Below are 72,089 nucleotides of genomic sequence, written 5' to 3'. Positions count from 1 at the left end.
TCTATCAGTTATAAAGGCAGAGGAAAATGGAAAAAAGAGTAAAACTAATATTTAGTATATTATAATTTAACACAGAAACACTAAAAACTAAAGCGATTTATTTCTTTGTTAAAAAACATCAAGAATAGTTTGGATAATGCTTGCCTTCTTCTTGTTATATAACTTGCAATATGTGGTGAGCAACTTTCCTAAGCCTTGGAAAATCGTCACATTCCGTTCTAAGTCTGAATCAGGTTCCGACATTTTATCCTTTGTGCTTTTGATATCGTGTAGTGTCTCCATGAGTTCCTTTACTGTGAATTTTTTGCCAGCTTCACTTCCTCTGGGACATGTTTATCCTTTTCTCCATGACCACTTTTCCCGTTTATGTTGATAAGCTGCCTTCTCTAAGTTCTTCAGGCTGTGCATATCGAAGCGCTAATGAGAGCAGGGTCACTTCCCACTGTCAGCTACTTCTCCTATAGCTCATATGAGCTCTATTCAAATTTCACATCTAACATTATCACTGTTTGTTTCTTTGCGGCACTTTCATCTTTATTGGCCAATTTCCTCTCTCTATTACTCATTTTTGTGAAATGTCATGGAGTTTATCACTGGGCGACAAAGAGGCTACACAACACCCTTCACTGTCTGTGCATGAACTGAATGACTGATGTACAGGGACCATTAACCGACAGACTTGGAAAGAAGTGATGTGATGGTCACTGATCGTAGTCCACATCTGTGGTTTACGAAGCAATTTGTAGACTGAAGATCTAGCAACAATATTTTATGCAATTAGTCCATACTGTCAGGTATGGTAACTGAAATTTGAATCATGTTGTTAGGGGACTGGTGTCATTTACTTAAACCATGGTAACTGAAATTCATGCACATAGGAACTGGGCAAAATGAGGGCTACTTTCATATGCATCTATTGGAAAGCTTTCCTCTTAGACACAAGTTATGTTTAGCCACTTCATAAAGTGCTTTGGAAACTTAAGATTGGAGCGTTAAGCACTATGTCATTGGAGGGTAAATAGATACCGTATAGAAAGGAAGCTCTAAAATGGTAGGGATTAGACAGATGCTAAGATGCTTCCAGATGCCCAGGAAACAACTACAACAACAATAAACATCTGTTCTATGAAACCGTTACCAGTCATTGCAGTCATTGACACTGTATGTCCTTCTAGGTTCTGCCTGAGAATCAACAACTATATATGACATAGAGGAATGTCTGTGACTGTATATGACATAAAAGGATATCCAAGATATTAATAATAGCAGAATAGTGGGAAATGCTTGATATGAGAACACTCCGAATTTAAAGAACCATTTCTGGAATCTTAGTTGCTTTGTTAATTTAATGAATAAATGGTATAGCATCTCCATTGGAATTAATTCTCACTTTTCCAGGGGTGAAGTTTTCATTATTAATGACAGAAAAAGTACTCCAGGATCTCAGTGATAATTGGTAGAATCTCTTTAGAAGATACAATTAACTTCAAAGCCACTAATTTCTCAAGGTCATTTTCCATGGACATTCTGATTATCACACAGGTAGGAAAGATTTATAAGTAAAATCTAAATTCCCTTGAAAAAAATAAGATCTATTTTGGCTTGAGGACTCCTTGACAACTTTGCTGAACTTTCCTTGGACTGCGTGGTGGTCTAGGATGCCTCCAGCCAACACTCTCTCTCCCCCACTCAGGGTCAGATTTGCCGGTGTCCGTTGAGTGCTCTCCCGGATTTCCTCGGCCCCCTCTCCATTTCCCCCCCAGAGTCCTTTTCCTTATTAAAACCCTTGCACATTTAATCACATCTTGGCATCTGCTTCTCAGTGCATCTGGTCTAACACATCTTCCAATGACATTTCAATTTCTATTCTAATTTTTATTCTCTTAGTTGTCCATGGGCCTGTGTCAGCCCATTAGAAGAGATGAGAAGAATGTGAAGATAATGGAATTTAAGTCATCTGGAAGGATTTTACTCTAGTCATGAAGGATTCAAAGTATTTCCATTAGAAAATGCTATACAAACGTAAAAACAAAACGATGACAGTTGGGTGATTACGGATTTGGGAGACAGAGTTGAGTAGTCCCTTTTTTTAGTGGTTCCCAAACTTTGTTGGTATAAAAATTGCTTGTTTTCTACTTTAAATTCCAATAACTGGCTCTTCTCACCCACTCCCCAAGACATACTGAAATAATCTCCAGTGATGGGGCCCAGGCATATGCACTTTTTTACAAAAATTTCTTCATGATTCTAACTTATACCAAAGTTTGAGAATCATTGAACAGAACTGCCTTGTTGCTGCAGAAGTTATTTTCCTAGGAATAATAATAATTCAAAAGCTTTTGACTCTTTTCCCCCTTCCTCTCATGGTTGTGCCCTCCTTACACTTATGTCACCTGACTCTTTGTAACCTAAGGCTTTTAAGATGGCTGAAGTATGAAAAAACTTTTCTTTTCTTTTCTTTCTTTTTTTTTTTTTTGAGAAAGATCAGCCCTGAGTTAACATCTGCTGCCAATCCTCCTCTTTTTGCCGAGGAAGACTGGCCCTGAGCTAACATGTGTGCCCATTTTCCTCTACTTTATATGTGGGTTGCCTACCACAGCATGGCTTGGAAAATGGTGCCATGTCCACACTGGGGATCTGAAAGTGCGAACCCCGGGCTCCCGAAGCGGAACGTGCGCACTTAACCACTGCGCCACCAGCCAGCCCCCCAAAACTTGTATGTAGACATCTAAAATTATCTCGAATGCAAAGGTAAATGCTGATGAAGAATCATACCCTTACTGAACTGGGTCTCCAGTTTTATAGGTTGAGCATCAGATCTTCCCAAGGTGAGGCATACGTGCATGTATTTTCAAATAGTTTATGCATGCCACTCGTGTTTTACTTTGAACACGTCACTTTCTAGAGAAATGGTCGCTGTGGGTTCCAGAAATTTGTCTGCTTTGCATATCTCTTCCACAGAGATTGCCACATTTAGGGTCTTGATAGAAGTGGAGAAGAGGAGATAAGTTGTAGCAGGTTTCTATGTTGACTGTTAGATCTAGGTGGATAAATGGCAAGGCCTCCAGACCAAAGGTTGCCCTTGAGTAGGAGGAATGGAAAAATCACCACCTCAGTAAACATGAAGTGACAATTTTCTACCGACTTTAACTTCTACCTTGAGAAAACTCATATTCTGCAGAAAAAATATTGTTAAATATTTTTATTTTAACATTCTTAAACATTTCTTAAATATTCAAAAGCTTTTAGGCTATTCAAATATAGTTCATGGTTCCTTTTTATAAGGCATAGACTTTTACAATAATTCAGTCTTTCAATGAGGGGTAGAGTTCTCAGTGTCTAAATTTGGGGTTTTTTTAAAAGTTAAGTCACAATGGCTTGGTCCCTCTTAGATAGGAAACATCCTGTAATATTGCTATCAGAGTAATCTTCCTTAAACAAATCTCTGGTTATGAGACTCCTCTGCTCAACAACCTTCTGTGGTTTCTTGTTGCCTTGAGTCAGGCACAAATCCCTCAGTGTGGTATTTGAGACCCTCTGCAATATAGTCTCAACCACCTTGATAGCTGTTACTCCCTCATCTCCCCTACATGTACCCAATAGGACCTACTTTCTATTTCCAAGTGTTCCATGGCTTACTGCCTCTGTGCCTCTGTGTCCTCCATATGGAACATTTCACCACTGATTCTTCAAGTACAAGTTATGTGATCTCCATAGCTTTTTGTATGGCACTCAATGGCACTTGATTGTAAAATGCCTTATGTTAGTATAAACGGAGTATTTGTCATACCCATTTATATATCAGATTGAAAATTCTTTGAGAGCAGGAATTGTTTCTTATCCATCTTTCAGGAAAACTTCAACAAAGCCTCCAACCAGTGGTGATAGAATCAACAAATACCTTGAGACCCTTTATTTAAGAAAAGTATCAGTTCTTACAGAGTATCTGTTGAGAGCGACAACCATAACTCTATCATTAGTGTAGCTGGGTGCAAAACCAAGAAAGGGAAGACTAATACTTTCAGGTACCTACTGTGTGCCATGCATTATGACATCCTTTTATTATTTATCCTTTTTATTGTTCATTCATTCATTCAACAAAAGTTTACTGGAATCCCACTAGCGCCATGCTAGGAGATGGAATACAAAGATAAAAAGTCATGATTCCTGTTCATAAGGAGCTATCAGTCTAACTAAGGCAAGTACATCAATGAATTCAGTATAGCATGATGGAAGTGACGATAGACTCATGAAGTGCTTTGGAAAACACAGAGACAAGGTAGATAAATTCAACAACTTGGGCAACCAATTCTTCCCAGAGGAAGTATCCTTGAGGTAAGCTTTGAAACATAAGAAGTCAGCTGGATAAAGAAATGGGAAGAGCATTCCAGGGAGAGGGAACAGTATGTGCAAAGACACAGAGGCATGAAAGAGCACAATGCTTGTGGGAGTGAGGACCACATGCAGGCTATAGTGGGAAATGCAGCTACAGAACTAGGCAGGGGCCAAGATATGAAAGACCTGGGGAATGAGCTTAGGTTGTTCTGAAAGCTAGAGGAAATCTTTGAAGGCTTTAAAGCAGGTGAGTCAGATGATCAGATCTGCCTTTTAGAAAGATCCTATTGGCAATGACTTAGAAGATGCATTGGAGGAAAGACAGGTAGACTGGTTTGGCAGGCCAGTGAGGTTGCTCCTGCAGTCATCTTGGAGGGAAGTGATGAGGCATACAAAACAAGGCTGTGGGAATAGAGAACAGAGGATCAATAAGGGAGAGGGAGAGTAGATTCTGTGAAGCTTAGAGATTGTTTGGATGTGGGAGGGGGTTAAGAATGAAGAATCTAGAATTAGTCCCAGGATTCTGCCTTGGATAATGGTGCAGATCACAGAGACAGTGAATACAACCAGTGCTGTGACTAGAGTGAGGAAGTGAGGGCCTTGTCTCAGGCTTAAAATTAAGAGGAATCCACAAAAACTCAGTAATCAAGATAAATAATAATATAATATTTTAATGCACTATTTTAAAATCAAAATTAATGCAAAAAATCCATAATAAACCAAGTATCAAAATTTTAAGTAAAGACAGACTCTGACTGTGTGTTTGTGCGACCCCAACTCACTCACCTTACCTTAATCCTGGCCCTGAACACAATGTACCTAATAGGAAAGGTACTGTCAATCCATCTTCACTGAGAAAACTGCAGCCCAGAGAAGTAAAAGAATTAGGTGAAGATCACACAACCAGCAAGTGCCAGGAACAGAGGCCCACCCCTGCGAGTGTTGGATTGCACAGTGTGCTCCCCCTCAACCATGGCCCTTTGCACAGCCTGTCGGAGGTGTTGTGAGCACCTATGCTATGTTTTCATTTGCTCACTTTCACTTTTAGCAAATAGTGACTATGTCAATAAGCGGAGGTGTCCTCAAACCACACTGTGTTAGAGTTGACTTTAGCAGTAAAAGATAAGTAACTTTTACAATATACAACAGAGACGTCAGATTACAAGTTAGAAAAGAAAGAAAATGTTGAGCCAGACCTGATGGCCTAGCAGTTAAATTTTGGTGCACCGTGCTTTGGCCTCTGGGTTCAGTTCCCAGCAGGGAACCACATCACTCATCTGTCAGTAGCCGTGCTGTGGCGGCGGCTCACACAGAAGAACCAGAAGGACTTACAACTATGTACCTGGGCTTTGGGGAGGAAAAAAAGAAGAGTAAGACTGGCAACAGATGTTAGCTCAGGGTGAACTTTCCCAGCAAAAAAGGAGAAAATGTTTAAGAGCCAGTCTGGAGCCAAATAAAGAACATGAAATCTTGAAGTTTCTGAAAGTGTGGAATCAGCAAAAACAGAATTGATTAACTGGAATGACGATCCAAAGTTTCAGTATCCATGCATTAAGGATGGTCACTTGGAATCCATCCAATTGAAATAAGTGAGGAATTCTCTCAGGTTCCAGTCTGCCCCCAAACTTCAGAGGGCAACTATGGAAAAAAGGGAATCTTTCCTCTAGCTAGAGATTTTGAGTTCTTGATTCAGACAGGAGCCCTGCCAATGCCTTCTAGACAGAGCTTCCCTCTCAAGACTGCTACGGAAGAATCCATTTTAAGTGGCTCTTACTAACAAAGTTCCCAGTGCTGACAATGGCCCAGTATGTGACCTAGATGCCCATGAAGTGATAGCTTTGGACCACTGCAAAGTTCTGCATAAGGTACAGAACATCACTAGGCCCGTGTTTTTCACATTTCTCTTCTCTTGTGAAGTTAATCCACTATATTACACTAAAGGGTTATTGCTGTGAATTAGCTGTATGTTTTTTTCCATGATGGCTATTGTTTCCCAAAGTTAATATAAAAATAACTTATTACTGCTAACTTGCTTGCTTAACCCAACAGACGGAGCATTGATAGTGCAGCGAATGTTTTCCCACACGTATATACATACAGTTTTGAAGGCACAGCACAAGCCAAAAATCCACAGAGGCAATGTGACTTAAAATTTCTGGAAAATATCTTAAATAGTTTCATGAAAATCTAAGACATGTAGTAGCTTAACATATATTTGGTGGTTAATGCCATTAGAATCAAATATCAAGGCTAATTGCAATGTAGTTATTTAACTTGACCAGTTGTTAAAATGGTTTTGGACTTCTAAAATTCTGCCTTTGGAGGTAAGATTACAAGGTGCAGAAGTTTTTCAGTGTAATTTGAACCAATCGAGCCGTTCATTTTGGACTAAGACCATCTTTCCGATCAGGGAGAGTTTCTCTTCCTTTGAGTACAATTGTAAATTTGTTTTATTATGAAATATTTCAGCACAGAAGAATGTATACAGTGTAATATTATGAACACCTATTCACCCACAATGCAGTTTAACTAATAAGTTTAGGACAAGCTAGGCCTCCTGTTTCCCCCTCCCTACCCCATTCCCACTTCCCCCACTGAGTACTGTCATCGGTCTGTTATTCCTGCCACATGTCCCCCTTCCTGACTGTGGTTGAGATTCCTTCATGCCCAGGGCAGTTGCGCTGTGGAGAGTAATACTCACAGCTATTTGTACTTTGTTTAATGCTCATATTATTAATCTCACATATCTAATAAAGTATCTCTGAAAACTAAACTTGCTTGAGCATTTAAAAATCAAACTAATTACATTCATTTAAACTGTAATTACAAATATATGAATCAGTATTACTGATTTAAAAAAAATTTTAAATCCTTCAAACAGTTGATAAAATGTACACAAATGATTATAAAATGTATTATTACACTTAAATTATTTCTGAGGCATCAACATATGGGCTTACTCTATCTCTTCATTTTTTCTGTACTCATTTTCATACCTTTTTGGGGTTATAGTATTTTTTCTTTTTTTTTAAGGTTGGCCCTGAGCTAACATCTGTTGCTAATCTTTTTTTTTTCCTTCTCCCCAAAGCCCCCCAGTACATAGTTGCATATTCTAGTTGTATGTCCTTCTAGTTCTGCTGTGTGGGATGCTGCCTCAGCGTGGCTCGATGAGTGGCGCTAGGTCCGTGCCCAGGATCCCAACTGGTAAAACCCTGAGCCTCCAAAGCAGAGTGTGAGAACTTAACCATTCGGCCATGGGGCCAGCCCATATAGTATTCTTATTTTATCTTCCTAGGGTTTTTATAATGTTATTTGGATATTTCCCCAGGATTGCGGTAATCTTACCAGACCCACAAGAATATTCCCCAGACCAGACCATTCCTAGGATGTGGCTTATCAACTAATCTTTGGTCAGAGTACAGGACTTGAGGGAGCAACCTGAGCCCTTGGGCATCCAGGCTGAGCTTCTTGTTTACAATCAAGCTCCACTTACCAGCTCAGTAAAGCTTTTCAAGATTGTTTTTAGCATACGTTTTAGGTTTTTTGCCACTTGATATCTTTCTTCAAAATGGTTTACTTTAAAGTCCTGCTTGGCTAGTGTTAGATAGGTTGTTTTTCCATTATGATATATTCAGCTCATCTGGTACCATGATTAAAACTATTTCTTCCTTATTGGTATTTCATTTTAAGTAGTAGGACCATCAAGAGGTTCAATTACCTAAGCGATGCATAGTTGGCTTTCCTCTTTAGGACATTCAGCTCATTTATCTCTGTTGAACCATTTTTGGGAGTCTTATGTGTGACTACCTGCAGTGATGACATATTAAATCACTTTCTTGCCTGCTGTTTCTTCCCTGTGCGACCACTAGGGATGAGCACTAAGGGATGAGTAATCCTTTCTGTCCTTGGTATAGTCTCTACAATTTCTGGGACTTTTCATGATATCTTGTATTCACCATTTTTCCTCACACAGATAGTAGCAAGTATATATCCATACTTTATAAACAGGCATAAACTTAAAGAAAGAAATTCACATATATTCTCTTTTACTTATTAAAATCAATATAAATAAAACATATCCTCTTACAGTTACTCATTTTTGTATTACAATTACCTTTTGTATAGTATATGTTAATATTTCTTCTGGGGTATCATAAACTCATGACCTTTCATAGCTGCAACTTGTCCTAATTATATTAACAGTAATATTTATTGTTTGCTGAGGCTGTGTTTCACAGTAGGAGACTGTTTAAGCAAGTTGCTTTGCCCTTTAGCCTGTTTCTGGCATCCTTAAAAGCATTCTTGCTTTTTGGCAAGACATGATGTTCCAAAACCACCCTAATTTTTCTTGCCCCAAGACATGGAATCAGGTACCCTCGAGGAGTCCTTTCTCCTTTTGGTAGAGAATAGCATTAGGGATCAAAAAGTGTGGTGAGTAAATGTGCTGTTGTTGCTGTGGAACCAAAGGAACAGTGATAGAACTAGAAAACACGTCTTCTTTAAAGCCAGAAGTTCATACTGATTTTTCCATTTTAACATTTCATGTTACTGTACTCTGCTTTCCTTATAGTAGAGAGTTTTTTCATTGTCTGAGAAAAGCCACTCCTTAGAACAAGAGGGGAAATCTCATTCTAACTGCTGAAAATTCAGTTAACCAAATCTGCCCCCAGGAAACATTAGCTCCTCCAAAGTGACACCTTCCTATTTATTATTTTAGTTAATTAAACCAGTCCATATCTGAAGCATTTTCAACTCTGGGGCTGAAGATCATCTCCAAAATCATGAGCGCCATCAGTTACAATAACCATGCTTTAATTATTTTTGCTCTATTTTCTGGGGACACTGGGAGCACAGGCAATGAAGATTTTAACTTGCTCAAAGATTTTGCAGAGGATTCTCAATTCTCATTTAAAGGCTTAGTGTTCTAATAATTTTGGGTTTCTTAATCATCCTAAAGGCTGAATGCTCTGACTCATTCACCTGTTTTTTTATAACATTAAAAATTTAACACTTCCATTTTTAGAGCAAACGTTGACTTTTATTGGAATTTCTTGGGTAGTCTCCAAATGTTCAAGCGAAGTGACTTACTTGGGGGATCACAGTCACATTCTGAACTTGTGAGCTCTCCATTTCTGTGAGTTGACTAGAGTGGGAGTTCTACTCAGCTTCTCAACGTTTATTGAGTCTTTATTACACACTGGGCCAAATATATACATGAAATAGAGGTTTGGAAATGGAAACCATTTGTTTCTTTCCTTCAAACCACCTCCAAAGGCTAACCCAGTCTTTCAGAGGCAAGGATGCAGGTCCGTGCTATACTTCTTCTAAGAGGACTGGTTCAACTCCTCAGTGTTCCGTGGGAATGGGAACAGACCTGGAGATGACTCATGGTTTGAATCTGGCCCAGAATAGATCAACAGTGGCCCTGACTGTGTGTTTGTTACATAGTGTAGGGAAGAAAATGGGGAGGATGTAGAGTAAGGAGGAAAGTCAGGAGGTGAAAGGACCACAAACTTCCAGATCTGGCCCTGGGATGACCCCTTTGACCGCACTGAAACAGACTCAGACCCCAAGGCTGGAGCTCTTTTCCCATCCAGGGAAGCCTGGTGTGTGTGGACTGCTCAGTGGCTCAGCTCATTCCATTCTATTCCATATCAGCCCAGGAAGCTGCTCTCGCTAGGACTGCATCTTCCCTGGGATCAAGTCTTGAAGCCACCTGGGATATACTTCCACATGTCTGAAGTCTTTAGGTAGCAACTAAGAGAACTATTATTTCTGGCATCAAAGAAATGATGTTTGGTGATCATAAACAAGTTTTAACATTTAATCCTTTGGTATCTCCAGCTGATGACCCTCTCTTCCCTTCATTTATTCTTTCACTAATTCGTTCATTTAGCAAATATTTATTAAGATCCTTATGTTCGTGCAGCAGTAATTAAGAAACAGGGATTAAAAAAAGCAAAATGTATTCTGTGCATAGGTGACTGCAGGTATTATACACTGTGACAGACCCACGATTTAGGGACAAGTTTTGAAAATGACACTCTCTTTATTTAAAGTTAATTGGAACAAAACATAAAGTGCATAAGATTAGCCATCCATAGAAGTTACTTAACCTGGATGACATGAATGTATCAGTCTCCCCGGAAATATCAACTATAATTATAAATGTATTTTGTGACTTGGGGAAACATAATACGAGGTTATGTTGTAAGGCTGTAATGACAGAAGCATTAGCATCTGGGAAAAAAAAGTTGGGAAAGTATCTGCCAGTGTGTCTCCAGTACTATCCAGGGAAGGGGAAATAATAGACTAGTATTTGTTATCTAGATGGAGATATCTCCAGAGAGAAGGCTAATAACATTTACATAGTACTTCAGTTTACAAAGTGCCTTGTGTACATTCTTTCTTTCAATATTCATAATTGCCCCATAAATTCAGTATCATTATCATTCTTGTTTTATTGAGGAGGAAATGGAGTCTAGGAGGGTAAGTGACTTTCCAAACTCATTCTGTCAGTGAGGGGCAGAACTAGAAGTGATCTGACTTTTTCTTTTAATTGAGGTAAAAAACAGTATATAGCATTATATAGGTTTCTGGTGTACAGCATTACAGTTTGACATCTGTGTACACTACAAAGTTATCACCACCAAAAGTTTACTTACCGTCCATCACCATACAATTGGCCACCTTTGCCCATTTCACCCACCCTTATCCCCCTTCCCTCTGGTAAACACCAATCTGTTTCCTGTAACTATGAGTTTCCACTGTCCCTTAAGTATCTAACATACACCAGTAGAAAACCCACCATGCTAGGTTAAAGGGGCACAAATGGCTTCTCAGTAACACCCAATCTTCTTCATCTGACTATAGGCTTATCAAGTCATCTTTTAATCAATAATTTGGTCTCTTGGGAGAGGCAAACCTTTAGAAGATAATTATTGCATTCAAGACTGGCTTCATGGGTGTGCAACCTGTGTAGTTCCACAGGGCTCTGTGCTGGCTTCACTCTTGGCTTAATGTTTTGCTGTCACTGTCTTGAAATTCTTAATAATTTATGAACAATAAGCCCACTATTTTCATTTTTCACCAGACCCTACAGATTATGTAGCTGGTCCTGACTGCACAAATGATGGCTACCAGTTGGGGTCCCTGGGTAATTAACCAATGCTTTGGGAGTTTGAAGGGCACGTGGGATTTAGAAATGAGGACAGGAGAGGAAGTGGAAGAGTCTTCCTGGGGGAGAAACTTTGGGAAAGGAAGAGCGGTGCAACATACAAGGCATGCTCTAGGAGTAATACCATTTGCAAGGCTGCTCTCTTTGGTTCATTCCAAAATATCATTGATGAAAGAGTTATCCCAAAAGGTCTGTGTGTTTATTCCTCCCATGTCTGCAAGGGAATCATCATCGACCCTTGGCCGACACCTAGGAAGGTGGCCCCTGGGATCTTCTTTATGTTAGTGATGGATAATTTTGTTATATACACTTGGAGCAATGGACCATGCGGTACTGGCTTGTCAAGTTGCTTCGCACAAATCTCAAGAGTGATGATGTGCACCTGCCTTCATTGTTGGAGTCTTGATCTCGGTTATCATGGTTGGTTATGTAGCAGAATGTACCTATGTGACCCGCCCCCTACAAACGCCACAGATTCTGAGATTCCAGTCGACTTCCCTGGGCAGAGACATTCCACATATACCCCAGACAGATCTGCCAGAGAGAAAGTCCTTCTGTGTGGCCTTGCATGAGGAAGAACATCAGAAGCCTGTGCTGGACCTCTCTAGACAACACCTATGCACATCGATTTCCTGCTGCTTTTGCTCGGTATCCTTCGCTGCAATAAATTGCAGCCCTAAGTATAACGTGTCATTAAGTCTTGAGAGTCCATCTGGTGACTCACCAAACAAAACACAAATAGTTTGTATGCTATTTTCTGTTTTTTTAGTAATCGGAATGATGTGTTTGTGTGGAATATCCTGATTTAATAATACTGAAAACAGATAACAACAATATTTATAATGATAAATTCTAGTCCAGATATAGCCTTTTCCTTAAATTCCTTTCTAAATTTTGACAGCTATTCCTTTTACTAAAGATTTTGGAGAGTCTAATTGGATTTACAATTATTTTAAAAGACTTTGAAAAAACAGAACCCTATATATCCAGATGCCAGTTGACCATTTGGAGAGTATTTTTCATTTTGGAGACATGTGCACTTGCTAAAATAGACTTGGAACAGCTCACAGAACACATGCCTTTGTGTCCTCTTGGACTGAGTACTGCCATTCTTCCTTCTCCAACATTCCAGAGGTACTGACTCACAGATTACAAGTGTTTCAAAATTCTATCACTTATGTCTCTGCCAACCACAGCTCAATTTTCATGTCTTTGCAAAAACTTGGCCTCTAATGAGGACTTAGGTTTATTTTATAATCTACTTAGTTAAAAATAACTAGAGTCAAATTTCCTTTATATAGCATTTGTTTGTATACTTAGCTCTTACAGTATTGGTTAAGACTTATATAATTAAAAGAGTTAAAAGCAAGTTTAAAAGTCTTCAAGGTTAATTTCTCTTACTCTATCTTTCCTGGCCATTAAGGATGCTTTTATTTATATTATGAATATGGTTATTTTACCATTTTAAAATCTTTAATTAAAATCTCTTATTAACTATTGAAATATAGTTATATATATCCCTTACTTTGCAGAATATCTGTATTATAATTAATTGACTATAAAGGCAAGTTTCTATAAACTAAATAAAATCCTTATACTTTCATCCTCACAACTAAAGTTTGTGTGGAATTTTTATTATTTTACTTGATGTTTCAATCATCCTAGGAGTCAGGCATTATGAGAGGTAACGGAAATTGTCACTGTCATGTGGCCATTCACTGGAGAAGCTGAAGTTCATCTTGCCACCTCAAAGCTCAAAAATCTTCAAAGAATCTCCATTTCCAACCAAATCAAGTTTATACTCCTTTGCTATAATTTTTAATATCCTCTGTAATCTGGCCCCATCCTACCTTCTTGACCTCTTGCTTACTGTTTCCCGACTTGGACACTTAGCTGCTCATTGTGTTTACAACAATGCTGAGTGCATGGTAAGTGGTCATTAAAAGCACACTTATTGATGGATTTTTAGAGGTAAAAGCAAGATATTCCCATAGACTATCAATAAGATAAAACTTTGATTCTACTGGGGCCGGCCCCATGGCTGAGTGGTTAAGTTCTCTGGCTCCGCTTTGCGGCCCAGGGTTTCACCGGTTCAGAGCCTGGGGGCGGACATGGTACCACTCATCCGGCCATGCTGAGGCGGCGTCCCATGTAGCACAACTGGAGGGACCTGCAACTACAATATACGACTATGTACTGAGGGGCTTTGGAGAGAAGAAGAAGAAGAAGAAAAAAAAAAAAAGATTGGCAACAGATGTTAGCTCAGGTGCCAACCTTAAAAAAAAGGACTTTGATGCTATCATAAAAAAAATTTATAAGACAATTGGGAAAAGTTGAACTTCGACTAAATGTTTGATATTGTTACTATTTTTAGGTGTGATGATATTGTGTTTATATTTTTAAAAATCCTGTGTTTTGGACTGAACTGTGTCTCCCTAAATCCATATGTTGGAGCCCTGACTTCCATGAGGCTGTATTTGGAGGTAGGGCCTTTCAGGAGGTAATTAAGATTAAATGAAGTCATAAGGGTGGAGTCCTAATCCAATAGGACAGATGTCCTTATAAGACGAGGAAGAGACACCAGGAGAGCAGAAGCACGGAGGAAAGGGCGTGTGAGGACGCAGCTAGAAGGCAGCCATCTGCCAGCCAGGAGGAAAGGTCTCACCAGAAATCAACCTGCCAGCACTTTGATCTTGGACTTCCTGCCTCCAGAACTGTGAGAAAATAAATTTCTATTGTTTAAGCCACTGTGTTCTTCTGTATGGCACCCTGAACAGACTAACGTACCTTGCTTTTAAGATGGATCAAACTATCTACCTATCTATCTATCTACCTATCATCTATCAAAATAGTTGTAATGTCTGAGATTTGCTTCAAAATAATTTTTGGAGTAGATGGTAGTATAGATGAAACATCATTGATAATTCGTTTTTTTTTTTTTGAGGAAGATTAGCCCTGAGCTAACATCTGCTGCCAATGCTCCTCTTTTTGCTGAGGGAGACTGGCCCTGAGCTAACATCCGTGCCCATCTTCCTCTACTTTACATGTGGGATGCCTGCCACAGCATGGCTTGACAAGCGGTGTGTAGGTCCATACCGGGGATCCAAACCAGTGAACCCCAGAGCCGCCAAGGCAGAACGTGTGCACTTAACTGCTGCACCACCAGGCTGGCCCCAAAATGCTCTTTGTTTTTTTTGAGGAGGATTAGCTCTGAGCTAACTACTGCCAGTCCTCCTCTTTTTGCTGAGGAAGACTGGCCCTGAGTTAACATCCATGCCCATCTTCCTCTACTTTATATGTGGGACGCCTACCACAGCATGGCTTGACAAGCGGTACCATGTCCGCACCTGGGATTGGAACTGGTGAACCCCAGGCTGCCGAGAATCGGAACATGCGAACTTAACTGCTGCGCCACCAGGCCAGCCCCTCGTTGATAATTCTTGAACCTGAGTGATGGGTACTTGGGAGTTAATTATACTGTTCTTTCTAATTCTGTTTATCTTGGGAAGTTTTCATTTAAAAGTTTTTAAATTTTAGCAAAAATGAAAAACTGAAAACAAAAAACTTGTGACTGAGAAGAGGCTTCAATTGTTACCAGGCCAATGACATATGGCAGAGGGTGGGGGTTGGGCTGGAAAGACTCTGGGGCTTTGTGGCTTTGGGAACTATCAGAAGTTACCCGACTCTAGGGGCTCCTTGTTCTCGGTCATTCTCCTTGCTCTTTCCAATTTCTTTTTGTAGGCCTTTCTCCTGATTCTATCCAACCAGTGGTGAGATGGAACAGAACTGGCCTGACATATCAGTGAAATAGCTGGATACTTAAAGAGGTCGATCACAAAGGCCATTCACTCAGACAAAAACCTTTGCTTTGCTCTGACATCCATGACTGAAGTTTCCTGAACTAAATTGATGAAGACCAGTTAATGTGCTGCCCTCGATAAAGATTACATGTACATGCACAGGCACAGTCACACTTGGTATAACTTGCTTCTCCACTTTGGGGCACAAATATAATCTTGTCACATTCGTATGGTTGATTGTTTCAACACCTACATGCTTCACTTTCAGGCAGACTAAGAACATCTTCTTAACGATTCTTCTCACCTCCAAGTGTTCAAATTCTCCAGTTTATTAAGTACCAACTACATATGCATGTGCATGACCCCCCCGGGCCCCCACAGTTGCTTCCATGCCAGGCAGAGGGGCAATTAGAGACTCCATAGTGCCTCTCCCCACCCCATGCCCTGTCCCACTGCTTCTTGCAGCCTCACTGTGTCATAACCAAAGGCCTACCAACTACAATTTGGCAGAAAATGGTTCTCTACCATTTTGGGGATGACCCCATTGGTCCAGATTTCTGCCCAAGCCTCAGATGTCCCCCACATTGGATGCTAACAACGTCTCTTAATGAACATTCTTCTACTCAGCCATTACTCCTCACAGCACAAATTGCCGAGGTGACTACTCCTGGAGTTGTTTCAAATAGCAACCACATGCAGGGTTGCATATGCATTTTCCCACAATACCCATGTGCTGAGATTGGGTTTCCAACCTGGACTTGCATCCTCCTCAAGTTTATTTTATTTAAGGAATTTCCTTGCTCTTCTGTACTCCTGGCTCTTTTCTGGGGCTACCTTGATCCTCTCCCACTGGCCTCTCTAACACTGACCTTCAAGGAGCAGTGAATGGATGACTAGGCCATTCCAAACCCAAGAAAAACACCAGGCTTCTCAATTGGTCCACCACTTTCCCCAAAACTCTACATACTGCTATCAATGGAGAGAGTTTGGGAGAGAGAGTCAGCTTTGCTAAATCAAAGAAGAGAGATCTACTTAAACTCTGAACTCAGGACCAAGAGATTTTACCAAACCTTATTATTGAAAAACTAAAAAGGCCACTGGAGTGACCTTCACAGGGCAAAGCAGATCTGCTTCAGGGTGAATTTCTGTCTCTCTCTATACAGAGGGTATCTGACGATTTCGTTCAAGAAAACAAGCAAACAAAACTCATTATTTATTCATATGAAGGAGATACCACATCATCCCATCTAAAGAGTGGATCCACAGGTAATTTTTATTTTGCTTATCTGTATTTTTAAATTTTTCTTTAATGAGCACATTATTTATCATGTAATGAAAAGTCAGTAAAAAGAAATTTGAAACAAATAAATAAACATAAAAATCACAGACTCTGACGGCCCTGAGCAAGTCCAATGGTGCCAAGATCGGGGTTCCGTAGTAGAACAGAGCATCTGGGGGAAAGAGTTTATAAAATATGTCTGGAAGACAACAAAGGCAAATGTCATCTATGTTAGCAAATCTCATCTAAATCTTTTCCCCTTTTGCAATAATTTAGAGGTGAAAATAATAACTACTAAAAACCATTATGAGGAAGATAATCTTGGGACAATGGAATTTTGTGGAGACATTCAAATCTAGTTAAATTCAGCAAGGGGCCGGCCCAGTGGTGCAGCGGTTAAGTTCACACGTTCCTCTTCTCAGCGGCCCAGGGTTCACCAGTTCAGATCCTGCATGCGCACATGGCACTGCTTGGCAAAAGCCATGCTGTGGTTTGCATCTCACGTATAAAGTAGAGGAAGATGGGCGTGGATGTTCGCTCAGGGCCAGTCTTCCTCAGCAAAAAGAGGAGGATTGGCAGTATTAGCTCAGGGCTAATCTTCCTCGAAAAAAAAAAGAAAGAAATTCAGCAAATATTTAATTTCTTTTTTGATGTGCCAGCCACAATGGTAGGCACAGTGGAAGATGCAAAACAAAAAGAGTAAGACGTAGCCTTTGTCCTCAAAGAGCAAGTGACTTGGGATTGTACACAGAAGTTTAGATTATGAGACAGATTGCCACAGACAGGCATACAGAGGGGGCTGCTGTGTTTAGGTGGACCACACCTGCGTGTTTGTGGGTGGCTGGGAGGGCAAAGGGGCATCAGGAAGGATATAACAGAGGAGCATTTTAATTGGACCCTCAGGATTTCAAAGGTGACTATTGTTGGGCCAGGTATAGATAAATGACCCACTGCTATTTATAGACCAGGTTGGTAAGTGATAACAAAGATAATCTCTTGTCCATGTGATGTTTGATCTTTTAAACTATAATTCCCTCTGAAATATTTAAGATAATTTTGACGTGAAATGACCACTCCAATAGAAAGTCTTTGTCCTTGCTTTGCATCCGTGATGGTCTTTTTTTCTCACTAAAGTAGTCAGCTATATGAAGAAGTTTAAAGTCTTTCATACATCCATCAATATAGCTTTCTTAGTCAGGTCTTAAAAAGAAGACAAGAGGATTTCAGAAATACAGTGTGAAGGACTGTGGAGCTATGCTTAGTGTCAAAAAACAAAATTGAACTTAGTGAAATGTAAAGATCTCCTTGGCTTTATTCAGTGATTCATAAACCAGGCAGCATCTCATCCAGCAAACAGAAAGAAGCTCTGAAGAGCTGTACAAACTGAAAGACTTATAGGCAGGAGGGCACGGGACAAGAAAGTGACTAGAAAAGAGTGGATTGTTTCAGGCAAGGTCACTTCCTTTGGAAGATGGCGGGAGTCTATCAGGCAGATTACCTCTCTAGTGTGGACCAGGAAATTCCAGACTCGATGGGTTAAGATTACATTCCTGGGTGAGGCCGAAACTGCAATTAGGTTAGACATTAAGTCTTGGTTTGGCGACATGGGCTTAACACAAGTAGCTCTATTTTGGGCCTGTTGTCTCTTTTTTTAAACAATTCCCCTTGTGATCAGACTCTTATCTTAACTGAGAGGCATGGGCAAACTTTAAGGCATTAGCACTTACCCAGCTACCGCTCTGAAGTCCTCGCAGCTTTTGTTGATCCTGTGTGTGCTATTCACAGGGTGGGAAGTTTTCTGCTGAATCTCGATGATATTCACAGCTCTCGACTTCAGGTTCACATTTTCTAAGTCGGTCATTCTCTTGGTTCCTTTTTGGATAATCCATTTTGGGAGATCATTTGCTTGGTGACTTGTGGCCGCAGACATGCATTTAAAGCTTTCGAGAGTGCACCAGCGCACCAGGGAGGCTACAGTGAATATCGTAAGCAAGATAATTCCCAATGTCTGGAGTGCACTTCAAACCATGGTGCCCAAGACCCAAACCAACCAAAATCAAATAAGTCAAAGAAAGACCCCACTGAAGGAGTCGCTTTCTTAAGGCAAGTGGCTTGTTCAGCGAGTTTGTGTGGCTGAGTTTCAACTTCCCCAGAAGTGTTAATCCAGGGGCAGTAGGTGGTGTTGGCCGCAGCACAGACACCCCCTTGTTCAGCTAAAAGGAAATCAAGGCCTATCCTATTATCAAGAACAGCCTTGGCCAGAGAGTCCAAGGATTTTTGTTAGGCAACTATCACTTTTGTAGAAAATTCCGCAATATTTTGAAGAGTGAAGGAGAGATTCCTAATCATAGCCTCATTTTTACTCCCTCTTACCCAGGGAAATAGAGGACTCACCAGAGGAAGCAGGTCCTCACTCACGAAAGCCCCGTGGTGGGTCCTTTCTAACTCGATGGTGTAAATTCCGGGGAATTGGTGAGTGAGGTGTCTCAGTTTGTTTGTGAACGGTTAGCGGCACAGTTAGATAACCCAGGATGCATTGCCTGGTTATGGGCCAGCCATCTAGACATGCATAGGCCCAAGGAGAATGACCACCGCCACTGACAAAGGTAACTCCTTTCGGGGCACACACTGCTCCCGCTAACGTGGTGTTGTGAATGGACTCATTTGCAGGAGTTGTTGCATTTTGCCCCTTCAAGCCAGGGGTCAGTAAGGTTTTCAGCGCATTTGGGAAGTAAATCTCCTAGCCTGAAATAAAAAGTTGTTCCAAATTCTTTGCAAAGATGGGTGCTTCTGGTGAGATCTTTTTGTGATTGAGGGCAGATCTGATTTAGATAATGGTAAGAAGGTGGGGTGCAAATGTACTACAATTTGCCTAAGTATTTGTGTCTAATTGGGCAAGTATGGTTATAATCAGGAAAAAGTAAAAACAAGGCACTGGATGTTCTGGCCGTAAAAGTTGGACTTTGTAAGTTACTTCTAAGAGGACCGATTGTAATTCATGGTGACATTGGGAATAGAAGAAAAGTTGGTCACAGAGAGGACCAGGGCATCTCTAACATCATAGACAGACCAGAGGGGTTTTTTCTTTTCTTTTCTTTTCTTTTTTGAGGAAGATTAGCCCTGAGCTAACATCTGTGTCCACTTTCCTCTATTTTATATGTGAGACGCCTGTCACAGCATGGCTTGATGAATGATGCATAGGTCTGCACCCAGGATCTGAACTGGTGAACTCCTGGGCCGCCAAAGCGGAACACATGAACTTAACTGCTACACCACAAGGCCAGTCGCCAGATCAGAGTTTTTGATGACAAATCCAGCAGTCAGAAATGTTATCCCCTTAGCAATGACCTAGGAGAGATAGATGATGGTGTCATCGCTCCTGTGCCAGAGTAAAGGAAAATAAGAGAAGAAGAGAGGTTTTCACGTTTGGTTAAAGTGTAAGGTCTGCATCTGGCATCTTGGGCAGAAGCAGTCTACATCCATGTCAGCTGCTTCTCTTTCTCGTCAATTTGATTCGGAGGTCTCCAGCATCTGCACAGAACCAGATGTAAGGTGGAGCTTTCTTTAGCTGTGAGATGTATACCCAAGGATCAATGCCTTCTAATTTTGCAACAGTGTCAGTGGTCAGGAGCACTTGGAAAGGCCCCTTCCAATGGGGTTTGATGGCTATCCTCCTCTGATGATGTTTCCAGAATACCCAGTTACCAGGCTCCAGACTGTGACCAACAGGATCCTTTGAATTGGGATCTGGGAAAGTTTCTCTCACCTGCTGAGCCTAGGCTTTAAGCATAAGGCATTGAAGACTTACAGTAGCTGGTCATACTAGCGTGAGATAACAAGGGATCAGCAGAAAATTGTATACCAATAGACGTTGGTCTCCCAGTGACTCTCTCATGTGGGGGGAGATTATGTTTCCAAAGCGGGTACTGCAAACAGTCAGCAAGGCCAGAGCAGTGCCTTAGGCCAAGGGGGTCTAGTAGTTTCAGAGCGTTTAGAGATTTTGAGAGTTTGAGGATCCCATTAGTTCTTTCAACCTTGCCTGAGGATTGAGGGTGATAGGAACAGTGGTAATTCCGAGAAATGGGGAAGGTTTTTGCTAAGGTTCATATGATTTTCCCAGTGAAGTGGGTGCCTTAAGCACTGGAGATTGTGGAAGGGATATCCTAAATAGAAAACATATTTTCTAACAGTTTCTTTGCCACTGTGAGGGCATCAGGCTTGTGGCAGGGGAAGGCTTCAACCCACCCGGAAAACACACATACAGTAACAAGAACATATTAATAACCCATACTAGGTGGCAGTTGAAGGAAGTTCTAGTTGCAGGGGCTCAAAGGGTCCAGATGGAGGTGGTTTGAGGCCCCAGGGGACAAAAATAATTTTTCCTGGATTATGAACCTGACAGGTCAGACATTGGTGGTAAACTGTTTTTGTAATATTATAGAAGTCTTCCCACCAGTGTTTATTCATAGCTTGAGTCATCTTAAATGCACTATGGTGGGTGAAGGAATGCAAAAAAACAAAAAATTGGATTTGCCAGAGAGCCGGGAAGAGCCAAGCGGCTGTCTTGGGTTTCCTGTCGCCTTGACTGTTTGGTTAATTTACAACCATCTTAATTTCTCTGATTCAGGAGCAGACTGTTGCCAAGGACATCAAGATGGCAAAAGTATGGCAACAAGGGGTCATTTTTTTCAGAAGCAGCGTGGACTTCATCCGTATATGCTGCTTCCTTTATAGATTCTGTTGCTGCGGCTTTTGCATGAAAGCCAGCTAGGACATTTTCCTGATATTCAGATTTGGTGTTTTTAGTGTGAGCCTCAATTTTTTTTTTAATGCATAAAACATTTTATTATTTCTATTTGATAAGGTGAAAATGATTACAGTATTTCCTGTTAATAAAGCGGTATTCCAAGCCTCTATTAGCACTACTTTATATCATCTATCGAAGAGGTAAAAACGTTACTGTTAGTTGATAATATTGCACCTGGGCTGGACAGTCAGAACTACTAAAGTCCTCCTGAGTCTTTAATGATGGATGAATATATTATTACCATCACCTTAAAAACTTATTTATGCATCTTCTTAAACAATGTTCCTGTTTTATTTTTCTTCAGGATAGAAATGGAGACATTGGACTTTAAAGTTCAACTTTGGCCACTTCCAACTTGAACAAATTGTATGATCTTATACTTAAGGTTTCTGTGCCTCAGTTTCCCAAAGTGTAAAAAAAAGAAATAATAATAATAGTAGTTGCTTCGAAGGTAGATTGTAAGGATTAAATGAGTTACTATGCTGAAAAGCTTATAACAGCACTTGACCCATAGTAAGAGTTCTAAAGGTTAGCCATTATCATTATGGAGGTGTCCTGCCTGCCTTAAGAAGATTTATAATTCTCACCTCTCTTAATCATCCTTTCTTTCCCAAAACACAAAAGCAGGGGGAAAAGCAAACACCATGTGTTTTTATTCTCAGTGACATGTTCCTATAGGTCTCTCATTATTAAAAACATGCCATTCAATAGTGTTGCATTTGGCTGCTATGATAAAGTTATGTGAATTGCAATGTATTTTTTCTCAGGTTTTGAGCGTGTCATTAATCTTTCTGAAGTAACAGTTTCCTGTTGTGAAATTTTGCAATTTGTATTCCTAATGATGATTATTATAAATTGCAGTCATGTGTTAAATGTTACTTGTCTTTATTTAGAAATTAAACTGAGATGCTTACTAATTCTCTGGTTTCATGACTTTCTGTGTGAAATATCATTCATATCTAGGTCTGTACTCAGTCCACTGTTGTTACTTGGATTGAGCTTCAATTTTTTTTTTTTTTTTTTTTGAGGAAGATTAGCCCTAAGCTAGCATCTGCTGCCAATCCTTCTCTTTTTGCTGAGGAAGACTGGCCCTGAGCTAACATCCATGTCCATCATCCTCTACTTTATACGTGGGACGCCTACCACAGCATGGCTTGCCAAGTGGTGCCATGTCCACACCTGGGATCTGAACTGGTGAACCCCAGGCCGCCGAAGCGGAACATGCAAACTTAACTGCTGCGCCACCGGGCCGGCCCCTGAGCCTCGATTTTAATAATAGCAATTTCATAAGGTAGAATAGCTGTAGGAAGTTTGTTTACTTGTTGTCCAATTTTGATTGGGGCCCCAGTGGACGTAGGAAAACCTGTTTTGTTTCTATAACATACCCAAATCATGGATTACCCCAAAGTCATACCAGCTATCAGGATAAAAAAGTAACAATTTGTCCTTCTGACAACGGACGTGCTCTGGTAAAGGCGTGGAGCTCTGCTTGTTGGGCTGATTTAGTCTGAGTGGGATTTCTCTTTTCAAGCAGTTCATATCAGGTAATAACAGCATAACCAGATTGGAAATTCCTTTTTTCAGTTTTATAGTATGACCCATCAACAAACAGAATTAGATCAAGATTAGTTAAGGGGGTGCCTCATAAATCAGGATGTGGTGTCACAGAATGGGACATTATTACCTTGAGGTGATGGGACTGACATTATAGGCAGAGGTAGTAACGTAGCAGGATTAAGAATATTGCAACATGATATTAGCTCAGGGCCAGTCTTCCTCAGCAAAAAAAAAAAAAAAAAAAGGAGGAGGATTGACAGCAGGTGTTAGCTCAGGGCCAATCTTCCTCAAAAAACAAACAAACAAAACAAAAGAATGTTGCAAGATTTAAGATGTAGATTAGGTGGTAAAAGCAGAAGGATCCATAGAAGGTTAGTCTACTTGTAGAGAAACCTTGAGTGAATTCAGAGTTAAATAGACTTTGGTCGGTGTGTGGAGTTTGTAAATAAACGTCGTTTCCTAGGGTTAAATCTGCTGAGGCTTCTACTGACTTTGCAGCTGCAGCTATAGCCTTAAGGCGGTTGAGACAAGCAGAGCAACTGAATCAAGATGTGTGCTGGAATAGGCAACAGGCCTGTGTTTATTACCATGTTCTTGAGTGAGCATTCCCAGGGCTTGGTCATCTCTTTTAGTACAAATAAGGTGAAAGGTTGTGAATAGTTAGATAACCATAGGTCAGGAGATTCTCACAGTGCTTGTTCTAGTCTTATAAAGACCTGCCTATGTTTATCTTCCTGAGGATCAAGGACTGGAATTATAGTGAGTTCATAAAGCAGAGAAGCCAACAGAGAAAAATTAGGAACCCGTAGTCGACATTAGCCAGCCAGGCCTGGAAATCCACGGAGTCGTTGCTTCCTGTGGGCCTGGAGAAGTCTTGGATTAGCTTAATTCTTTTTGGAGATAGCTGGATTCCTTCAGTGCTTAGATTGTGACCTAGGTAATGAACGGTGTCTAGCGATAACTGCAATTTTTCCTTGGAGACTTCATGCCCTTTTTCAGGTAACTCTTGTGGCGAATAAATGGAATCTGTTATGGATGCCTCCTTGGTAACCGAGCACAGAGAGAGACTGTCGACACACCGTCAAAGGGTCGATTTCCCAGGGAACTGGAGGGTGCTGAAATCTTGGTGGAGTCCTTGGGGCAAATAAGAAGGGGCCTTAGTGAACCCTTCAGGCCTGATCTTCCACGTATATTGTTGATTGCTCCAAGTAAAGGCAGATGGCTATTGGCTGTTGGGGTCTACAGGGATGCTGGGGAAGGCTGGTCAAAGGTCTGCGACAGTGAACCATTTGAAGTCTGGCGGAACTTGTGACAAAAGGCTGTTTGGATTTGGAACAAAGAAGAAACGGGGAATAACTATCTCGTTAACAGCTCTCAAGTCGTGGACAAATTGCCATCCTCACCCATTAGGTTTCCAGACTGGCAAGATGGGCGTGTTACAGGGGCTGGTACTGGGCAGACTTAACCCCTGGATGATCAGGTCTTCTTCTGTTGGTATAAAGCCTTGTATGGCCTCGGGCTTTAGTGGATATTGAAGCAATTTAGGAAGAGGTTTCGTTAGGTCATCTGAATTTTTATAGGTTCTACACTTTTTATTCTCCCAATGTAAGTATAAGAAATAGCCCACAAATTTTGGGGCACCTCAGCTAAATTAGGGATTTTTTGCTGGAATTCTTCCTTTTCTATATCAAGGGCAGATTGTAAGGAATCTAAAAGTTCAGGTTAAGGTTGAGGAAGATTAGCCCTGAGCTAACATCTGCTGCCAATCCTCCTCTTTTTGCTGATGAAGACTGGCCCTGAGCTAACATCCGTGCCCGTCTTCCTCTACTTTATATGTGGGACACCTACCAGAGCATGGCTTGCCAAGCAGTGCCATGTCTGCACCCGGGATCCGGGCCAGAGAACCCAAGGCCACCGAAGCAGAGCGTGTGCCCTTAGCTGCCACGCCACCGGGCTGTCCCCTGGTCAGGAAATTCTAAGGTGAGGTCTCCATTGGAGGCAAAATATATTAGCAGTTTTAATCTAGAAAGGCGATCTCTACCTAATAGACTGAGTGGAGCTGTGTCACGGAGCAAAAAGGGATGTTTTCCAATGAAAGGTCCCCAAGTCATTTGCACTGGTTGAGAGAGAAACCCTCTCTGAATTTTATTAGTCGCCCCCACTGTGGAAACTTCTTTTTCATTCCAAGGGATTTGTTGTCCTATGAGAGGGGAGTTTAAAGTAGAGAGTGTGGCTCCAGTATCTACCAGAACTTGGCAAGGTTTCCCATTAATTTTAATTTTAGTTTCCCCTTGGCTATTTAAGGGGACTGCTGGGAGAAGTTTACTGGAAAGTCCCTGGGAGTCCTTTCAGCTCTTGGAGGGGTCCATATGGGGCCCACCTTTGGGGGTAGATACCAGGGCATTTGAGCTATTGTTGAAGAATTTACTAGAATCTTTGAGGACAATCCTTTTTCCAGTGTCTCAATTGGTTACAGTTGAGACATCAATCCCTGGGCTGGCATTTTGATGCTTGGCTCCCAGGAGGGTGCAGTGCATGAGGCTCAGGTGTCATTTTGGGCCTCTGGCTTTGGAGCTGTTGTAGTTATACGGTCAGTAGCTTGGCGGACCTTTGTTTATGGTCTTGTTCCAAAGTCCTTTCAAAGCACTCAGCTGTGGTTACAAGTTCAGTCAGACCAGTGGCCTCCCATCCTATTTTCTGTCTTTTTCCCAATTTACTATTCTCAGGAGATAGTCCATTTACAAACAGGGCAGCTAGAGCAGGCTGGGTAACCTCATTTATTGTATAGACCCCAGAATTCTGTAGGAAGAGAGCTTCCAGACGGGCTTTAAGTCTGCCACAGATTGACCTTTCTTTTGTTTGCATATTTGAATAGACTAATCAGCGTGGGCAGAGAAAACTGAAGGAATGGCTTTTAAAAGGTTAATCACAATTTTGTGAGATTTTTCTGGTCCAGGAAGGGATCACGTTGAAGACTGAGGATCTCAAATATCATCCTCAAGGTTATGACATTCTGCTTTCCATATCTGTTTTTGGGCTTCACCAGGTCCTACCAGCATGTGCTGAAGCTGGTAAAGATCTGGCGGTCCAGGGTCATGACCCTGAGAGTGACTCTAAATCCTTCAGAAAACGTTTGGGGATCCTCTTTGGGTTTAGGAAATTCTTTAACTATGGCCTTTTGTTCGGTCTTTGACCAAGGAGCGAAAGACACCTGAGGAGGATCTCCTGCTGCCTTGGGTGGTTTTATTTTAAAAGGTAACTGTTTAATAGTCTCTTCAGAGTGGAAAGGCAGCTTAGACAGAGAATCAGTAGAACGTGAGTACTCAGGTAAAGGAGGGTAGAGGGGTGCTGTAGGAGTCATGTCTGTCTTATTGTCTTCTAGGTACCTTTTGTGTCTTTAATTTTTCATTAGACTTTGTAATGGATTTTTTAATGATGCTATTTTGGAATCCGGAAGGCTTTTGGAAGCTTCTGCATACCAATGAGAATAGGTATCCCATTCTGTTTGTTTGATTTGGGATCCCTTGCTTTCAAGTACACTTCTTAAATAAATGATCCTGTCTCATTGGAATGTTCCCCATAATGGCCATCATGATTGTAGGTTGTCTTCAGTAAGATTTTGCAATTTTGCAGATATTTGTGTCTTCCAGGACCACAGTTCTTAGACATAAAATAAGGAGGTATGCCAGAAGATGGAGAGCTCAATTCTGTGTAATTTAAGGATCCCATTCTTTTAGCTGAGCATTTGGGTCTCTCAGAGCCTCTTAATACCTAAGAGGGATGTGCTGCTGGGTTGGGGATTGCCCGGTGTTTTGCAGTATACCTTGTTGCATGGATATTTTCTTGAGGTTGGCGGGTGACCTAATGTCAATCTAACCAGTTCCATGACCAAGTAGTTGTCCTAACATAGGGATTGCAGAGTTAGGCGGCAAGAGCTCTAACAGCTTTTAAGTGGTGGAACCATGCCCACCAATTTTGTGGCTTTTGTCTTCTGAGACTCTCATTAACAACAGCCTTTACACAAAATTTTATTTGCCCAAGGCCTCACATTGGACCCAGTCCAACTTAATTCAGACGCAGTCCCACCCCGGACTTTCTAAGTCCACTTTCTAAGTTGGACTTAGTCTGACCCTGGACCCAGCTGAAGTGGACCCAGTCTGGTTTCTAAGTCAGACACAGTCTGACACTGACCGGTAACCACCAGCACTTCCCAACTGGAATCTGGGGATTGGGGAAAGGATTGAACCACTAGACTCGAAAGAATGGGGACTGTGGACTGGGATTCCAAACACTGAGGACCTGCAGAGTGAACCACCAGCAGTTCCCAGCGTGGAATCCGGGGAAGGATTCCGAACAAGTGGGGAATTGTGGAAACCAATTAGACTGGAAGCTTCGCGCAAAGAGAGAGGAGCTCAGAACTGAGAGAAACATACCTACCACCCTCAGAAATGGCGAGACAGACAGAGAACTCAAAGCGTTCATGGGTACCAGCGCCTGTGTTTCTTGTTGTCCCCAATGCTATCAGAAGCGTCCTTTGGATCTTGTTCCCACCACCAAATCTGTTAAAAAACAAAGTTCAACTTAGTAAAATTTAAAGACCTTAGTAGCTTTATTTAATAATTCATGAATCGGGCAGCATCCTATCTAGCAAATAGAAAGGAGCTCCGAAGAACCATGCAAAATGAAAGACTTTTATGGCAGAAGGGAGCAGACAAAGAAGTTACTAGAAAAGAGTGGATTGTTTCAGGCCAGGCCACTTCCTTTGGGGGATGGCAGGCATCTATCAGGCAGATTACCTCACTAGTGCTGACCAGAAAATTTCCGACTGACTGGTTAAGACTGCGTTCTTGGGAGAGGCTAAAACTGCAATTAGGTTAGCTATGAAGTCTCAGTGTGGTGACACGGGCTTAGCAGAAGTGACTCCATTTTGGGCCTGTTCTCTCTTTCTTAACATTGGTAAGCAAAAGTCTCCACAAAACTTCTCTTTATAAATAAGTTATAACTCTATGGAAAATAAAATTGCTTGTTGATAATGAAAGAGAATGCAAAGTTCACTAATAGTGGTGTCAAAATTCATATCCTGAAGAGAAATCTGGGTTACTTCTTGCCTAAAACAGAAATAAGACAATAAAAATTTGATAAACATCCTCAGCTAACTTTACATGTGGGATCTCTTTCAAGTCAAGTTTCCGGGTTCCATTTTTTAAAAATAGAATCTTGTGTTGCCTTTTTCCAGTGCCTTCTTTTCTATTTCAGCCTAGTGTTTTGGCTCTTCAATCCCACGGACTGTGAGAGAGTGGAGGCCCAGAATTTATCGAGTAGATCAGGAAGCTGCTCCTTTTTGTTCTTTTCTCAAGCTGAGGATTGTGATTGAATCAAACTAACAAAAACACAACACCCCACCAAATTAAAGCTTAAATGTCCCTTTGCTGCTGGTTTATTTGTATTGTGGGGACTTACTATCTACAAAGGGCCATGTGTTGAAAGCACCGTCTTAGGGATCAAAGGCAATTTAACCTGAATTGTTAGACACAAGGACAAACCAGAATGCTCTGGGCATTGGTCGCCAGGAGCAAGGTGGTGTCTTTCACTCCACCACAGAGGCACTACCTCCCTAGGTGAGACATTTGGTACCAGGGACCCCTGGGAACCAACTGTACTTAGGCCACTGGTTTACACCAATAAGGGAAAGGGAATCCTTTCAGCACAATGCCTTTGGGTGGGGGAAATACTGTCCCCTGCCTGCAAGACAGTCTTCAGTACAGGGAACAATAGTGATCGCAGCTCAAAGTGGAAGGTGACACGCCCCCAGGGAGTCCTTGCCAGGGAAAAGTGCCTCCCACCCTTGACAATGAGAGAGAATACACAGCTGTCTTTGCTCATTAATCTTTTAAGCTGATAGGGGCAAGGCTGACCCTGTTGGAGGCTGATCTCCGGGTAGGAATGTGTGGAAGGTTGCACAGAAAGAAGATGGTGGAAGCGCTGGCTGTCTGGAGTGACGCAAAAGCACAGATGACGAGAGAAGATTCTGAAGGCAAAGGCAAGAGCTGCATTGCTTTATTTTATTTTATTGTTTCTTACTAGAAATCCTTAGACATCACAGAAAAACACATTTCAAAGGAAGAACTTTTACAAAAAAAAAAAAAGGATTTTTTTCCCCTACATCCTACTCTTTGAAGTTTGCCACAGAGGGAGGTGGCTCTTGATCAAGTTGGGATGAAATCGTACCTTGAAGTCATCAAGCTGGGGGCCAGTAAAGGACTTTGAAGGACAAAACTTGGTGCTTAGATACTTGACATGAAGGAGAATGTTGGAAAGAAGGCAAAACTACTGTGTCTTTCCAATGTTACTTTGAGTCATTATTTTATCTTTTTTTCTATCTAGAAAGATGGATTTACATGTTGTCATACCTGCCTCCTTGCTTGATTTAACATAATGATATGAGTACATCTCTTTGCGGCAACCCCTAGGCTTGTCAATGCCGTGATCGTTTCTGTGAGGTGTCCTGCTTGGTGAAGAACTGACCTGCTGGGTCAGAAGTTCCACTTGGGCTCAATTTGGTACATACTTATTAAGCCCCTACTAGGTGCCAAGACTGGCTGTTCCCAGCACTGTGGAGAGAAATTTAAAAGGTTAATAACAGGGGCTGGCCCAGTGGCACAGCGGTTAAGTGTATGCATTCCACTTTGGCGGCCCAGGGTTTGCCGGTTCGGATCCTGGGTGTGGACCTATGCACCGCTTGTCAAGCCATGCTGTGGTAGACGTCCCACATATAAAGTAGAGGAAGATGGGCACGGATGTTAGCTCAGGGCCCGTCTTCCTCAGCAAAAAGAGGAGGATTGGCAGCAGATGTTAGCTCGGGGCTAATCATCCTCCAAAAAAAAAAAAAGAAAAGTAAAAGATCAATAACATACTTAGCAGTGTAGACAAAGTGCTGGAGGCACACGCAGGAAGGAGGGGTTAATTTCTGGTGGAAGAACTGGGCAGGATTTTACAGATTTGAACTGGACCCTGAAGGGTGACTAGGATTTCAGCAGGCAGAGGGAACAAAAGCACCGAGCTTGCTCTGGTGTATGGTGAGAATTCCTGGGAGTCCTGGAAGGGAAGGCTAGCCACTGGGAAGGCAGCAGGGATTAAGGTTTTAGGGGAAAGTAAAGAGAAGCCTCATCTCTGTTAAGAATCTGTGTGCTCACGAGCAGTAACATGGTCGTGATTACGTTAGGATTCAGGACCTGACTGGCTGAGCAAGCGAAGGAATGGCAGATGTGCACCAAGCAGGGGCAAGATAGAGTGCTGACAGGATTTGAGAGCCTGGGTCCTTCCTTCCTGAGACCCAGCATCATTTCTCTCTTTGGGCTCCATAAGACAGTCGAGTTCTTGAATATCTTCCTCTTTTTGCTCTAGCTAGTTTGAGTTGGGAATCTATCACTCCAATCAGAAGAATCTTGACTAATCCAGTACCGTTTTTTCACTCATTAGTCAATAATTAAATCTAGTTGTGATGCCTTTCTATTGCTTTTTTTCTCTTTAATCACATTTCAAATATATTAAACTGGCTAGAGAATCATAATGATCGCTCAATGCCTTGGGCAATGGGAATACATGGTGACAAACAGGCCTGCTAGGGAAGGGTAGGCAATACATAGGAGACCTTTTAGCTTTTGGATTCACACAGGGACAGGAGCGCTTTCTGGAAAATGTGCTTAGGTAGAAAGCTCCATATTTGGGAAATTTTCTAAGACCCTAACAGAAGATATTTAGTTGCATTAAGAACTATCCCGTTGATCCAAATTGGAAAAGAAGAAGTGAAACTGTCACTTTTTGCAGATGACATGATTTTATATATAGAAAACCCTAAAGAATCCACTAAAAAACTTTTAGAAATAATAAATGAATACAGTCAAGTCATGGGATGCAAAATCAACATACAAAAATCGGTTGCATTTCTATACACTAACAACGAAGTAGCAGAAAGAGAAATTAAGAATACAATCCAATTTACAACTGCAATAAAAAGAATAAAATACCTAGGAATAAACTTAACCAAAGAAGTGAAAGATCTTTGCACAGAAAACTATAAAAATTGTTGAAAGAAATTGAAGAAGACACAAAGAAATGGAAAGATGTTCTGTGCTCTTGGATTGGAAGAATTAACAGAGTTAAAAACGTCCATACTTCCTAAAGCAATCTATAGATTCAATGCAATCCCTATCAAAGTTCCAACAACATTTTTCATAAAAATAGAACAAAGAACCTTAAAATTTATATGAAGCAACAAAAGACCCCGAATAGCCAAAGGATTCCTGAGAAAAAAGAACAAAGCTGGAGGGATCACACTCCCTGATTTCAGAGTATACTACAAAGCCATAGTAACCAAAACAGCATGGTACCGGCACAAAAACAGACACACAGATCAGTGGAACAGAATCGAGAGCCCAGAAATAAACCTACACGTTTATGGACAGCTAATATTCGACAAGGGAGCCCAGAGCATACAATGGAGAAAGGAGAATCTCTTCGATAAGTGGTGTTGGGAAAACTGGACAGCCACGAAAGAATGAAAGTAGACCACTATCTTACACCATGCACAAAAATCAACTCAAAATGAATTAAAGACTTGAATGTAAGACCTGAAACCATGAAACTTCTGGAAGAAAACATAGGCAGTATGCTCTTTGACATCGGTCTTAACAGCATATTTTCAAGTACCATGTCTGACTGGGCAAGGGAAACAAAAGAATAAATGAACAAATGGGACTACATCAAACTAAAAAGCTTCTGCACAGCAAAGGAAACCATCAACAAAACGAAAAGACAACCTAACAATTGGGAGAAGATATTTGCAAACCATATATCAGATGAGGGGTTAATTTCCAAAATATACAAAGAACTCATAATGTCTCAACAACAAAAACCAACAACCCAATTAAAAAATGGGCAAAAGATCTGAACAGACATTTCTCCAAAGAAGCTATATAGATGGCCAACAGGCACATGAAAAGATGTTCAACATCATTAACTATCAAGGAAATGCAAACCAAAACTACAATGAGGTATCACCTCACTCTGGTCAGAATGGCTATAAGTAACAAGACAGGAAACAACAAGTGTAGGAGAGGATGTGGAGAGAAGGGAACCCTCGTACACTGCTGGTGAGAGTGCAAACTGGTGCGGCCACTATGGAAAGCAGTATGGAGTATCCTCAGAAAATTAAGAATAGATCTACCATATGATCCAGCTATCCCACTGCTGGGTATTTATCCAAAGAACTTGAAAACACAAAGGCATAAAGATACATGCACCCCTATGTTCATCACAGCATTATTCACAATAGCCAAGACTTGGAAGGAACCTAGGTGCCCATCAACAGATGAATGGATAAAGAAGATGTGGTATATATACATAAGGGAATACTACTCAGCCATAAGAAATGATGAAATCTGGCCATTTGTGACAACACGGATGGATCTTGAGGGTACTATGCTAAGTGAAATAAGTCAGAGGGAGAAAGTGAAATACTGTATGATCTCACTCATAAGTAGGAGATAAAAACAACGATGGGCAAACACATAGCAACAGAGATTGGATTGGTGGTTACCATGGGGGAAGGGGGGAGAGGGGTGGGCAAGGGGAGCGATTGGGCTCATATGTGGTGATGGACTGTGATTGGTTTTTGGGTGGTGAACATGATATAATCTACACAGAATTCGAAATATATTACGATGTACATCTGAAAACTGTATAATGTTATAATCCAATGTTACTGCAATTAAATAAAGAACCAAAAACCAAAGAAAAAAACAAATTAAAAAAAAAAAGAACTATCCTGTCTTCAAAACTGCTTTACAGAGCACTTCTCCCTCCACATCCCGCAGCAATTCTCAACAAAGCTGTGTCTCAAGGACAACTGACACAAAGGCCTATTCATCAGTTTAGTGGAAAAGGCAGCAGTCTAGGCATTTGCCTGAGTAAAGGAAATAATTGTGTGTATTTTTAACATTTAAAATCTGTTCGTGTTGCCATGTGGACACAATCTCATTAGTATCCCTTAGTTCTCAAACTTGAAAACTTTGAAAACATGTTTATATATCTTCATCTCTCTGCTATTATGTATTTCAACAGGTGCCATTTTCAATTTGATCTCATTAATTTATAGGAGTTAATTTTGAAACATTCTTAAGTTATCATAATATTTTCCCCTTGTTTATTCTGTAAAGCTTCATTATTTATCAAGGCCACACTCTTGTCTCTTATTCCTCAGTTTCTGCATTTCCTAAGACCTTGACTATTTGCCTGCTTTTATTTCCTGCTGAAGGGGAGCAGAATATGCCACCCCAAAATATGCCATTTTGGAATATTGATTATTTTGAATTAAAGTTACTTAAGACATAGCTGGTGCAAGAACGACACTCTGACCCTCATTTATCCCCCTAAAAGCAGGAAATAAATCTCCCACGTGAAAGGTACTCTCCTTGTACCAGGAGGATAAAAGGCATCCTTATCACCAGTAGTAGGAATTTAGGGCCAAGAAGGCTGATCAACAAACCTTGTTACTTCATCACTCATCTACTACCCCAAACCCAAACTTATTTGTCTTGTCAATTCTTCACAAATTTATTATTTCTTTGTCTAAAAGATATAAAAGCGGCCTGCTTTGCTCACTTCTTTGAGTCTCATATTTTTGTGGGGCTCTCATACATATGAAATTAAATTTGTTTTCCTCCTGTTAATCTGTCTTATGTCAATTTAATTACTAGACCGGCCAAGGAACCTAGAAGGGACGAAAGGAAAGGTTTTCTGCCCCTGCACTGCCTTCTTCTCTTAGCCTCAGCAACATGCTTTTGTGAATATGCTTTATTAAGGATGCAGCTCACAATGCAAAGATACATCTCCAAAGGTGCTGTGTAAAAGCAGCATAAGTTTAGCCTGATCTTTTTCCCAGGCTGATGGTCAAAGCAGGATCCTTACTTAAACGTGACCAAACATTACCCAGCACTTTCTCTGAAAGGCAATTAATAAGCAAAAGGAACATGCAGCTTCAAATGTCCCAGAAGCAACTGGTTGAGATCCTGGTGACTCAGCTGCCTGATTCAGGTCTAATCACCAGGTCCCACATCTCTGCATTACTCCTGAGTTTGTGATCCATATATGTACTTCTCTGTTTCTTCTAAGCAGAAGATGTCCAGCTGAGGGTGTTGTCATCCATGGGCCCAGACACCCCTGAAGAACTGGACTAGCCAGTCCATACCCAACAGGTGTACAATATAAGCTTTATTAAGGGCTTTGTTTCAGGAGCCGTCACCTTTGTGGCCTTGTGTGCCCAGACTGCCTTTGCCTAAATGAGCTATCATTGCAAAATAGACTCTTAGCCTTAGATGTTTAGTTCAGCCTCTCCCAGGACATTCAATATATTGGCCTGGTTTTCTGCAGTTACTTCCCAGCCATCAGGCTTACATCGGGAATCCTCACTGAGATGTTTTTCCCTTTCTTTCTTGTGGTCAACCACTCTAGCTTTTGTATGTGATTGGTGAGCGGTCTTCAATCACGTATGTTCCTTATATGTTCAACTGCTTCATATATGCAGGGTTGTCTCTCCAGATACATTCTAAATTGCCTGTGGGAAGGAATTCTGTATGTGTTCTTTTTTTTTTTTTTTTTTGAGGAAGATTAGCCCTGAACTAACTACTGCCAATCTTCCTCTTTTTGCCGAGGAAGACTGGCCCTGAGCTAACATCCACGTCCATCTTCCTTTACTTTATACATGGGACGCCTACCACAGCATGGCCTGACAAGCAGTGCCATGTCCACACCTGGGATCTGAACCGGCAAACCCTGGGCCGCCGAGAAGTGGAACGTGAGCACTTAACAGCTGCGCCACTGGGCCGGTCTCTGTATGTGTTCTTTATGTCTTTGTATCATACCTTGCACAATGCTGGGTATGTTTGATGGTTACTTCAGAGGACATATCTTTCCAGTGGAAGAAGATATGGGACAGACAAAGGACTAAAGAAAATCTGTCTCACTGTTAAAAAACAGAGATAGCTAGAAAGAGAAATTAAGACATTGTTAAAGGCATTTAATGTTTAAACCCACTTTAACTTCTATGTGAAAGTTGATTGCAAAAGTCCCCCTCTCACTATTCGCCATGACAGGAAACTCACCTTTGTCTTTGAAAAAGAATTCAATGATTCTTATTCAACACTTGTTTTTTTCTATACACACGTCTTGGTAGCATGGTATGGGGGCATAGATTGGATAGTCTCTCAATATCTCTACCTTTATGATATTTTTAATAAATCCAATGTGGATATAGAAAGTACTTTCTGCTATCATGAAATAAAAGGAAAATATTAAATTTCTAATTGTCATTAACTTCAATTTGATATTTGTTGCAATAGGGATTTCTCCTAACTATAGCTATATGTAATGTATAACTATAGCTAATATAATAGCTCTTTACTTTGTACCTATGTATAAAGTATTGTCTATGTTTCCAAATATTCCTCTGCTAAAAATGCAAAGTGTTGGAAAAAATGCTCAGTGTCTTTTCTAAAATCTGCCAGTAACTTGGAGATGATTGAAATTGACCTCTTTCGTGTAATATCAAAAGCAGGTAAGAGCATTGACGAATTTCTCACAAAGCTGTAGTGAAAAACAGGACTGGCTTCCTCTTCATATCAATTCTAAAGCACTAGGCCCTGGATTTATTCAGAATCCAGCTCTGTGTCTGGATCAGAGTCAGTTATTTGTCACCGACATGGGTGTAAGTCTCATCACTATTTACCCGGGATGTTGACACGTCTATCACGTCCAAGAAAGCATTGGCAGAGATCAAAGATCATTTGGAACAACCTGGAAGAAAGCTAAAGACTTAGATGTAATTTTCAACCTGGGAAAACTTCCTCTTTATCAAACATTCCAAGTTCTCATATTATGATTTATCAATACAGTCAGATAAAGATCTTTTCACCTATGTAAGTTAATTCAACTTTCCATTTTTTAAGTTCAGAGAATGACTATTTCTTTTTTTTTTTAACTTTGTTTTTTAAAGATTTTATTTTTTTCTTTTTCTCCCCAAAGCCCCTGGTGCATAGTTGTGTTTTTTCGTTTTTTGTTTTTTTTAGTTGTGGGTCCTTCTAGTTGTGGCATGTGGGACGCTGCCTCAGCATGGCCTGATGAGTGATGCCATGTCCGCACCCAGGATTCGAACTGGCGAAACCCTGGGCCACCGAAGTGGAGCGTTCGAACTTAACCACTCGACCGCGGGGCCAGCCGCCCAGAGAATGACTATTTCTATGATGTGTTTGGCTAGCAAGGGTACACACTGAAGACACGCAAGGAAAACAACTAAGAAGTGGAAATTACAGAGCTGAGGATAGCACCGAATTAATGTTAATGAAATAACTTCTTTCTATTTTTGCTTTTCCAACACGCAGATGATAAACAGTGGTTCCAGCCCCAGGTCCAGAGGTGAGGGAAGGAACTCAATCAGACAGCTCTCCCAGGAATTTTATCTGCAAATAGGAAGGTTATTCTACTAACATTTACAGATACCAGAGCATGTACTTTGACTGTATTTTCTGGGTATATAGATGGACAGGGTAGAGCAAAACACCTTTTTTCTCACTCCCCATTGTCATCTAAGGTATAACGTATGGTCCTGAACATAGTTTTGTCTGTGACTTTAACAAGGATCCAACTCATGACTTTGACCTCCTGGGCATAAGGGTCTACAGCTGTGCTGTCCATTACTGTAGTCACTAACCACTAACCACACGTGGTTATTTACACTTCAGTCAAATAAAATTAAAACTTCAGTTTCCAACAGCCACATTTCAAGTGTTCCATAATCACACGTGATTAGCGGCTCGTGGCTCCTGTATTAGACAGTGCGGATACACAAGATTTCCATCCTCACAGGGGGTTCTTGGGACTGTGCTAGCTTGATCCTTGGTACTCAGAGTTTATGAACCAGCAGCAGTTGCATCACCCGGAGCTTGATAAAAATGCAGACTCTCAGCTACCCCCAGAGCTCCTGAGTCATAATCTGCATTTACTAAGACCCACAGGTGGTTTATGTCCCATTCGAGTTTGAGACACTCTGGTTAGACCACGGAGGAAGCACACCCCCAGGTCTAGAAGAAGAAAAGAACTGTAACCAGGTGGGGCTCAACTGGCGCACAGTCACTTCCACGTCTTTACTATGGCTTATTAAAACTAGGAGAAACATAAGGTTACTTCCAAACGTAATTTATTGATTTGTACTTTATGGGTTTTTTTTTTAGGAAGATTAGTCCTGAGCTAATATCTGCTGCCAGTCCTCCTCTTTTTGCTGAGAAGACTGGCCCTAAGCTAACATGCGTGCCCATCTTCCTCTACTTTATATGTGGGACTCCTGCCACAGCATGGCTTGACAAGCAGTGCATAGGTCTGCACCCAGGATCCGAACCGGCGAACTCCAGGCCGCCGAAGTGGAACATGCAAACTTAACCATTGTGCCACCGGGCCAAGCCCCAGCCATAATTTAAGAATCAGTGTCTGTACCAATTGTTGGTGTTGATCCATGCCTTCCTCTTGACTCCTTCATATAAATAGCTAAACGTTTATTAAGGCCTAACTCTGAACCATACATTGTTCTAGGTGCTTCTATGTTTTGATTCCTTAATCCACACAAACAACCCAATAGGTGGCTTCTATGGTTCACCTTATTTTACAAATGAGGATTCTGTGACACAAAGAATGGAAGTAAGCTAAGGTCACTATGGCCGAGCCGAGGTTCAACCCAACAGAGCCCACACAAGAGGATCTCAGCAGGCTGCCGCAGTCCCTGGAAAACTACAACTGTGGGGGTTTCTTGCCTGGTGCTCTGAGCTCCGAAGCCAATAGCATGGAAAGGATTGCTTGTCTGTCGTGTGCTCCTCTGGTTCCACTCACCTCCCTAAGAGGCTCCAGAGTGCAGATGTGCTGTCATCTACTTCGAGGGGATAGCCTGGCAGAGTACCACGTTTCCTTCCTATTCGTCTAGATTAGCTCATCCTATTGCTCAACTCTCTTTTCCCGAATCTCTGGGAAGAACCTATGCAGTTAAACTCATGCCAAAATCCTAATGCAACCTGTCCACCCCACGAGGGGAATGTAGGCCCCGCCTAGAACAGCAACAGGAGAATCAGCTGTTTCCTGCCCAACCTAAGTAGCTCAGGGTGAGTCATCACTTTCCCTGACCCAACCAAGGCGTGGCTCCTCCAATCCCTTACAAAATGCTTCCGCCCCAAAATTCTCAGGCCTGCCTGTTAGGGCTAGAGAGCCAACGATTTTAGTGTCTCCTTTGAGTCTCATGAATTATCGATGACTGCATTAAAGGCCCAAAGTGCCCTCTAACGGACCTGAAATTAAGTCTGTTGGCCTTTGGCAGACACCAAACTAACCATGTACATTAAGCCCAAAAGAAGATTAGGGGCTTGCCAGGGCCTTGCCTCTGAGATGGCTAAAGAGGCACGTGAGAGAAACCAGCTGTGTCAGCATTGGCCTTGTTTGGTTATTCAAAATATCAAATTTTGTGACACGTTGCTCAGAACCAACACGACACACCACCTAGGACGCCTTTTACTTCCTCCTCTCCAGCACTCTACTATGGTTGTTTTAAGCGATAGATGCTAAATTCTGGAAGGGCAGCAATTGTGTCTTTGTACTCCCATGGGTGTCCAGCAGAGGGTTCTGCATGCAGTGGGTGCTCAATAGATGTTTATTAAGAGAAGAAATACAAATGAATGGGGATTCCAATTATAACTATTACTACTCAATAGCCAATAAGAGCAATGACACTTTGTAGCTCTGTAGGATCCTTCTCCAATAAATTTAAAGTATTTTATAAAATTTGAGATAACGAATGCATATACTAGTCCTATTTGATAACTGAGAAGGCTGACGTTGAGTGAGGTTATGATTTGGCTACCATTGAACCCAGCAGAATAAAATTCAATCTTCCTTGTTGGCGGCTTGAAGCTTTATTGTTGAAGAGGAACTGAGATCTAAGAAGGAAGAGAGTGGGGGCTGGCCCTGTGGCCTAGTGGTTAAGTTCGCGTGCTCCACTGCAGGCGGCCCAGCGTTTCGTTGGTTCGAATCCTGGGTGCGGACATGGCACTGCTCATCAAGCCACGCTGAGGCAGCGTCCCACATGCCACAACTAGAAGGACCCACAACAGAGAATATGCAACTATGTACTGGGGGGCTTTGGGGAGAAAAAGGAAAAATAAAATCTTTAAAAAAAAAAAAAAAAAAAAGAAGGAAGAGAGTGTCATAACCGATCAGTGGGGCCAGTTGATTTATATCCATCTGCAGGTGACCTGAGACAAGAAAATTGGATTTGCTCTGTGGCTGCAGAAGTTTTCAGGGGCAGATGCAAAGCCTGGAGGCAGGGCCTCTGGAGTCTGTATGGACTGCTGTGTTTTTCATGAGGAACCTGGAAAAGAAGAAGGACTGGGAAGCGAGGGTGGAATAAACAAATGAGAAGAAGCCACCTTTGGAGGGGCACATGCCAGGGCTGGGCTCCATGGCCTTCCCCTCTGTGTGGACACAGCTCTAGAGCACCAGCGAGTGGATCTTGACAAGAGCACTTATCTTAAATATTTGCCAACAACTTCACACTCATGGAAGCTGAGAGGAAACCTTTTAGGGAGGAGGCAATGACATCATGCTTGCTTTTGCTCTCCTTCTAGCTCCCAGGGCTGCACCCTTTATTGTTACCCAGCATTCTGCAAACACCCACGTTTAGCTTTTTCCACCAAGCCAGTGAAATGGACTAAATGGATTCCTTTATGTCCAGATAGGACTCTGATCCTTAAATGGCCTCATTAAAGAACCAGCGTTTTTGAGAGTCATTGTGTTTAATGGGTCATTATGTAAAGACAGACTCTCCCAAAACCCTTCTGGAGGAGGCCTTGTGCACCAATGTCTTGAGCATTAGTATCCTTGGCACAGGCTCAGAGGAACTGACTGAATGAGTGATGGAGACAACAGAGGGCTTTCCACCTCAGAGAGAAGGCAGGTCTCTACGTGACGGTTTACAGATGACCTGGAACTTTTATCTTACCTCAGTTATTAAAAGTAGCGAGAGTGTGCATTGTGATGATGGTAATAGCAGTAACCATCGTACGTAACACTTTACTTTTGCAAAGACCTGAAGTATTACAGCATTCCCCTCCTTCGTTAACCCCAGGCAGAACCAGTCCCCTCCTCTGTGGCCTTATAGAACTTCCCTCTTGCTGGGGTGAAGGAGAGACAGCACTGAATGTAAATCACAAGTCCTGAGTTGGAATCCTGATCTATCACTTATTGATTGTGGGGCCTTGAGCAAAATATTTTATTCTCTGAGCCTTGGTTTACTTATCTCTAAAGTAAAGAGCACCATAAAATTTATCTCAAAGAAGCATTGTAAGGATTATATGAGATCTCAAGCAAGAAGTCAGTCTTTCAAAAACTACTTGATGAGAGAATTAATTACACTGTGTCATAATTAATCAGTCACATGCCTCAACTGGAATGTAACCTTCCTACCAGTGATGGAACAGGTCTTACTCATCTTTGTGTCCCTGGCACACCATTGTAGGTGCTGAATAAATGTTACTGAGTGGGTGAGCCATGTAACTCATGTCACTGCTAGAGCAGCCAGGCTGTCCAGTGTTGTCAAGAGCTCTGCTGAGCTGCAGAGAGCTGGACTGCTGGATATCGTCAGCATAACCGATTAAGACAAGCCAAAATGAAAATGACAGTCAAGCCTTAATCACTTACCACCATAATATAAGCAAGAAGCCAGAGTGGAGACAGTGCCCTGCCTCCTGTTCCATTTTCCCCATGGAACAGCACCAGGCAAGGGTCAGATGTCTCCTCGCACACAGGGAAATTGTCTCACTACCGAGGGAGACCTGAGCAAAAGGCTCCTGCCAGTTGATGGACTCAGGGCCGGGATAGGGGTTGGGTAGCAGAGGGGAGGAGGACTTGGGGTGGAAACGTACAGAATACAAAGTCAGTGTAGGGAAAAAGAGTCTTCGAGGTTCTTCCTTCCCTCCTGCACAATGAGGTCTTGGCAGTGTCCTGAGGGAGGCCTCTGCTAAAGCGTCCCGGGAAAGAGGCCTCCAGATGGAGGCATCTGGGCCAGGGGTGCGGGTCATGTAAGAGCAGGGCGGGCAGGGGCCTGAGTCCTGCCTGCAACTTCCTTTAGAGACTGCAGTGTACTGGCTGTGCACCGAGTCTGGGCTGAGGATGCAGCTTCCCCCACGCAGCCTGGCCAGGAAAGCCTTTGTAATCACCTGCACGCAGGCCTGAAAATCCCTCATAGGTGTCTGGCCAGGACTCCTCATCCAGGGTGTTACATCTTCCAGGGAAAGTAGCTGGAGACCCAGGGACTTTAAATGACTTGTCCAAGGTCACTTGGTGTGGTCGGTTCAGAGCTGGATCAGAACAGAGTTCTTTTGGTTCCACCCTGATTATCTCCCACTGGACCAGAAGTGGGTATGTGAACACCTGTACCCCCTTGTTTTATGGGAGGTTGTTCTTCTGCTTCAGGAGGTTGTACAGTCCTGGCCAGAATGAGTTGTCAACTTCCACAGCCTGTTGTGGTAGGCAGAATTTTGACCCCATAAGCTTTGCCCCTCGGTGTTATGCCTGTGAATATACTACATTACATAGCAAAGGGACTTTGTAGATGAAATTAAGGTTATTAGCTAGTTGACCTTTAAATAAAGAGATTATCCTGGATTATCTGGGTGGGCCCAATGTAATCCCACAAGTTTTTAGCATCAGAAGAAAGCAGAAATCAGAAAAATGCAGCAGAAGGGGAAGTCAGGGAGGTTTGAGGGATGAGAATTTGAGGCACTGGTGCTGGCTTTGAGGATGGACAGGTCCATGAGCCAATGAAGTGGGTGGTCTCTAGAAGCTGGGAATGATGCCCCGCTAACAGCCAGCCACGACAGGGAGATGTTAGTCCTACAACTGCGAAGGAGGAAGTAAATTCTGTCAACAACCTGAATGAGTCTAGAAGCAAATCCCGCCCCCCCCCCCCCCCCCCCCCGCCCCCCGCGAGCCTGCAGAAAGAGCCCCGGCTGGCTAACCTCCTGATGTCAGCCTTGGGAGACCCTGAGCAGAGCATGTGGTAAAGCTCGCCTGGACCTGTGAGCTACAGAAACCGTGAGATAATAAATGGGTGTTGTTTTAAGACACTAACTGTGTGGTAATTTGTTACTGCAGCAGTAGAAAACGAATACCGGGGCTCAAAAGCACAGTGTGAAGACCATCCACCCTTCCTCAACATCCCATCACTGCTGCTCTCAGCCCTGGTAACACTCCCGGCATCAATGGGTCCTTTTTGGTACTCTGTGGGAAGTGCTGTTGCTAAGCTCGGACCAGACATTCCTGACTGCAGCTCAAAGCTCATTTTAAACTTGTGGGTTAGGAAAGCAGTGGGACTATTTCTCTGATCTCAGTGTAGGGGAGGGAAGAATTCCCCCCTTTCCCCTTAAATTCCTTAAATCCAAATTGAACAGGGCGTCCTGTATTTTACCTGTGACATACCCAATGGAAAGCTTTCAGGTCAGGGAAACAGGGTTGCCAGGTAAGATACAGGATATCCTGTTAAATTTGAATTTCAGATTCAAAAATTTTTAGTACGTCTCAAATATTGCAGGAGACACACTTAGACTAAAATATACATAGAGGGATATATACTTTAAAGTCTGGCAACCCTGCAAGGGCCAGACATTAAAAATTAGAGTTTTCTAGAGCAAGTAAAACTGACCAGGAAGTGGTAAGTGGCGACCTAAATTTCATCTGGCCTCCCTTTTCTGGGACCAGTGCCCTTTTGTTTCTGCCACAACCAAATCTGATATCAGGAAAGGATCTTATGTCAGATGCTTACATATCAGTGAGAATTTTTATCAGCAGGGGTGTCTGCCTCTTTAACCCTATATTCTAATGTGGAATAAAAGATGCTGTCTTCTGTTAAAAGCAAGGTTTGATTTCACTGAGCAGGATGGTGATACATGCTCAGTCTGAGTTCCTTCCCAAGGCAGGAGGCAGGGGGAAGATGTGGGCTTTTAAGGTCAGACAGATCTGTCTTCAGACCCTGGCTTTGCTGCTCCCTGCTTTGTGACTTTGGGTAAATTCATATTTCTCAGCACATTCATTCTCACCGACAGCACATTTACTATAATGTAACTATAACTTAACCTTCAGGATTATTATGAGGATCAAATGAATCTATACATGCAAAGTATCTCGCACATAATAGGTACTCAGTAAATACTTATCTTTCTCTTCCTGAGCTCAGCCCGAGTAGCCATATCCTGCTTCTGTGCACAGGCAAAGATGGCCACATCTACCTAAGGCCATCTGTAGGCATCTAAACGCTAGCCTGTAGAGTCAAAGAAGGAAAGACTGCATGCAGAATTACATAAAAAGATAGCTGTGCCCTAATAATACATCCATACAAACCATTTATTGGACATTTACTATAGTGATGGTGGAACACACTTATAAAGGACACATTATATGTTAAGGATGGTTCTAGATGATTTACACATATTAACTCATTGAACACCCGCAAGAGCCTATGAGGAGACACTATTACTATGATTCCCATCCCATTTTGAATGAGGAAATGGAGGCACAGAAAGGTCAAATAATTTATTCTAGTTTACCTGGCCAGTAAATGGTAGTAATAGATTCTTCCCCACCATTAAGGCGCTGCTTTCTGCGTGTAGCTCTCTGATTTATGCCCCTTATCTCATTGAATCCTCACAACAAACCCATGAAGTAGGGATTTCCATAATCTTTCCCATTTGACAGTTTGACCAGGAGCTAGTAAATGGCAGAGCTCATCTCTGAGAACAAACAATAAGATGGTTTTTGAATAAGATTTAAAAAGTTTTGAATCTTAGTATTGTTATATTTGATATTGTTAAGTTGTGGAAGTTTCATCCTAGAGAGGGCGAACCTCACAGGACTGACACAATTTGGCATCTTCCTGCGTTAAGAACTTTTCTGTTCAAGACTGTTCCCTAGGGTCTCAGAGATGCTCCCTCCAACCCCTCGGGAAGAGCTGCCATTCTGGTCTTTCTCTGAACTCTTCTCAGAATGCAAGGTGATCACCCCTGAAACAGGATCCCAGTGAGGAGGTTTTGTCCAGCTCCTCTGATGCAGCACTCTCTGTGTGTTTTTGGTGACAAGTGAATCAGGTTTCCATTAAAAACGCTGCTGCCAAAAGGGAGAAAAAAATAAAAGTTCCGGCCTTGCTTTGTCTTAATTCTGGAGCCCAGAATGGAAAGTTGGCAGCTCAGCCTGAAAGAGGAGAGCGCATTGGGTAGCTGCACTGCTGGATATAAAAACCACAAAACAGGGAGCAACTCGCTTAATCTGAACTGTGAATGGGCGGGTAGTTGGGGGGTGGGAAGAGGTGCACACTCGAATGCAGGTCTCAGCCTCCCAGGGTGGGAATCCAGTTGCCTAATCATGACGTCACTCAAGCCATTCCCACGCCTTTGGCCCAGTTTTCGAATTACTTAGCAATGGGCGCTGAAGCCAAATTTGAAAGAAATTACTCTACGACTCAGACTGTTAATCTCTGTTTTGATAACCAACAGCAAGTCATTGGAATTTTAGCTTATATTTGGTATGAAAGTATGTTTTGCAAGGTTCTCCTTAATTTACCCCCTGCCTCAAGAAAATGCCGATTGTGTACAGGTGAAAAAGCAGATTCGCCTGCCTTTGGGGAAAATACCTGGAATTCCTCTTCAGCAGAAGACTTTGAAGAAATTAAGAATGCAACCTCTGGGGTCACACCCATGTTCGAATATTGGCTCTACACCCGGGGTCCCATGTCCCCATATGTAAGTGGTAATAATATTACCCACTTCACAGATGGTTGTGGTGATCCAGTGAGATGAAAAGCTCTAGCATGGTGCTTTGTAGGTACACAACATATGCAGCCAATTGTTATTTATGCTTGTATTTGTAAACACACAGTTTGGAGTAAAAAAACAAAAATGAAAAAGTCATTGATCTTGATGGTTATTATTTCAAACAGTTGTGAAACCTGTTGACAATGGAACCCTGCACACTTAGGAGGTTCCAGGAGGCATGTAGAACTCTCCTATCAAGTCGTTTAACAGGAGTGTTGCTGGCTAGAAAAAGCACACCGGCTTCCTTCCAGAGGACAGTGAGATCTCCAGTCCACGAGTATTTTCTTTCTCTGATACAAGTTATTGTGAGATGCAAGAATTAAACTTGAACTAACACCAAATGGCCTTCAAAATGTTTCCTTCAGTGACAAAAGGCTTGCATTACACCACACCCTTCCATTCAGTTTCTTCTTTTTGTTATTTTTTATCTGTTTATCTACCTGATTTCTCAGTTGGTTTTTTCATTCACTTCTGTGTTATGTGAAAATTGGTCCATGAAGGGAAAACAATCTTTTCCTATGGTAGAAATTAAATCCTTCACATTTATCATCTGCCTACAACTTACTAGGGCTTCTGAATTCAAAAGGGGAATTTAAATTTTCACAAAAGTTTTCAAACTTCTGAGAAGTTCTTCTGACTCTTGTCTCAAACACATCCCTGAAAGCTGGATCGATTCACCTGCAGGGCCTGAAGTAGTTTTGACCAGGAGCCATAGTTTGCCAGCCCTGCTGTTCCTCTCTCATTTCCAATATTTACCCTTTACCTCTTTTATGCAGTTTTACGTTTTATGTGTTCTTTCTCTCTTTTTAAAACCTTATCATTCTCTCACTTCTACAATCCCTGCAGGACACCTGGATGCTCTGTAGTAGAAATCTAATGTATCTGCTGCCTGGCATCCCTTCCTTCCTCTGTTAACAGCATTTGCGGTCCAACTTCATTTGATGGGTGGAGAGAGGGGGAGGAGGGCCGTCGGTCACAACACCCCACCTCCTGGCCACAGTGATTGGCCCGGGGATGGGCATGTGACTAAGCAGGCAAATCAGTGTCCTTTCCTGGGGTGTTACCATTAGATACTAGGAGAGAGAGAGACTCCCTTGTTCCTCCAATCTTGAGCTCTAAGATTGTTCCTCCTCAGTCATGCTTCTTGCAGGAGACTTGGCTACTAGGACAAAATGAGACCAATTCACAGAGAGAAGCAAAGCGAAGAGATGAAGTTATGTGAGCTAATAAATTTCTGGTTTGCTTAAACTGGTTGGATTCAGGTTTCTGTCACTTGCAATCAGAAAAGTCCCGATTAAGATATAACCTTCTCATTTTTAAGACCAGATACAGCCTCCCATTCACAAGTTATCGTGGTGTACTATATTCACTTTAAAAGAAACTTTATTTTGAAATAATTATAAATTCACAGGAAGTTGAAAGATAGTACAAGAAGTCCATGTGATGTCAAACCTGAAGTGAATTTGCTCACCCAGTGGGCAGCAAGCCAATCTCTGACACCGGGTGTGGTGGAAGAAAGTAGGAATTTTATTATTGCCCAGTGCTGAGCAAAGAGAGAGGGCAGCTAACTCTGAAATCCCAAATTCCCTGAAAAGCTAAAAGGAAGGGTTTTTATTTGGGGTTTTAGGTAGGGGAGGGGGAGCATGTGGCCTTGCTGGTCGAAGCTTTCCCACCAGCCTGTCTTTGGTCTTGAGACACTTGCAGAGAAGAGGGAACCCATGACCTTGCTGGTCAGCAGCTTTCCCACCGGCCTGTATCTCTTTGTGGGGAGGAGATAATGAATCCAGGTGCTTGTCCTTGGTGGTGTCTGTCTCCATGGAGGATAGTGGATTCTGGAGCCAGGAAGCCAGGGAGTAAGCAGGGAATGAGTGTTTTGGTTTTAACCCCATATATGCTGGGTTTAATGTAGGGAAACTGATATCGGGGTTGGTATCATGTGTGTCCTTCACCCAGTTTTCCTCGGTGGTTACATCTTCTAGAGCTGTAGTACAATGTCAAAACAGGAAATTTACATTAGTATAATGTGTATCTGTAGTTCTATGTCATTTTACCACATGTGCGGATTCATATAATCATCGCCACAATCAGGATATAGAACTATTCCTTCACTACAAAAATTTCTCTTGTGCTACTCCTTTTAGTACATAACTTATCAGTCTCCTGGTGTTAAGATTTTACCAGTTTGAGTGAAGTGTACAGACCTTACCTCCCTCTACTCTCCCCATTAGAGGATAATTGTCTTAAATATTTCCTTTACATACACTGAGAACCACATCAGAAAAAGAAAGGATGCAGTTGCAAGCTTCTGTACAAATTAACAAGCTAGAATTCAAGCCACAAGCTGTGTGCATTTAGGGGTTAAGATTTTTATAGGAACTTTTCCAGATGCCTGTGCTAAATTTTATTGCTTTGACTTTTAGACATTTTTCAATCAAGCAATTCAAACTTACCCTTGTATCTGGCCAAACAGGTTCTACCTTAAGTCTTACCTAACACTGATATAATGTATGCCAGTTGGGAGAAAAAAATCTATTTCCTAATGTCCAAACAAATCCACAAATCTCAATAGACTGAAAGCTCCAGAGCTTTTTCATCTTTGTATCTCGAGCTTCTAGCACGGTAGAGGATGCGTGGAAGATAAGAGAATTCATACCCAGTAGTTTTAATTTTCTCTGTGAAGTAGGAGGCAAGGTCGTTTACTGAGAGAGAAGTCATATGGGATAAGCATCTTGCAAGAGAGGTGATGGTTTGGAGCACCCAACTTTTAAAACACATTCGCATGTGTAGGGTTGGGGAAATGAGGGAGAATGGGGGGTCTGGGGCCATTTACAGATTTTTGACTGGAATGATTGGATGGCAGGTCATTATTCAAAATATTAAATGTGGGTGGAGGTACAAGCTCTTAGGGAAAGATAATGAGTTCAGCTGGAGACATGTTGATTTTGAGGAATGTGTTAGGGCTTCCAGGTGAAGTTGCCTGGTGGAGAGTTGTATGCTAGGCTGGGGCCATCACCTGGAGGCACTTGGTTGGAACGGTAAGCTGTGTGTGCCTTTGAAATGACTCAGGAGAATGTGTTACGTGAGAACAGAAGATGAAGGATGGAACTCTGGGCAACACTAACATTTAAGAGGAAGGTTTCTCTTCAGAGAAAGCTTAGAGACCGAGAAGCAGTGGCCAGATAAAAAGGATCAGGAGTATCATAGAATCCAGAGAATAGAATTTCAAGGAGATAATAGATAACAATATTAAATGCTGCAGAGAAGAGAAAGAAGATGTGGATAGCAAAAGGGAAGATCGAATTTGCAACTTGAATGTCAGGGATTCGATAGAGTCAGAAGGCAGTTTGCACTGGATTGAGAAGAGAAAGGAAGAGGAGGAAGTGGACACATGAAGGAGGAGTACTCTTTGAAGAGGCTAATCCTGGAAAGAAGAATAGCAATTGAGCAATCTGTAGAAACAAAGGAGGAATATGAAATTAAATTTATTTCTCATTACTAAACCTAAATTCTTAGTATAGAAAATTTAGAATATACAGATAAGCCTGAAAGTATAAATTATTTTATATAATCCCTTCCCTCCTAGATAATCACGGTTAACATTTATGTACAATATACTTATAGTCTTTTTAAAATGAGAAATATACTTCTTAAATGGTATCATGGGTTTCCTATCATTTAATAGACTACTTTTGGCATTTCTATATATTATGACTAATTTTCCATGTCCTATATTTTCTACAATATCATCTTTAATGGTGGCAGACAGTGTTCCATTATGTATCTATATCATCTTTTATTTAAATAATCTCTTCTATTATTGGACATTATGGCTTTACAATTTTTCAATATGGTAAACAGCACTAAAGTGATTCTCTTTGTAACTATGTCTTTGAGCACGTCCATGATAAATTCTAGAACTGGAATCACTGAATCAAAGTTTATGCAAAAGTCTAAGCTTTTTAAAATGAATTGCAAATGCTTGTTGAATTTATTATTATTATTGTCATTTTTATTTTAACCAACTTACATAACCACTAGCAGTTTATGAGAGTAAAGAAAGTATTTCTGCTAAGAAGAGAATGATCGGAGCATTTCTTTCATGCGGAATGGAACAGACCAGTATAGAGGGAGAAGTCGAACTTACAGACGAAGTCTGGTGACAGCCTTGGAGAGGGGAAGAGACAGGATCGAGAACATATGAATACAGAGGAAGAAGAACACTTCTTTTGAGATGAAAAGAAAGGAGAAAAATACGTGTTCATAGGAGTAGCGCCTGCTCATACAGGGAGATAGTAAGCTGAGGAAGAGCTCCCCTGACACTCAGTTTTCTCTGTGAAGTAAAAGGCAAACTCAGTTTAAGGTGGGAAATAATCCACCCTCACCACAGGTTGTCAGGTGGCTCTGTGTGGCCCAGGTGAGTCAAACATAAGGACTAATAGTGTATTTTTCCCAGTCCGAGTTATTAGTCTTAAGTAGTGTCATATGTGGGATTCCAACAGTTCAGTGTAGCCATCTCTGCCCTAAGCCTAGTCCAGTCTCTTTGTGTGTTCTTTCTTTTTCCTCTAGTTGAGAGGAAGAGAAAAATATGCCTGGTAAGGTCTGGCCTTATGATTTCCTGAAAGCAAATACTTGAGCAAAGTTGACACACACACACACACCTATCAAAAACTTCCAGCAATTTTCAGGGATGGTCCAATCAAAATATATATTTTACAAAATATCAGAAAAAATACAGTTCTGCTAAAGATATCCAACTTATATAACTGAAAAATATTTTTAACATCTCAGTCTGAGGCATCTTTATTAGACTTACTTCATGGGTTCAAGGCTTCCACAATGGGACAAGAGTGGTCCTTATTCAGAAGAAAAGGAAGAAAGCCCAGAAAGAGCTTCTACCCTAAAATCCAAAACTCGTTACCATCACTCATATAGCAGTTTTCCAGCTTCAACAATGGTAAGATACAGACTCCCCGTCCAGCAATGGGAAGAAGCTGCTGGTAGTTCTAAAGAGCAGTTTGTGCCATAAAAAGTGTGATCCAGGATGAGAAAGAGGGCATTTTGCCACTCTTGCATGAAAGCCAAGACAAATCTAACACTCCCAAAGATTGGAAATTTGGCAGCACCCAGACATAGCACCCTGGGAATGGCTCATGGCCTTCTTAGGAGGGCAAGGGTAAGGGTGAAGCTTCTAGAAATGGTGCAGGCAGCAGCTGTGGACCTATGGGAACCAAGAAAGGACGGACAGAGCAAATGCTTTGTGGGGACTGCATCTAACAGCACGTTTATGGACACATGGGAAGCACCCTGACTCCTAGAAATCCTGGGGAGCGTGGCAGAAGTGGATCATTTCCTACAATCAAGCCAGTGGGGAATTACGGCGTCTGAAGTTCAGCATCAGAATGGAACGTGAGCTCTGTTTGTAGTCACAGGTGGTGGAATATAGGATGATGCTTGGGTTATACAAGGTGGTACAAGATTCAGTCCTCAAAGGAATTTTTAATGTCATGTATAGTCAAATGTTTTATCAAAAATACACTCCTTCCATTTTTCTCTGGTAAATATCTAAACCATCATTCTTAATATGTATGCGTTAAAACAGATAGAGAATAGCTTCCCAAAGCCTTCCAGAGGGAGACTCCATAATGTTGGTGTGAGATCCTGACACGCTTCATCGTGGCTGTGAGAAAAGGAAAGAGAACAGTTACGTAGTGGTAAGCAAAAAAGTTCTCGTTGACATTTCCTGTGACTATTGAAACTAAAAGCAGAGGACTACAATTTGATGTTTGTGGCCCAAATATAACTTGCCAAATCTTCTACAATGTCACCAGACAGATGGCAAAACCAGGGCATCCCACTTACACGTTTCAGCTCAGAGACTAAATGTGGAAAGCAAACCCAACAAAGTGATCATTATTTGTTCACTTAAGCATACACATTTTAACTAACAGACTTTGAGGTTCAGAATACCAAAGTCAAAAAGCAAAGTACTGTAGCAGTGAATTCAAGAGAAAAACAAGTATACGTAAGTAATAATGTCATAGGCCCTGGAGGTGGAAAGAACTTCAGAGTTCACCTTATCCAGCCTTTCTCAAATTTAGTGTGTATATCTTGGCAAGTTTCTAGAAATTGAGGCTCTTGACCTCAGCTCCAAAGCAAAGAACTGCTTCAATAGATCTGGCATGAAGCCCAGGAATCTGCATTTCAAAACAAGCATCTCCTGCTGGATAATTTCCATTTGCCTTCTCAGACCCATTCTCCATCCAACCATGTGCCCAGGAGGCTGACATTTATGGACTGCATCAACGAGGCTCCCTTGTGCTCTGGAATCCAGTTGGGTTCAACAAATGGGAAGCACTGGCAGGAAACGAGAGGGTGGGAGAGGAGGGAGGCTGGGATGTTAATCTCACTGTGGCCACTTCCCTTCCGGCCTGCAAGTCGGCAGTGGCTGTGCTCCTCTACTGAAGGCTGGGTCGTCTCCTACAGCTACTTTCTCCATGTTCTTCCCGCCTTCCCTTTCCTCATCTCTTCAAGCCTAGCAATGCTCAGTGCCCAGGATGCACCCCCAGACCAATTAAATCAGAATCTCTAAGAGTGGGTACCGGGCATCTTTACTTCAAAGCTCACCCAGGAGATCCTAATGTGCAGCCAAGGTTGAGAACAACTGCTCTAGACCAGGAGACTTTGTTAAAAAGAAGGTGCTGATTCAGTGTGTCTGGGGAGGGGACCCGAAATGCTGCATGTCTAACAAGATCTCCATGTGATTCGTATGCACATTCAACTTTGCGAAGCACTGTTCTCGACCTACTCCTTCATTTAACAGATTTAAAAAAGAGAAATCCAGGGAGATAGTGTGACTTGCCTGAGAACATAAGACTAGAACCCAACTCTCTCGTCTCAACTCAAAGGCTGAGATGACCCTGTGAGAGACAGCAACACAGAGTCAGAAAAATAATACCAGTGGAAGCCTGGTGTTCTACTAAGGACTTTCTTTAACTGGTTATTCCACAGGATATAAACCTACGACCCCTGGATACATGAGACCTAAGGAAAAAGAAACTTCCTTGAGGCCTCACGGTAGCAGGTGCAGAGAGCAGCTGCCGGGAAAGCTCTCCACTGGGAGCATTTGTGGACGTAGGGGAACAGACCAGGTGGTGTCAGCTCTTCCAGAGACTGTCCCAGGAGTCCTGGAGTGAGAAGTTCTGCAACACTTGGCTCATTAGAAATGTGCTGACTTTGTCACATCATTGGAACCAATCTTTGGGCAGGAATGACAGGTTTCTTTCCTCTAACTCACAAATTTCCCAAGACTTGGTTTTCTGTTAAACATTTAGAACCTCTTAGCAGATATCTTCTATGGTAAATTATTTGCAAGAACGGCCAGCAGAATTCCCCTTCCAGTGTCCACGCTCTTGGGTAGTGTATGGGAGGACAAAATCTTTGCCTTCTACTTTTCCAAGTTCTGGGGGTGGGGCTTTGTAACAAAAGACAGATTATCGAGAAAAACAAACTGGTTTATTAACATGCATATCTCACATACACATGGGAGAAACTGGGAGATGAGTAACTCAAAGAGATGGCTAGAACTTAGGCCTATATAGCATCTTAACAATAAAAATAATAAATTTTCAGAGAAGCAATAAGACAAAGTGAAAGGGTTGTGAGTTTCTAGTGTGGTGAATTATGGGAAGATAAATATACTGGGGAGTCAGCCCCAGTGGTCTAGTGGCTTTCACCACCATGGCCCCCGTTCGTGTCCTGGTCAGGGAAACACACCACTCATCTGTCAGTTGTCACACTGTGGCGGCTGCATGTTGCTGTGATGCTCAAAGCTCTGCCACCAGTATTTCCAATACCAGCAGGGTCACCCGTGGTTTCAGCGGAGCTTCCAGACTGAGACACACTAGGAGTAAGGACCTGGCCACCCAATTCCGAAGACATTGGCCATGAAAACGCTCTGAATAGTGGCAGAGCATTGTCCGATTCAGAGCTGGAAGGTGAGAGGATGGTGCAAAAACACCAGGCAGGGTTCCACTCTGCTGTACACGGGGTCACTAGCAGCCAGAATCCACTTGGTGGCACTAAAAATAAATAAGAAGTTCATCATATAGCGTCCTCTGGTGCACTGTGTGGGCCAATAGGGGTCTAGGGTTATCAGTGATGAACTTCTATGCAAATATATATCCTGATTTTAGGCAATTAGGGAGAGGGCAGAGAGCTTTCCTTATATCTGCTTCTTCTCCATTGCCTTGAGCTCAAAATAATCCTTTTGCCAAAGTGGCAAATTTTGGGGTGACAAATTCTGCTGCCCTTCAGTAGTCATCTCTCACACTGGGTTTGGCCAGTTGGGGTTTGGCCATGTGGCTAGCCTTGGCCAGTGACGCAAAAGCAATCATGACACAAGCAAAGATGTGAAAATGGCGTGCATATTGGGCCTTGCTCTCTCTTGCTGCTCTTTGGAACCCTGAGAACACCATATGAAAAAGCCGGGGCCAGTCTACCGGAGGAGGAGAGCCCGCAGAGAGCAGAGACAAGGTGTCCCAGCTGAGATCCTCCTGCCCTCAGACCAACCAGCCTGCCAACCCCTGGACACATGAGTGAGACCAGCCAGCTGCCAGCCAAACTGCCAGCTGACCCAAAATGCCTTTGAGAGCCCATCAGAGATCAGCTGAGCCAGCTCAGAGCAGGGGAACCACAAGCTGACCCTGCTCTAAACAAATAATTACTGGTTTAAGCCACTAAGTTTTGGCGTGGTTTATTACACAATAAAAGCTGACAGATCCACCTTCACACACAAGAATTTCACCTAAAATATTATAAACTCCTTGAGGGCAAGGCATGTCTCCTGCAGCCCTGTTTGTGGTGGCAAAATACTGGAAATAGAGTAAATGCTCATGTTGTACCATACCATGGAGTATTATACAGCCACTAAAAGGAATCACTAACTGTACCCATCATTAGATATTGTACCCTATATATTGTACCCTAATATATATATTATGAAATGCCCCCCCCAAAACCCAAAAACTACATTTTTGTCAAACAATGACAAAATCTCATGTACATATTTTTGCGTGATTATGCAAGCAGGGAGAACAATATGAAAGGATACATACCTGTAAGTGGTGGAGATGCTGACAGGAGCGGGGGAGAATGAAAGCAGCAGGAAGGGGTAGGTAGCCAAAGAGAAAAAAGAAAGAAAAGGGTGCATTTAAGTCCCCTCAAATATGATCCTACTCATACAAAAGTATACATATTCATTCATGCATAAACATTTCCTGATGATAGTTTCTAAAACATTAATAAGATAACCAAACATCTCAGGTGGTAGGATTTCAGCCGACTTCTTTTTTCTTTACACTCTTATGAATTGTTCATATTGTATGTGGAGTATGTGGTATTTAAATAATTAATAAACCTTTTTCTCCTTTTTGCAGAAAAAAAAGAGTACTCCAAACCTCAAGCAGTGCTACTATGGGTCAGTGTGCAACAGAATCACCCAGGGTATTTCTTAAAAATGCAGACTTCTGGGTCCCACCCCAGACTCACCGAATGAGAACCTCTGGGCATGGGGCCCTGGAATCTGCATTGCAAATAAGCACCCCAGGCCATTCTAACTGAACTAAGTATGAGAACCACCGCCCAAGGTTCTCCAGAATGAAGAATCAGCAGTGCTTATTGGAAAGCCACCCACGCCTGAGGTGGCTAATCTGAAAAGCCATGAATAGCAAAGGCAGCCGATGGACATTTAGCCTGGAAGCATCTTCAAGGTCTTATGTAGTCAACAGTCTCTTGCACTTCTTTCCGATTTCAGGTTTCCACTGTTTCTCCCAGATCCAGCTGTCTAGCCTCCTCTTTTCATTCATGAGTTCTCCATAACTGTCCCTCCTCCAAGGGACTGTCTCCTCCTGGGCTCGTTTGTCAGGGATCCTTCCAGGGCCCTTCCCTGCAGCACCTTCCTGTGAGCTGTTTGCATGAGATGCTCAGGGCCCCAAGCTCTGCCTTTTGAGAGACCCCTAGTTATCTCCATCTTAATGCGTAGTCATTCTAGGGACATTGCGGATGCCTCGAGTTCCCAAGGGAAGGATAAACTGGAGATATCGGGTAAGCAGTCTGAAGGATGAGGGTCATGCAGGTAGCCAGCTACGTTACTGGTAACAAGATTGAGCCCAGATGTGACCTTCATTCTATGACTTTGTGGCTAGTTTTAAAAATTGATGGCTAAGCAGCAGCAGTTCCATTTCTTCTGACTTGGATAGTGTAAAAAGGGATTTGAAGGGCTGCACACCGTTATATTGTCTGTAATTTCCTTTTAAGTACGTTAGTAAAGGTGGTATGTGTGTGTATGTCTGTGTGTTAATTTTGATCTTCACCATTTTTAATTGAGAAAACACAATTTAGGGGTGTTTAGTTAGCATTTGAAAGACTAATCAGAAGCCTCTACGCCAGAGAGGAAAACTCTAGGCCCTTCTGTTAGCTTTGTCTCTGATCATTATCAGGAGTTTGATAGCTAGCGTACTGAGCTTTATAAGTGACTTCACGTTGGTGGAAATGACTAGGGTCAGGCTATGCGGACTGTCTTCAAGCATTGTTACATCATTATACCCTCCGCCCCTGGAGCCCTGTTGCCTGTATACTTTGGAATGGGGTCCAAGGTTTCAGGCACAGTCGTGTGTCCTGAACTTCTAGAGGCGCCTCTCACCCAGACTTGACCATGTCTACTGAATCCTGCTTCTAGAGTATCGTCGAGTCCGCCTTAGGCAAACCTTCCATCCAAGGTCCTTAACGTCCCTGAAAGAGCAGACGGCTGCCGTTTCACGGAACTTACAGAACAGGCTCTACGACTATTATTTGCCAGCTTGCTAGTAAATATTTGTAGGTGTGACAGAGTTCTCCGAGACTTGCTTTCATTGTAACAAACCCCCTGACAGAGAAGTGGTCTCAGGTAACAAACTGCAAGCTGTCCTCATCTACGCCTGTCTTTTTGTGGTGACCCATATCCATGAATCCTTAGAAGAGACTAATAATCGTGAATGATCAAATTGGCTTAGGTAGGCCACAACATAAACAATCTCAAAATCGTTTCCTCTCACCTGGCCGCCCTCCAACAGAGTAGGATCAGCCATGAGGGAACATCCTGGAAAAGAGCTGAATACTGCAGCCGGCAGCAGCCCCCACCCCCTCCCTGGCATCCTACACCAGCCCCAAGAACTAAACCCATTGCGGCAACACCAGCCCCTGGGCTTGCTAGGAGAGAACACGAGGCCACTTGTGCATGGTCGTCTATCTTGATGAGAAAAAAAGTAGAAACTGGAACAAATTTTCAAAAACAGTTCCACATCACACTTCTGTGGTACGAAGGAGGTCAAAGGTGAAAAGCAATCCCTGAGTTTTTGGGGTGGGGCCGGGGGCTTGGGTGGCTGGAGGGATGGTAGATGAACATGTTTCATGAAATCTGAAGAAAAACGTCAGTCAACCTACTTAACTAAATAATACAACTACTAAGATATTTTGTGTGCTAACTATACGTCATGAATCGTGCCAAGCACTTTAAACAAATTATTAATTTAATCCTCCCAACAAACGAATGAGGCATTAACTATTATCATCTCTTTCGTTGGAAGAGGAAACTGAGGGGTCAGTCAGTTGTGCAAGGCTGCAGAGACAGTAAGTGGAGGAATAAGGCCCCACACCCAGGAATGTCTGATGCCCAAGCTCCCAACTCCTGTTCCTGAAGCCACTGAAGCTGCAGGTGCATGGAGGGCTGAAGTAAGCCCAAGTCCTTGGAGACTTTTATCAGCAAAACCATCATAGAAACTTGCCTAAAACCCATTTCTGTGGTATTCTCTCAAGCATCTGAGTCATGGGGGTGAGGGCATGGCGGGGTCCCAGCTGTTGATGAAACAGTTGCTGATTTGAGTGTCCTCTTTCCTTTTTTGGTGTGTTTGTTGGGGGTGGGGTGGTGATGAGGTTGAGCCCCTTTCCTGGATAACTGGGAGGCTGGAGAGGAAGGTGCAGCCCCGGGAGCATTTGCTCGTCCTTTCCAGGTGAGAGTAGAAGCAACGTGTGGCCAGAACCCAATTCCCAAGACAGAAGCAGAGGAAGAAGAAAAGGAAGATCAGTGGGAGATACTGAGAAAAAGGAACAACTCTGAAAGGGATGTTAAGGAAAAGAGAGCTTTGCCCAGGGCAGTGGAGATCTCTCTCGTCCTGCTTTAATTGTCGTGAATTAATACTTGGCATTATTTTTGTCCTCCCCAAACTGGCCTTTGAAGCACTTCATTCTGACCCCGTGGCTCATTCAGTTACACCCTTGCTAAACTCCGCCACAAAACACAGGAGCTATGTGCTACTCCTGACAAGGCTGGCGAAGACTGGATCAGGTACCCCCAGATTCCTTGCCCTTTCCTCGTCTGCACTCAATCATTAGCACTATGGGTTAGATTAAACATGTGGCTTGGAGGTTTTGTTGACATTTAAACGCCACCTTCAGTTATGGAATGAAATGCCTTAAGTTTTTATCATCAGTAGAATGGATGGAAGAAAGACATTTGGAGAGAGGAGATGGGGATTCCTTCTCAGGTTAGAGACAGTCTAGGTCATGAAGCAGAGGCAAGCCCATTGGTCTAAGCAGGGATGTATCCAGCAGTCATACACTGTGATTGGTGGGTGCACGAGAACCAGACAGGAAAGCTGCAAGGAAACAAAAGGTTAAAGAACACCTTTCCTTTAGAGGCCGCATCTCTGAATATCAACACAGCTCTTAAGTCCCAGGGCCTTTCCTGTGATGTAAGCAAATTGAACAGTTGCCTAGCCACACCTCTGGGCACCTCCCACTCCAGGGGACTGGCCAGATCTCTGGAGCCAGGGACTGATGAGAAAGAAAGCAATGTATACTTAACAACAGAGCTGCTGACTGACAGTCATACTAGAAACCAACCAACCGGAGCCAGGCGAGAATAGGGAATCTTAGCATGTAAATGTTATTATAAGCTTCTGATCACAGCAGAGAAGAGACGGAAAAGAGAACACAAGAAATGGTCACAATGACAAGTGTCTTTAGATTTTGGATAGTTTGTTAAACTCATTAGAGTAGAGCTATCTAGAGGGCAATTGGGCATTTTGTCCAGAGAAATTTCTTGAGTTTCCTGTTTGTATAAGTTAGTATGTGGCATGCAAAGGTACCAACACAGTCTTTGACCCCAAGGAATATATAATCTAGACAGAGAGATAAAACACATGACTGTAATATAAGGGAGAATTTGGTATTTAAGGATTCAGAGGAGGTGTTGGTGCCACTCACGTAAACAGTAATCTTTACTATACATATCAAAGATTTTGTTCTTATTATCTTTAAACTAAATCAGGTTATAGGATGTTGCTCCGGTCTCTGATGCATACCCAGTAAAACAAAAGATTATCAGGAACTAAGATCAGATGCCTGCCCCACGCAGAGACCAGCTCCCTCTCCCCTCCCCCGAGGCCAGCCCCATGTATAACTGGCCTGTAGTCTTTGTTCTCTAGGATATTACTCGGCCAGCTTCCCCCTTGCTGGTAAGCAGTAATAAAACCCTCTCTCTCCTACCACCCTGCCTCTCGACTACTGGCATGCCTTGTGGGCAGACGACCCCCCTTGGGAGGTAACACTGCTGGGGACACTTGAGAGACTGTGGAATGTGCCTGAGAACTGCCACCTGGGGGTGAGGATGGTGGGGTATTTGTCCATAACCTACTCACCCCTCAGGGGCTAAGGGCTGCTCCTCAGGTTTAACTCTGAGGAAAAGCTCTCAGAGAAGCCCTGCTGTAGGGGAACTTGTCTGTAACTGCCCTCTGGGGTTGTTGTTGGGGAGTGTGTGTGTGTGTGTGTGTGTGTGATAAGGGTGGGGCACTGTCAGGGCTGGCTACAGGCTCTAGAGGCTCTTTGAGTCAGGGAAAAGGAGTCAGGGAAAAGCAATTTGAGAGCCTGGCATTTTGGCATGTTTCTAGGGGAGGTGAAGCACACAGGCTGGGCACGGGGCACAGTTGACGGTGCTGGGCTGATCAGTGGACATGGCTCCTTTGTACACAAGAAACAAACCTGAAAATGCACAAGGTGAGGAGAAGCAAAAAAGGAACAGGGAAAACAGGCAGATTGTCAGTCATGATCAGATTTAATTTCTGGATCCATGGAAGTCACGTGCTTTGGAAAAAAGTTTAGGATTGAGGGGAGATTTCTTTTTTTACTTTTTTTTCTTTTAGAGCAGTTTTAGTTTCACAGCAAAATTGAGAGGAACGTACAGATGTTTCCTGTAAACCCTTTGCCCCCACACGTGCACAGCCTCTTTCGTCCATTATCAACATCGCTCACCAGAATGGTATATTTTTTTTTACCAAGGACGAACCTACATTGACGCATCGTAATCACCCAAACTCCATGGTCTACCTCAGGCTTCACTCTTGGTGGTGTATGTTCTAGGGTTTGGACGAACATATAACGGCATATATCCAACATTATAGTATCATACAGTGTGTTTTCACTGCCCTAGAAATCCTCTGTGCTGCACCTGTTCATCCCACCCCGCCGCAACTCCAGCGATCACTGCACTTTTCACTGCTGCCGTCGTTTTCTCTTTTCTTGTCAGACAGTTGGGATCATACAGTATGTAGTTTTTTCAGATTGGCTTCTTTCACTTAGTACACTTAGTAATACGCATTTAAGATACCTGAGGGGAGGTTTTTTTTTTTTTTTTTTTTTTTTACTTTGAAATTACAAAAAGATCTTGAGAAAAGTTAGGAGCCATGACTACAGAATTTCTGGAAACTGAAAACCCAAAAGTGTATCACTGAGTATTTTACCTGTGAGACTTGGAAAGCAGAAGACCAAATGCTATGGTTGTAAACGGCACACCAAGCTCAGCCTTATGGGGTTTACCTCCAAGCGTTCGAGTGGCGCTCCCTGCTGATCATGTCGGTAAAACCGTCATAACGTGGCGTGACTCCTCCCAGCCCATCAGGGAGCTGCAGGACCAGGAGCCTACGGTTGCTAGGAGAGAAGCCCCTGGTGAGTGCAAAGACGCCAGCTGGAAACTTATCTCCACAGACACAGCTACTGTCCCGGCAGCCCCTGCAGGGCTGGGCACAGAGGCACAAAAGGAATTCCTTCTCCCGCTGCACCTCTGAGGCCGTGGACAGTGTGTTTGTGGGGCACCAGCCCAGAGCTGAGACTGCCTCCTCATCTCTGCCACTCACTGACTAACCCAACCCTGGGACGAGTGGCCCCTGGCTGATTTGAAGGATTATCTGAATACAAGCAGTTTCTCTCCAGGACTGAGTTGAGGCACTTGGCTGAAATCCAGATGAAAAGATGAGAATTGCTTTTGTTTCTCTTTAGAGAAGTGTTCAGAATGTACATCTACCATGCACAGAAACACATCTAACACATTATTCTATGCGGTACACTTGTAATCTTATCAAAGACGCTGCTTAATTTAATACGATGTTTTTTTGTCTGAGAGGGAAAATGCTGCCTCCTTCATTTCATGATGTTCCCAAGAAGATGATTATAGAATGGATATCTTATTTTTTTCAGCTTCTGATGTTAAACTAATTGACTTTAATTCTCCTGGATTTTTTTTTTCCTCCTTCTCTTTCATTTGCCCTTCTCAAATACCTTCTAAAAAAAAAACTATGCTCCAAAAATTTAGTCAAAGAAATGTGTGATCCTGACTTTCAATCTTCCATTTGCCAGGTAATGTTAATTTTACCCCTAAAGATTTCAAATCCATTTATGAATAATCAAGATGCAGTGGAAGCCTGTTCCTGCAGCAGGGTGAGGGGCCCAGGACAGAGTTCCACCTCAGGCCTCAGCATCCTGAGGTGGGCTGTGCGGTGCACAGGGCAGGGCACGAAGCTGGAGGCGCAGAGTGGGTACCACCAGTAAGCTGTGGGACCCTGGATGCATGCGGGTTTCAGTCTCTCCCTGAAAAATGGAGAAATTGGACTAATCTCAAATATCTACATGTCTCAAGTGGCCCAAACAGAGTTGGAGAAAGCGCAGTGATGTTATTTCTGGCTTTGATTGGGAAGATGAAGGCTACAGTTAGAGTGAGTTTAGGGAAAAATTTTCCAAAAATTCTTTCCTGAAAAATAAGTGCAGACCTGAGGGAAGACGCCTAATCTGAGCATCAGCTGGGGGTATGAATTGGTGAGGGAATGAATGGCGTTCAGCTGAAGAGCTACCGAGAGAAAACCCACACCTGGCTTGCTTAGAGTCGGCGGAGGAGACAGGTCTAAAGCTTTCCGCCCCGTGAACCGCTCACCATAATACAAGTCAATGAGAGACTCTTTTTGCAATATACTAGATTAATAATGGAATGCTACCCAAATTTTGGTGTTGAGCACGCTGTTGTGTATATAGAAGTGGAATTATAACGTTGGACACATGAAACATATAGTATCATAAACCAATGTTAGCTCAATGAAAAAAAAATAACAGAATGCTATATGACTGCACGAGTTTGTCAGGCCTCTTCACTCCTTGTGACCCTCCCTGTTGTTCGTTCCTGGTATAATAGTAGCTAGACTTATAGCACTGACTGTGCTCAGGCACTTTTCTAGTGCTTTACGTATATTAACTTGCTTAATCCTTGTATCACCCTCAAATCAGTGCTATTATAATCTCATTTTATAGAAAAGGAAATTGAGGTATAGAAAAGTTCCATGACTGACCAAGGTCACCCAGCTAGTAAGGAGGCATTCAAACTCAGGTAGTCTGGCTGGGTGTGCTCCTAACTACGAGGGTTTACCACCTCTGCCTCTGGTAGGGGAAGGTAATGACTCATTGAAGTTAAGCTGTAAGAGGTGGTTGATACTGCTGAGAGGAGGTTGTTGCTGGTGTGTGTGTGTGTGTGTGTGTGACAGAAAATTCAGTCTGTGTAATTTAAGAATCTTCCAGTGCTCTCCCAGGACAGAACCTGAACCGGGTCTCTCCAGTTTTGATGGCTTGACCATGAGGCAGCTGAGGCAGGATGGAGGGAGGTGGGGTGGAGGGCAGGGCAGAGGGAGGGAAGAGGAAGCCTAGAGGACATCAGGGGAGAAAGGACCCCTGAGCACCCGTCCAGGCTTGAATGGACTGGACGGCCAACCAATGGGAACAGGAGAGAGGCCCCGGGGGCATCTTCCGGATCCCAAGCTTGTTCTTGATTGACAGGAGAAGCCTGGCTCTCCTAGTGTCTCCTGACACCCACGGAGCCTTCTAGATACTGGGCATAAAGGAGGAGCTCGCAGGGGGCTGAAGAGCAGGAAGGGCCTCCTCACCCATCACCCATGGCAGTGCTTCCCCTGGGGACTCTGGTTCAGTAAAGCTGAGGTGGGGCCGGGAATCTTTATTTTAAAAAAATTCCCCTGGGTGATTTCAGTGTGAATCACCTGTGGAAAACTCCGATCTAGTCCAGCCTTTTGCAGATAAGTCAACTAGGCTCAAGGAAGCTAACGGCATGCCCAGCATTGTAAGGTCAGGCGAAAGTGGAGACCTTGAACCCAGATCTCTTGGCTTCTGTTTGGTTTTCTTTCTTCTACAACACATATCAGAGGGCCTGAGGGTAGCTATGTGCTTGGAGGGTGGGGCTTAGGTGGGGAAGTTACGAGTGGACTTGTCTTGCACAGGGTGGCAAGCTTGCTGCTTCGACTTAGAATCTTAAAAATCAGTTCAAATAGAGTAGAGATAACAAATTTTAAAACGATTAAGAGAACAGTAGAAATACAAAATTATTTGCCAGAAACACAAGCTGAATGGTGCTGATCATCAGAAAATAAGAAAAATTTGATTAATAAAAATGAATGTTTTATTCACATAAATGCAATAGTTAACTGGTCTGGTTTTTTGTTTTGTTTTTTTTTTTTTGAGGATGGTTAGTCCTGAGATAACATCTGTGCCCATCTTCCTCTGCTTTGTATGTGGGATGCCTGCCACAGCATGGCTTGATAAGCAGTGCATAGGTCTGCACCTGGGATCTGAACCGGCGAACCCTGGGCCGCCAAAGCAGAACATGCAAACTTAACCGCCGTTCCACCAGGCTGGCCCCAGTTAACTGGGTTCTATGTAATTAACTTGAGGTTGTTTTCTCCTAAAATACAGCCAGTTATCTTATTATAAATTTACTTAGTTTCTTCCATTCTGAAACTCAGCTGTGCTATCATCAACCCAGAGATTTTTAATGTGTATTTTTGCTAAAATTTTTTTTTCATATTTGATGTGGTTTTAGAGAAATTCCTAAGACACTTTGATGCTGCTGCTGAGAACTTACATCACACTTGTGGAGCTAAATAGAGCTTTTGGTCCTCTTTTTGGGTGGAAAATGGGTCTTCCAGGCTCCCACAGGGTGTGAGGGGAGGTGCCCTATCAGCAGGATAAAGCGGGACCCTGGAGGAAAAACGACAACCATTAGTGAGGAACTTCTGCCCACATGAGGCTCACTCAGTGCTGAACTGCAAAGTGACTTGAAGAGAACTGAAAGAAGTCTTGGCACCATCGTCTGCGTTTACCTACATGGGAGATCATGTTAGGAAGGTCGGGTTCCTTCTGGGGAGAGTCAGAGCCTGCTTGCCTTTCCTGGGGGGCATTAACAGCAGTTCATGAAGACATAATGCTTTATCATTTTCAGTATAACTTATATTTATAATTTCCCTAGGATGAGAAAGAGAATGACTTGTGCCTTCTTTTAATTTTGTTTGGAATTTCATATCACTTTATGAATCCAAATTTAATTAGTATTTATGTTGATAGTAGATAGAGACAACTTTATAGGAAAACATAGTTGACCAAATCTGGCCATAGTTATATATTTCAGCTCCTGACTTCCTGTTGGAGTTACTGGTGCCCTCTCGTGAGGAAAGAGTTAACAAGCAGACCTGGTTACTCTTGGCATGGCTCAAGGGGCCATGGTTGACTTTGGCTGACCCCTGGGAATGTGGTTCTTGGGAGTGTCCTTCAGGATAGCAGTTGATTATTTTATCATTTACAGCAGGAACAATGGACTGTGCCATACCAGATGGTCAAGTTGCTTTGCATAAACATCAAGATTGATAGTGGGCACCCAGGTTCTCTTTTGGGTCCTGAATTTTGGTTGCCATGCTGGTTCTTAGCAAAATATGCCTATGTGACCAGCCTCCCATATAAACCTTGGACCTTGAGACTCAAATGGGCTTCCCTGGACAGACATTCCACACATATGCCTGTAGTTCTCTGCCAGAGAGAGAGGGCACGCTGTGGTCTCAGATGAGGAAGGACGTCAGAAGTGTGTACTGGGTGTTTCTGGACTCTACTGATGCACGTCTATTTCCTGCTGCTTTCGCTCTGTATCATTGGGTGCAAAAGATCTGAGCCACGTGGTATGACTTACTATTGAGTTTTGCGAGTCCTCTGGCAAGTCACTGAATTTAGGAAGGTTGTGGGATCTCCAGTATAACTCTACTCGCCACACTCCAAATTTCTTACCATTCCCGACCAGATTAACAGCCTCAGGCCAGTCGTCTTGTAGCACCCAGCATTAACCTTATTGCCATAGACTTGGTAGCTGGCACCTCAGGGGCAAACCATGGTTCATGCACTGAGGACTTTCCTACCCCCTAATAAAGGGGTTTAATCTCTTTAGTGGATGTCTTTTGATTCTCTGCATGGCATTCTATTTTCTTATTGGGACAGAGGTCCTGTCTGGAAGCCCAACCTCTTGGCCAGGTCCTGCAATGCTGCTTGGTTTGCCAGTTCTTCTCATCCCAATCTTGCCTTGTCTCTGCTCCTTCTGGACACCTGGCCTTGTCTGCACCAGCTTGAATCATTACCATTTTAGCTATCTATACTTGGGGTAAGCCTCACTATCATTTTCAGGGATTGAGGAAGCTATCTGGCTTTCAGGCCATCCATTCCCAGAAGGAAATGAGCAGTTTCTGCATGACTTCTTTGAAAACCCAAATCTATCCAAGAGAACAAACATGAGTGCGTGGGAACCAATCTTAACTGAATCTAAAATACGTCAAGCTCCCCCACCCTCAACATTTCAGTCTACAAGCCATTAGGTGGAGGCCATCAAGGCAGATGCCTGCACTGGGGCGGTACTGAGGCGAGGGGGCAGAGCTGGGTGGCCTAGAATGGAATGGTGGAGACTAAGTGGGGTGAGGAAGGCATCCCCATGGGAGGGTAGCTTGGTGTAGGGTGTCAGGGTCTGAGCAGGGTGAGGAGAGCACTCATGCAGGGAGAAAGATACTCACACAAGAGGGTGACCTGGCTTGGCAGATGGAGTCAAATTGCAGTGAGGAGGGAATCTGCTCAGGGTGGTGGCCTGATGCAGGATGTCAGGTTCTGGGTGGAGTGAGTGAGGTGGGCATTCACACTCTGGTGGCAGTGGTTTAATCTGGGTGGCAGAGCCCACCAAGGGTGAGGAAGGCATTTGTATGGTGGGAAGGAGACAACGGCTGGGGGATTGGCTTCATAGAGAGGGAGGGATTGATCAAATAAGTAAATACTTTGATGATGATGGGAACCAGGTTTCTCACTGTTGGTGAAGAGAATTACAAATATAACAAGGGAGGAAAATAGAAGGAACTCTGTAGTATTGGGTTGAAATTGAAGATATCAAAGTAAACTCATTGTTTTCAATATAAATAGAGAAATAAGTAAAACATAAATCTTCTTTCAGAACCAGTTAGGAGCTGAGGCTCAGTTCACCGAGAGGTCCTGGGAGTCTTTTGTAACTAGCACAGCTAGTACCCAGATCTTGGTTTGTAAACACCTTTCTGACCTAAAAGATACAAGAACTTCTTGGAGAAATAATTGATTCCAGATGAATTTAGAACATCATTTTGGCCAGAAAGTGGTAAGGAAGTGCTCAGAGAATGATGAGAACATGTTCAAAAGATACAGCAGCTGGTGGAAGGGGCTCCTTCAACAAAAGCAACAATTAGATCATCAAAATAAATAATGATATTAATAGATGTCAAGCTATTGAATGAAACAGAAACATACTGATATAAACGAATGAATAAATGAAAAGTTTGATGAGGAACAGTATATTTACTTAGACTAAAAATACCTTTCCACAAAACACTTATTAACTATAAAGGGAAAGAAATTTACTGTGGAAAAGCCTAGCAGATAACACCTTAATCAAGTTATCAAAGTAAACATTGCCAGCAAGAGGACAAAACAAAACCGCTCACAACTCGATGGGATGAATTAGGAAAACATGGCCTCAATCTCATGCTAGTCCTGCAGAATTGCTTAATCCGAATATAATCAGGAGAAACATCAGGCAAACCTAAACTAAGGGACATTCCCCCAAATAACTGACCTGTTGTCTTCTAAGTTGTCAAGATCATGAAAGTCAAGGAGAAATGTTTTAGATTGAAGGAGACCCTAAAGAAACATGACAGCTAAATTAATGAAGGATTCTGGACCAGATCCTTTTGCTCTAAAGGACATTATTGGGACAATTAGTGAAACTTTTTGAGGATTAGATGATAGTAACGTGTCACTATTAATTTCCCAATTCTAATGGTTATGTTGTTCTGTGGGAGAATGTCCTTGTTTGCAGGAAACATACACTCAAGAATTAGGGTGTGACAGGGCATCATTGGCAACTTACTCCAAAGTAGAACAGGGAAAAAATTCCTTTGCACTGTTCTTTCAACTTTTCTGTAGGTTTGAGGTTGTTTCAAATTACAGCATTTAAAATTAAAAAAAAAATATGACAAGTTCCACTTTCATTAATTAACTATAATAAATATTTATTGAGTAGCTCAAACAGGAAATCATATGAGATTGCAAGGGGTCAAAATAATAAATGGGAAAGAAGTGACCAAGAAAAAGTTATTATGCTCTGGTTGTTTCCAGGGTCGAGTTCTGTCAACAGAATAACTTTGATGCTGCCCCTTTGGGTGAATGGTTCCTGATGTCCTGTCTCAGCTATCCAGCTGCCTTTCTTCCTTTCTTGAATTATTGAAGTATAGTTGACATACAATATTGTATTAGTTTCAGGTGCACAACATAGTGATTCAACATTTATTCACATTACAAAATGATCGCCCTGATAAGGCTAGTTACCATCTGTCACCATGTAAAGTTATTACAATATCGTTAACTATATTCCCTATGCTGTACCTCACGTCCTTATGACTTAGTTATTTTATGACTAAAACTTTGTACTTCTTTTCCCCTTCACTTATTTCACCCTTCCCACCACTTTCCTCCCCTCTGGCAACCACCAATTTGTTCTCTGTACCTATGAGTTTGTTTCTGTTTTGTTTTGTTTGTTCATTCATTTTGTTTTGTTTATATTCCACATGTAAGTGAAATTATATGGCATTTGTCTTTCTCTCTCTGGCTTATTTCACTTAGCATAATACCTTCTAGTTCCATCCATGTTGTTGCAACTGGGAGGATTTCTTTCTTTTTTATGGCTGGACACTTAGGTTGCTTCTATATCTTGGCTATTGTAAATAATGCTGCAATGAACAAAGGGATGCAGCTATCTATTTGAATTAATGTTTTTGTTTTCTTCAAATAAATACCAAGAAGTGGTATTGCTGGATTGCATGGTAGTCCTATTTTTAATTTTTTAAGGAACCACCATGCTGTTTTCCATAGTGGCTGCACCAATTTACATTCCCACCAACAGTGCAGAAGGGTTCCCTTTTCTCCACATCCTCACCAACACTTATTATTTCTAGTCTTTTTGATAATAGCCATTCTAACAGGTGTGAGGGGATGTCTCACTGTGGTTTTGATTTGCATTTCCTTCATAGAGATGTTGAGCACATTTTCATGTACTTGTTGGCCATCTATATGTCTTCTTTGGAAAAATGTCTATTCAGGTCCTCTGCCCGTTTTTAAAGTGGATTATTTGGGTTTTTTTTTTTATATTAAGTTGAATGAGTTCTTTATCTGTTTTGGATATTAACTCCTTATTGGATGTATCATTTGCAAATAACTTCTTCCATGCAGTAGATTGCTTTTTTGCTTTGTGGATGGTTTCCTTCACTGTGCAAAAGCTTTTTAGTTTGCTATAGTCCCATTTGTTTATTTTTGCTTTTCTTGCCTTTGCCTGAAGAGACATATGCAAAAAATATTGCTAAGACTGATATCTCATGTCTTTAATTCTTTAAAGGAAATATCTTTAGCTCTGAGATAAAGTTAAATGGAGCTGCCAGATAAAAAGAACCACATTAATGAAAGTAAGAAACAGCCATGCAGACAGCGGAAGAAGAGAAGACACAGCAAAGCCTCTGGCAATCCTGATGTTTCTTCCCTGTTCACTTTCTGGAAATTGTGTGTTTCTATACAGAGATCAGGAAAAGCTGTGCTGGGAGAACAGTGTGCTTGACTAGAGGTAAGTGAATAACCTGAAAAACAGGCATCTAACACCAGCCTTTGACAAGGCTCTGAAGTCAAGTCAGAAAAGTAGGCGTGAGGGGCCGGCCTGGTGGCGCAGCGGTTAAGTGTGCACGTTCCACTTCTCAGTGGCCCGGTGTTCACTGGTTTGGATCCCGGGTGCAGACACGGCACCGCTTGGCAAAAGCCATGCTGTGGTAGGCATCCCATGTATAAAGTAGAGGAAGATGGGCATGGATGTTAGCTCAGGGCCAGTCTTCCTCAGCAAAAAGAGGAGGATTGGCAGTAGTAGCTCAGGGCTAATCTTTCTCCAAAAAAAAAAAAAAAAAAAAGGAAAGAAAAGAAAAGTAGACGTGAGAGTAATTCAGGTGTCTGAAGCAAGCTTTTGGGTTTGAAATAGCTGCAAAAGTATTGCCTCTTCTGGTCAGCAATTCCTGTGAAAGTTTTCACCCTGCTGGATGAGAGGCCATTTCTCAGAAGGTGCCGGGGCATCGGTGATTGATGGAGAAGTGGACTTTATGAGGCGGTCAGGAAAGCCCTCGGATTCCTTCCCCAGCCTCTGCACAGGCTCCTGGGCAGAGCAGGGTGCAGCCGCAAGCCGTCCTTGGAGTGTTTGTCTTTCTCTGCTCTCACAGGAGTGGCATATTCAGTTTCTTTGTCCTGCTGCTTTCCCTTCCCTGCTTAAAATGAAAGAAAGGCCCTGTTGGACCTGCCCTGTTTGTTTCCCTTTCTTCTTAACTCACTTGGATTTTTTTTTTCCTGTTTTTGGTATTTCCTCCTTTTTAAAGTCTAGTAGATTTTGGCTGACATGAGTTTAAGCGTGCTTGTCAAATAAATATGCCAACATCAGTTTGGACTTCTCTGAAAGTCAAAAACAAAGGTCCCCCTTTACAGTTTAGTGCTTTAAGGGGAATTGCTCTTTCCCATTTCCCACCACGCTAGAGTCAGCTCTAAAAAGAAATGTCTATATCTGATGCTCTCAGCATCCAGGAACGCGATCTCATCTGCACTAGCATAATTATTGTTATGTGGCTATATTTGATCATTTATGCATTTATTCAACAAATATTTGTTTGTTTTGCTAAGTCCTAGAGATACACAATCAAGTCTTACAGAAAGAGCCCCTAGCCTCAAGGAGCTTATGGTCCATAGAGATATGGGCCGGCTAATCAACAGGCTCCATAGAGAGGATTCTGACTGTAGACATCACAGTGGAAGAACGTCTGACTGGGTGGGAGGGAGCCGGGGAAGGTCCTCAAGAAACTGTTGCTTGAGCTTGTTTCCAAAGGGTGAGTGGCAGAGAAGCCCCAGGGAGAAAGGGAGAAGAGAATTCCTTCCAGCAAAGGAGACAGCATGGATGGAGGCCCAGAGGCAAGACAAGGACCTAGGTGTTCAAGGGGCTCCCAGTAGGGCCAGTTGACTAGAAGACAAGTAGGTGTGGTGGGGAATGGGGAGAAATGGGACAGAGGAGAGCAGAGGGAGGGTGGCTCACAGAGAACCTGTATCCTCAGCTTGGACCTTGAACTCAACTCTACAAGCCTCTAGAATATTACCAGCAGGAACCCTTTGGTGTCCACGTTTTCTTATAAAGAAGATACCTTTTATCGTGTGGGGCTATATTTTCCAGAAATTGGAAATCTGTTCTGACAGATGTGAGAATATTTGCAGAAACAATAGAGTGAAATATTTGGACTCATGATGGATCTTGACAACCTGGGGGGAGGGATCTGGGCCATAACTGTATATACCTCTCCTCCTCCCTGTTTCCATGAATTTCTGCACTTTCTGGGATTTAAATAGCCCTGTACTTAGATTCATCATTTTAGTGACATCCACATTTTTTATAACCATGATATATTGGGTTACTCAGGTGCTGGCAGAGGTATTTCTAAGATTGCAATGAGCAGAATTTCCTATTTTTTCATTTATTCATTCAACAGACATTTATTGAGCACCTGCAGTGCCGGACACTGTCTTAGATGTTGGAGATACAACAGTGAACAAAATTAAATTCCTGCTAACTTTCTGGTGGAAAAAACATAAGCTAAACAAAATAAATGTGTACATCATATATTCTATTAGAAGGTGATCAGTGCATTGGAAAAATGAAGCAGGGAAAGGATGTAGGAAGTGCCAGGGGTTAGGAATAAGTCAGGGCAGGTCTCACTGAAAGTCACATTTAAGCAAAGACATGAAAAATAGCTGAGACAGAGAAAACACAGCAAGTGCAAAGGCCCTGAGATGGGAGCATACGTGACAGGTTTGAAGTTCAAGGAATGACAGGCAGGTTAGTGTGGCTAGAGCTGTGAGACAGAGTAAGCATCAGAATATTAGGTCTGGAAGGCGGTGGTTCTGATCTGGGCTGCCTATGCTCATTATATGATGGCTGGCAACTCAGCTGGGCTGGACAATTGAGGATGGCTTCATGTCCCGTCTGGTGGTTGGCAGGCCGGTAGCTCTAAGCTAGGACTTACTAACTAGGACTGCTCGTCTCTGCTCCTGTGGTCTCTCATCTTCCAGCAGCCTAGCCCAGGCTTCTTCACACAGTCTGGAAGAGTCCTCAGCTGCAAGAGCACAAGCCTCATGTGCAAGTGTTTTGCAAGCCTCTGTCAGCAACGAGTTTGCTAACATCCAATTGGCCAGAGCAAGTGACACTGAGAAGCCCAGAGTCATTGTGGGTGAAGACTTGACGACGGCAGGGATGCAGGAGGAGTGAGTATTCAGGGGCATTATTGTAACAAGCACTTATACCCCAGATGCCATTTAACACAGCCCCGGCCATACTGACTGCTCTCTAAATATGTTGCTTCTCCTGTTTCTGATCGCTGACTGTGACCTCTGTCACTTAAGGAACTGCATTCTTTCAAGAATTCTGGTGTCCTGTGTCTTTCAATTTTAATAGACTTTATTTTTTAGAGCAGTTTTACGTTCACAGCAAAATTGAGCAGAAAGTACTGAGTTCCCATACACCTCCTGGCCCCACCCTCGCACAGCCTCCCCCACCTTCCGTATCCTGAGCCAGACCAGAACACCTGTTACAATCAGGGAACCTGCACTGTGCATCACTATACCCCAAGGTCCAGCATCTCCCTCAGGGTTCGTTCTCGGTGTCGTACATCCTGTGGGTGTGGACAAATGTGTACTGACACGCTTCCACCATTACAACATCATCTAGAAGAGTGTCGCTGCCGTTTTCTTCTCCCAGAACGCTGTTCCTTCGTACTGCATCCTTAAAGTCCCAGACTGGACTCTCTCCCCTCCAGGAAGTGCACACTCCCAGCAGGCTAACCGTCTGTGAACCATGGGCCCCACAGCACACTACACCAACATTTTTACCAAATTATTTTAGAAGTCTGTGTTTTCATGTCTGGCCCTCCCCTAGACTATGATTTCCTCCAGAGTTGGGCCACGCTGCTTCTATAAACCACAAGCGCCCATCACAATGTCTAGCATGACAGAGGCAGGCAGAAAAGATTTGAGATGCCTCATTTGCCTTCTGCTCTGACTGCTTGTTTCTCCTCTCTAAGGAAAGAATCAATCCCAAATCACTATGATCACAAGATGGAGGAGCTTGTCAGATAAAGTCCTGCCTGGGATGGAGGGACGTAGCTGCTCTGTCTCTACAGATTTTCCTCATGAATAAAAGTAGAGGAGCACCTAAAGAAGGCTAGTTTTCTACCCGTTCTGGCTTTTCCTGCCTTGAATACAATTGTACAAAGAATGTGATGCCTGGAGTCCAGCAGCCATTTTGTGAACACAAGGAAAGAGATTTTTCACCCAGGGCACTGGAATCATTGAGCCACCTACTTCCAGACATTTTATCAAG

The 72,089-nt window shown here is 42.5% G+C and overlaps 1 long non-coding RNA gene across 2 annotated transcripts; it reads left to right on the top strand.

Moving 5' to 3' along the window:
• The first annotated feature begins 14,098 nt into the window (after positions 1–14,098).
• Positions 14,099–45,246, top strand: LOC138921464 (uncharacterized). Of its 2 annotated transcripts, none has more exons than XR_011434056.1 (3): positions 14,099–14,228; positions 16,476–16,578; positions 45,031–45,246. It is a non-coding gene; the product is annotated as an uncharacterized lncRNA (long non-coding RNA). The 2 variants fall into 2 exon arrangements; XR_011434055.1 differs by lacking the exon at positions 45,031–45,246 and adding an exon at positions 21,703–22,315.
• The last annotated feature ends 26,843 nt before the right edge of the window (positions 45,247–72,089 follow it).

The sequence above is a fragment of the Equus caballus genome, chromosome 29 (genome assembly GCF_041296265.1).
Source record: "Equus caballus isolate H_3958 breed thoroughbred chromosome 29, TB-T2T, whole genome shotgun sequence".
Classification (NCBI taxonomy): Eukaryota; Metazoa; Chordata; class Mammalia; order Perissodactyla; family Equidae; genus Equus; species Equus caballus.
This window is presented reverse-complemented; position numbering and strand designations above follow the sequence as displayed.